Source organism: Convolutriloba macropyga, unplaced genomic scaffold (assembly GCF_964194025.1).
Source record: "Convolutriloba macropyga unplaced genomic scaffold, txConMacr16.3 SCAFFOLD_653, whole genome shotgun sequence".
Taxonomy (NCBI): domain Eukaryota; kingdom Metazoa; phylum Xenacoelomorpha; order Acoela; family Convolutidae; genus Convolutriloba; species Convolutriloba macropyga.
In genome coordinates, this window is record NW_027449639.1 from 8,426 (window position 1) to 80,514 (window position 72,089).

Genomic DNA, 72,089 nt, shown 5'->3' on the forward strand with positions numbered 1-72,089 from the left:
TTGTAGCTAATGAGAAGAAGACCTCTGCGTTTAAACGGCCTAATTTTTTTCAATTAAACTTTGTGCCAACAGACAGAGTTAATCTGCGACAAGTGCTTTACTTTTTGAATTGCAAAGCTTCTTAATTATTTTTGGACAGTTTTACAACTGTCTATAAAATTAAATGGCAGTGGTCCATTGCTGTTTAACTTTTCTCCTTTGCTGTATTTGTACTCGAAGATGCAAAAGATTAGTTTTAAGAGTATCTGCAAGGCTTTGCTCGACTTTGCTCGACCTAAAATGTTTAGGAGTTGACCATTCTTGAACCAAATGCCTAATAAAAGACTTTTTACTTGACCCACAAAAGTATTTTGGTCGACTTTAGCAGAGTTCCCGAATGTTTATTTTTAATCACTAATGACCCCCCAAGACACTTTTTCTGACTCATAAGTCCAATATTCAAAACTAGTAACACTTCAACACGCACACACAAACACGCACACTTTCCCATAATCCAGTCATCGGAAACTCGATTTGCCCGAAGCAAAGGAGAACCGTCGAGCAAACTTGCTGAATTTCGGGATTGGTCCCCGAAGAGTCAATGCAACTGGCACTAGTAATCAAGGAAAACGATCTAAAAAACAAACCAGAGTCCATATTTGATACAATGCACACTCCCCAATTATGAGCCCTGTTTCGCGTACCAACAAAAAGAAAACCAAGTAGGCTTGCATATCACAAGTTAGTCAAAAATGCTGAAGTTCTGCTTTTCTCTTTGGGGTCCAGATATCTGATAGGAGGACATGTTTCATGGTACACAACAAAAAATTAGTTTTTCAAATATATTTATAACTTTTAATTGATAATAATAGAAGTTGATTGATTAATTTACAGAATCAGCGCGATATCACAGTGAACTTCGGGTTGAATAACAATTGTAGGAGCGCCGCCTTTTTGTAGCTAATGAGAAGAATACCACTGCGTCTAAACGGCCTAATTTCATTCAATCAAACTTTGTGCCAACAGAGTTAAGCTGCGACAATTGCTTTACTTTATGAATCGCAAAGCTTCTCAATTATTTTTGGATCGTTTTACAATTGTCTATTAATTTGGATGGCAGTAGTCCATTGCGGTTAAATTTTTCTCTTTTGCAGTATTTGTACTGAAAAATGCAAAATACTAGTTTTAGGAGTATTTGCAAGGAAACATAGTAGAAGAAAAACCTTTACTTGACTTGTAAAAAATACTTTAATCGACCTAAAATGTTTAGGAATTGACCATTCTTGAACCAAGTGCCTAATAAAAGACTTTTTACTTGACCCACAAAAGTATTTTGGTCGACTTTAGCAGAGTTCCCGAATTTTTATTTTTAATCAATAATGACCGCCAAGACACTTTTTCTCACTCAAAAGTCCAATATTCAAAACTTGTAACACTTCCACACGCACACACAAACATGCACACTTTCCCATAAACCAGTCTTCAGAAACTCGATCCGCCCGAAACAAAGGAAAACTGTCGAAAAAATTTGTTGACTTTGGGGATTGGTCCCGAAAAGCCGATTGAATTGGCACTGGTAATCAAGGAAAACGATTTAAAAAACAAATCAGTGTCAATAATTCATACATGGCACTCTCTCCCCGATTATGAGCCCTGTTTCGCGTAACAACAAAGAGAAAACCAAGTAGGCATGCATACCACAAGTTGGTTAAAAATGCTTAAGTTCTGCTTTTCTCTTCGGGGTCCAGATATCTGATAGGAGGACATGCTTCATGGTACACACCGAAAAGATTGGTTTTTCAAATCTATTTATCACTTTTAGTTGATAATAAAAGACATTGATTAATAACATTGCAGAATCGGCGTGATATCAAAGTGAACTTCGGGTTGAATAACAATTGTGAGAGCGCCGCTTTTTTGTAGCTAATGAGAAGAAGACCTCTGCGTTTAAACGGCCTAATTTCATTCAATTAAACTTTGTGCCAACAGACAGAGTTAATCTGCGACAAGTGCTTTACTTTTTGAATTGCAAAGCTTCTTAATTATTTTTGGACAGTTTTACAACTGTCTATAAAATTAAATGGCAGTGGTCCATTGCTGTTTAACTTTTCTCCTTTGCTGTATTTGTACTCAAAGATGCAAAAGATTAGTTTTAAGAGAATCTTGAGTAACAGAAAAACTCTTACTGGACTTGTAAAAAAGACTTTGCTCGACCTAAAATGTTTAGAAATGAACAATTCTTGAACCAAATGCCTAATAAAAGACTTTTTATTTGACCCACAAAAGTATTTTGGTCAACTTTAGCAGAGTTCCCGAAAGTTTATTTTTAATCAATAACGACCCCCAAGACACTTTTTCTCACTCAAAAGTCCAGTATTCAAAACTTGTAACACTTCCACACGCACACTTAAACACGCACACTTTCCCATAAACCAGTCTTCAGAAACTTGATTCGCCCGAAACAAAGGAAAACCGTCGAGAAAATTTGTTGAATTTGGGGATTGGTCCCCGAATAGCCGATTGAATTGGCACTAGTAATCAAGGAAAACGATCTAAAAAACAAACCAGTGTCCATAATTCATACATGGCACACTCTCCCCGATTATGAGCCCTGTTTCGCGTACCAACAAAAAGAAAACCAAGTAGGCTTGCATACCACAAGTTGGTCAAAAATGCTTAAGTTCTGCTTTTCTCTTCGGGGTCCAGATATCTGATAGGAGGACATGCTTCAAGGTACACACCGATAAAATTGGTGTTTCAAACCTATTTATCACTTTTATTTGATAATAATAGACATTGATTAATAACTTTGAAGAATCAGCGCGATATCACAGTGAACTTCGGGTTGAATAGCAATTGTAAGAGCGCCGCTTTTTTGTAGCTAATGAAAAGAAGACCTCTGCGTTTAAACGGCCTGATTTCATTCAATCAAACTTTGTGCCAACAGAGTTAAGCTGCGACAAGTGCTTTACTTTTTGAGTCGCAAAGCTTCGTAATTATTTTTGGACAGTTTTACAACTGTCTATTAATTTAAATGGCAGTGTTCCACTGCTGTTTAATTTTTCTCCTTTGCTGTATTTGTACTCAAAGATGCAAAAGATTAATTTTAAGAGAATCTTGAGTAAAAGAAAAAACTTTACTGGACTTGTGAAAAAGACTTTGCTTGACCTCAAATGTTTAGGAATTGACCATTCTTGAACCAAATGCCTAATAAAAGACTTTTTACTTGACCCACAAAAGTATTTTGGTCAACTTTAGCAGAGCTTCCCACTGTTTATTTTTAATCAATAATGACCCCCCAAGACAATTTTTCTCACTCATAAGTCCAATATTCAAAACTTGTAACACTTCCACACGCACACACAAACACGCGCACTTTCCCATAATCCAGTCTTCGGAAACTCGATTTGCCCGAAGCAAAGGAGAACCGTCGAGCAAATTTTCTGAATTTCGGGATTGGTCACCGAAGAGTCAATGGAACTGGCACTAGTAATCAAGGAAAACGATCTAAAAAACAAACCAGAGTCCATAATTGATACAATGCACACTCCCCAATTATGAGCCCTGTTTCGCGTACCAACAAAAAGAAAACCATGAAGGCTTGCATACCACAAGTTGGTCAAAAATGCTGAAGTTCTGTTTTTCTCTTCGGGGTCCAGATATCTGATATCAGGACATACTTCTTGGTACACAGCATTTAAATTAGTTTTTCAAATCTATTTACAACTTTTAATTGTTAGTAATAGACATTGATTGATTACTTTGCAGCATCACGGTGATATCATAGTGAACTTGGGGTTGAAAGTTCACAAGTGTAATCACACGCATCATAGAATGCTCTAGTACATCATCTAAGCTAGGGGAAAACCGCAGTAATCAGCTATTTCATTTCTAATTTTGACATCGCATAGAATCAAAAGTTATTTTTCGAATTCGATTCAGTTGATAAGGATGATACTAATGATGCCGGCAGTTTAGAAAAAAAACTAAAAAGTAGAATAAAGAGTGACCTCTTTGGTTCCAACAAGCGGTTCAATATCAGGTGTTGTATCATGCAGTTAGTCCGATGTTTTCCATACGAGACAATTTTTGACGGAAACAATAAATTCTAACGTTTTTTGCGTCTTGTTGAGTGCGCAAGTTGACTAAGCTCAAAATGAAAAAAGATCTCATGACACTTAATATGTCGGTTGAGGAGCTCAAGTTCGAAGTCTCACAGTTCCGCATGGAACAGGCTTGGTTCAGCAATTAAGGTTTTGGTTAAATGAGTAATGATGCTAAAGAGCTTGTTTACTAGTAGTGAGGTAAACTGATTTATTAAATGTCCTGAGTAATAAATTAAAACACGACACATCGAAGCACATTACTTAGGACTATGGAGTTTAATGACTAATGAAACCAAGGAATAGACGTTGCGATATTTAAATTGATCTGACCCTACGCCAAAGTTCTCTGAGCTAAAGATATTCAATCAAGAAAAAAATGTTTTGCTCAGGTAAATCACGAACTTCTTGCCTCTACAAAAAATGTCTGCCACAAAAAACGAGCAGATTTATGCACACGAATGCTCACTTTAAGTGTTTTTAATTATTCATGTTTTCTGCTCTGATCTCAATTTCTCAACTTCTTCATTTATTTTCATGACTTCTTACGGTCTTCATGGCATATTTTGAGTAAAACTTTTTGTCAAACTTGTCAGTTGTCGTTGAGTATTTGAATTTTTAGCAAGATTGTGAGACAGTTCTCCAGGACCTGGTACAATATGATGCATTAATACTTTTGACAAGAGATATACGCATCTGTTTGATTTTAAAACCTTTCTGTTTTTGGGTATAGGACCAGTTTAAATCTCAGATATTTGGCAGTCGACGGATAACGACAATTTTGTAAAGATCGATAATATACCTTCGACCACTCACTGATCTTCCTGAAAAATTATTTTGTAGATCAACAGTTAGGACTCCTAGCAAGAACACCATGTAATCGATAATCATAAAGCCCTTACCCACACACGCGTATTCCTAAAGACCACCGAAATCACCCTGATTTGAATAAAAAGAAAAAAACTCAATTAACGTTGATGTTTAAATTTTAATATGATTTTTCTTAACATATTTGCCATTTCAAGACTGACGATGACAACAGTTCTACTAAATTATTTTTGAAACTGGTTAAAAATTTTGTGAATCTTGTCAGTTGTCGTTGAGGTTTTGACAAATGATACTCGCATCTGTTTTGCTTTGAAAAACCTTTTTGGTTTTGGACATTGGACTAGTTTAAATCTCAGATAATTGGCAGTAGACTAAATTTTGCATATCGACAATTTTGTAAAGATCGACCATAGATCTTCGACCACTCACTGTGTCGTACTTTAATTAAATAGAGTAGCTACTCGCGATGCGGGTGCGCTTAGTTTTACTTAGATTGTGATTCGCAGGGCGAGATCCTGACTTGATTATTAAACGCTTACTCGAGGAGCGGGAATTACAAAGAAAATCGTTCAACTGAATTTGAATTGCAAAAACTAAGAGAATGAGTGAAGTGCTCATAAGCAAATCTTGAATGCGAGATCAGACAAGTCTGATCACGAAGCGGGAAACCAAGAAAAGAAATCATAAACAGATCACAAGACAAGATACTAAATGAACAAATATGAACAAATGATGAAGGGCAAATAAATTGAACTAATATAAAGGCATCGTATAAAAATGTACTGCATCAAATAAATAACGAAGGATGATATCCTTGGGTGTCACACACTGATCGTCGTGAAAAAATTATTTCTTTTAAACCATAATTAAGACTCTTAGCAAGTACACCTTAAGATCGATAATCATAAAGACCCCACCCACACAAGCGCATTCCTATAAGACCACCGCAAAAGAAAAACTCAATTAACGTTTACGTTTGACTTTTACAAGGATTTTTTAGACAGATTTGTTATTTCAAGACAACGATTCTACAATAGAGCTTTTGAAATTGGTTGATAGACCTTCTTACATATTTTTCCCAAAGAAATTGGAACTATCCCAGTGATTCTGGAATTTTTATCATGTAAGATCTGGTAAGATGTTGATCAAATATTATGTGTAACAAATGTTTATTGTGTAAGATCTTATCTGGTCTTACACGATAAAAATTCCGACCTACGTGAACCTTAATTTTGTAAGATCTGACAAGATTTTAATCAGATCTTTTAAGTTAATATATTAATTCTGCTGAATTGTTATATTATAAGATGTGATTAGTATATTACCGATCTTTCACGATAAAATTTCACGGGCGTTATATGAAATGTTATTTTTGCATCATGATGCATTGAAATGGAAAATTCATTTGAACGGAAACAATGGTGACCTAAAAATTTTGTTCAAAAATCAAAAGAAAACAGACAGCTTTAACTTTTTGCAACGTAGTTTGTTAAAAAAAACTATGAGTTTTGTTAAGAAAGTTCTCCAAATAATATGCATGTATTTTCTTTAAATATCAGTTCCCCTAAAGAGTCGCGAGATAGTGCAATGCCTAATGTATTGATTGATTATTATTCACACAACTGTTTCTTAATCAGCAGTTTCTTCATCAAACATTTGTAATGAAAACACACTAAAAATTTTCTTCAAATGATGAGGTTCTGGCAGTAAACAACTGCTGGGGTAGCTCGTTTCGTTCGGATTGCTAATTCAGTTTACTAGTAATCAACCTGTAGTTTTATATTGCATTTTCATTTCCATTTTGCCAGATTTCAATATATTTAACAGGCTTATCTCCACTGAGCGATATTAAGATTGAAACGTTCAGAGTACAAAGATAGACGACGGTCTAGTCTAACTGATGGTCTAGTTTATTTATTTGACAAAAAACCCCAATCTGTTTTGCCGTTTCATAAAAATAGTTAGGATAATAAAATAATCGGGTTTCTAATCTAGATTGAAGGGTGCGCGTTACTGCTAGGAACCTGATTGGCCTGTTTGCTTGGGACAGGACTCATATTTCGGTCGGGACTGTCTGGCCAGTGTCTCTAAAGAGTTTTAGTGCCAATAGTTCAATAGTTTGGTTTGAGGTCGCTTCGGTCTGTCCAAACGTCTGAGCAAAGTTTGTGTGATCTGGCCAATTGTGGCAAAAGTGTGTGGTGTGGCCAAAACCTATACTTGGATATACTCGATCCTCAGCCACCGCGAATGCGAGCTAAGCGAGTCTGGCTAATTACTGTCTTGGGTTGAGGAGCTCGTCCTTTGAGGCTACTCTGATTTTCAGTCTATGGGAACTAAGTGGAAAAATGAATCTTGAATTAACAGACGTGAAATACATGTCATTTAATAGTAAACTTTGAAATTCCTTCTGCATACTGCGACGATGATGAAAATCTTAGCTGAATACGTGAAATTGAAACACCAAGAATTTCCAATAACCTATAGACTGTATTGGATTGTCTATGCCTAATTAAAATTATATTGAAACTTTTGTTTTTCGTTCGTTTGTTTGTTTGTTTGTTTGTTTTTCTTTGTTTGAAAGGGATGTACAGAAGACGAAAAGCTTTTCTCCTTGATCAAGAAAGCACTTTTTGTTTGCAAGATGTGGACAGGCAAAGGCAGTAAGTAGACTTTATTGCAGTATTTTTTCAAGAATTTAAACGAATTGAAAGTTTTAATTTTCAGAACAAAACAAATTGAAAGGAAAAATTTTCCTTCAATTTTTGCCTTTTTGTTCAATCTCATTTTACGGGTTCAATGATGATAGGCATTCTGATTTTTATTGCCACGTAAAATTGTATTAATTGCAAAGCTGAAAAACATTCTAGTCAATGTTTTTTTTACCATAAACATCATTAATGGTTTTTGTTATTTTTTCTCGAGAAATTAAAAATATAAGCAGCTTCTTTTTCTGTTGCTGGATTATCTGCCTACTGAACGCTTACTACAAAACTAAGGTACACTATGTCACCAAAAATGGTTTTTTGTCGAAACAAATCACACTTATAAGCAAAAGAGGAAAGTAGATATACTTTTTCATAAAAATAAAACTGAAAAATTGTTCAGCCAAATCTATAATGTTGTATTAACTCTATCATTTTATCGTTAAAATTGACAATTTTTTCTAACTTTTATTTCAAGAGTTACTAAACAAGTTTATTATTTTCCTTGTATTTTTTTTCAAAGAAAATTAACTTGACAAAGACACAGCATGAAATCGATAAGGAACAAAATTAATGATCTACGATGTAACAAGAAGAGTAACTCATGGATTCCATCTTCTTGAAACAAATCTTTTAAGTTTGCAACTGTGATTATCGTTTCTGATTTCTGGTTTATTTCGAATTTATCTCATTTTTGCACTGAATAGACAAATTTCTTGTTTATTTCTTGTTTTTTTTTATCTAAGAAGGTTTTTTTATCAACGAAAATTATTTTAACTATGAAGGTATGAAATAAGCTGTTGGATAACTTTTTCTTTCAAAAAACAATCCCTAACTGTGCAATAATGAAAACTTAATTATGATTTTGGAAACAAATAAAAGGACGCTCTTAAATTTATTGATAATGTTGTACGAAAAAATCAAATGTTTTCACAACATCTTCGAATTGTAAGAAATAGTAAGAGATAGTTACTAGTGTGCTTACTCTGCAATGAAACGAAGTGTTTTTGTTGTAATGTTGAAGGTAGAGTAATGGCACTACGAACGATAGCAACTAATTGTTAAGTTTTATATTTTGAGTCTCAAAAAATGCTTTCGGTGAAATGTTTAATTGATTACTTTAACCAATAGCGCAGAAAAATTTCCAAAGGTTTTAAGGAATTTACAAACCATTTGAATTTATTAGCAGAGTGTTTAAAATGTATGCGGCACCGCGTCTGTTTAATTGTTTCCAGACAATCAAACACATTTCTGGAGTTCTGCAACTAAAACACTTTAAACCAATTGAGACAATTTTATGCGCCTTGCTACCAATTATAGTAGAAGTGATTCTTAGAAGGTTTTCCTCAAAAAAGATAATAAATCGGCTTTCGATTGATAATAGAGAGAAAAAATTACGGAATTTTTTACATCATTACGAGTCTTCGCCGTAACCATATAAGCGGACTTTTGGTCTTTTTTACCTTTTTAATTTCATGAAATGTATCTTAATCCTAATACAAGTAAAAATGGCCTTAAGTTGTGGGATATGGTTCCATTGTACCAATTAGTTCATAGTACAAAACAAAAAATTATAGAAAATCATTCTATTTGAAAAAATTGTAATTTGTAATATTCTTCGCAATGACACTGCCGAACCTAACTCAGAGGCATATTCAGTACTGAGTCAGATTCTAATTTAAGTTACCTTTTACACCGAATTTGACTGGTTCCGAGCTAATTCAGTGATTCATTCTCAATTATCTACTGATTCAGAAGAATACATAATACTTTTTCTGAATTTTGCTCCGAATCAGAGAAATTCAAAAATCAAGTCACATTTGGTTCTGAAATTCTTCAGAATCAGTATTGAAACTTGAAAAATCTCTGAAATTGTTCTGATTAAGCACTGATTATCACTGAGCCTTAGGTACGGTAGCACTTGTACCAATTGGCAGCACTTGTAGTAGTGGTACTACATACAATAACAAACTCAAACATTTTCAGTGCTAAATGATGCAATATTTCTGTGCTTTTGCTGTAGTATATGTCGACATAGTGAATCAGCCAATCAGGCTATGCCAGCTGGCAAACAGTATAAATCAGCACTTTGAAAAGCAGTGCATTTGTACTAGAAGCACTTTTTCTAACTCTGCGAGGATACAATACACTGGCGGGCGATTCAAGCCCAGCAGCAGAGGAAAGACAACAACAAGCTCAGCTGAGCGCGGCGGCTAAATGCTTAGCGATATAGCTCGAGCAGTAAGAGCTAATGCTTAGCTTATTTCCTGAAATCGGTAGTACATACAATTATGTGCTATATTAGATATTAAAGACTGTAACTAAGTACTTGTTTCCAATTCAACATCTCATTGTCCACGCAAATTTTTAACTCTAAAACACTCGCTGACGGTGGTGAATTTATGATAAATTGTTTTATTTTACTCTTTTAGGCCAATTGTTTTTTCACTTTTTCATCAGGTTCCTGCATAATGTAATTGCTTGGTTTGTATACCTATTTAGAAAACGATTTTTAAATTATATGCAAAATATTTTTATATGTTCCTTTTCAATGATTATTAATAGATATTAAACAGCTTCAAATCAAAACTTTATTCAATAAAAAGCGCTCAATTTGGTAATATCATTGCATGTTTTTGCGCAAAAGTTGTTGCCAGAAATTTATCTACGTGATGCTAAATCGATAAATATTAAAAAATATTTGGAAGTGAGAGAGATTTGTGATTCATGCATGGTAATCATACGAGAATCATAAATGACTTCTTGGTAACCATACCTGTATCAATGAAGATTGTTCAGTAATCATACAAGAAACATACATTAATTTGGTTTCCCAGTAGGGTTATAATAGGAAAGCAATTCTGGTATGATTGGCAAGGTCATACATGTTAAATGTATGAAATCCACGAAACTTCTCAGCGAGATGCTTCTATCATTTATTCAGTATTTGCCAGTTTTCTGCATGGATGCGTTTCGCGCATTCTGTTCAATTTCAAATAACAAACGGCGGTTTAATTTGTAAATATTGACAACAGTTATTTAGGTGACTGTCTGTACGATTGGTCCACTTTGCTAACATCAAAATTTTTTCTTGTTCAAAGTCACAAAGCATCTTAAATCTAGATTTTCGAAAGTAACCTGAAACAGATGAAAATTTAGATAAACTTTTTGAAGGCCATATATTTAACAGTTACTCAATTTCGTTAGTCGCTGAAATCATGCTCACAGTAAATTGTTAAGCAGTGTTTATTTGACGATTATCTCAAAATTTTGAACTTCTACAAAATATCTGCATAGGATTTTTCAATGCAGTTCCTCTCACACAAATTGCCAAGAAAATCAAAACAACTCAGTTTCGTTCAGTGGTTTAAAATCTGCCCAGAATTTAGATCTCTCTCAATTTCTCTAAATCTAATTACAGAAAAATTGTTTTATGCATAAAAAATTGCCGATAATTGTTTGTTTTCTAATAATCAAACCAACCCCTCTGCTTGAAGGGGGGCCGCTATTGACACAAACAAGTTGAAACGTTCTCGGAAAGTGCAATGTTTGTTTGGTTTTCTACGCAAGCTCAGCCCCTTCACATTAACACAATGCATTATTGTACTAATAGTTTTGCTGAAATTCATTTTACAACTTGTCTCCTATAGGTTGCGTTGGTTTTTCTATGCTCGAACTCTTCCGCTTGAACAATCAATTTTTTTTTCTTTTTTGCGGATTTAGTCAATTTCATAAAAGTTTTCCATGTCAACGTCATCATCTGCTTTTAGATTCCCAAACTCGTTGCTATTTTTTTCGGATAACCCCCACGATGAAGTTTTAGAAGATTGGTGTGGTGGAAGCTTTCTCTGTTTAACCTCGCAGATTATGATGTATGAAAGTTTTTCTCTTTATTGACCAGTTCAAAATGATTTCTGTCAACTTGGTGTTAAATTCTGTCTCCCAGAATATTCAAAATTGAAGTGCGGCTGTGGATCAATTTTCGACAGACATCGATATTTATTAGAAATTTGATTGATGCAGCAGCATATTTGCGAACTCTTTATCGACTCACGTTCATTTTTTTCCTGTTATAAAATTAGGAACAACAAACCAACTCAAAAATTAAAAACCAAGTTTTGCTTCCCAAATTTTTCGAAAAATAATGTTTTAAACCATCAGACACGCAATCAAATGCGACTGAAACATTTTTTCAGCTCTACTTATCCTATGATGTCTGAATGGCCCATTTCCTTTCGCTAAAAAACGAAAAAGGTATGCTGAAAACTGTTTTTGTAAGCTGTTTTGGTCTGAAATTTCTATTCAGAACTTATCCAGGATGAGCTCTCAGGCACCAAACAGGGATGGGCCACACAGACATGGAGCCAGGCCGAAGAAACTCAAGGCAGTATTTGTGACAGAAACATCTACTTTTAAAATTATCTGCTTCATCTTTAGGTCCCAAAAGAATTTGAATTGCATTGGGGCGCTGCCTTTTTTTAAGAACTGTTCACACATTTTCATGATTTTTGAGTTCAAATTGGGGTGGTGATTTTGGTCACGCCGAAACAGGAAGCGGAGCGAAAAAGCGAGAGGTTTACGGGCGTGAACTTTTTTCGCTCTAATTTTAAAGTAGAGTGAGTGAACTGTGTTGAACAAAAAAAAATTTCTCTTTAGTGGTTTTTTGTTCACATGCGGAATTTTGTCATTCATTTACTGTTTTTTTTTCAAAGTTTTTTAATCTGATTTTTTTTGGAAATGGTTTTCACAATTCACGCATAGTCAGTTCTAGGCCTAGTTTTTTGTTTAGTCAATCAAAATTTTGTGATTTGTACATCAGGACTTGTCCTGCTATGTTTTTTTATTTCTTTTTAATTTAGAGAGTGTGAAATGCACGAATTCGTAAGGGAATTGTAAGTAGAGCACTTTTTGTTTTTCTTTAATTTGTTAGCGTATGTTGCTATTTGTTAAAGATCAGCAGTTGCTTACAAAATTTATCAAGTTGGGAATCAAAAATCTCAAAATCTCTTGTATAGGGGACCGGCTACTCTTTCGAGCTGGACTTTTGGGCTTTGATCACACCAAATAGTTTTCTTGTACTATCTATAGAGCTTACTATCTTGATATAAGATCCCCAGCGAGGTCAATAGTTTCAAAGTTTTTTCATTTAGCAATAGCAAATAATAGGTATGGCCAGATTGAGGTGTGAGCATGGGCTGGACTAAGCGGACCATACATAGTTATGGCCAGAGCGGAGAGACTGAAAAACGGGCAAGCCAGATAGAAGAACGGGTATAAGCCAGACTGTACTTAGATGTAAGCGAGACCAAACAGGGTGAGCCATAGTGAACAAAACAAGATGTGATGGATTGGACCAAACAGACTGAAGTATGGGTATGAGCAGATCAAACAGACCAAACTTAGCTACGGGGCAGACAGAAAAGATTGAAGTTAGGCCAGGACCGGACCGAGCATACTCAATTCAAGCATGTACCAGAACGAACGGCGCGAACAAAAGTTTAAGCACACTATGAGCTTGGTCGCCCGGCTTGTTCTAACTAACAACCCAATGAAAAAAATTTGGTACTGAAGTAGGTACTGACAGCAAGGCTAACCCAGTGGTAGAAAGTCACTTAGCAGAAGGTTATTATTTGGTCGAGATCGATTTATCGGTCATCCTTGAATTCAACAACATAGAAGCCACCAGGTAGCGATCTTCCCATCTTACGGTCGTCTCTATACGTAGTTAAAAACAATATGATTGCTAAAAACTAAATCAAATATCTCCATTTAAAAAAGTTTGAGCAATTGCAGTAGTTAAAATTTTGTTTTATTTACGAAAATGTTTTCAATAAGTATCAAACGCTGAATCAGCTTGACATGCTCTGCAAATTGAATCTGATTGATATGAGTTGAAGGTTTCCAATTTTTTTTGTACGCAACGGGACTGAGCACCAAGTCTTATTCAGTTCTCATAAGACTCTGAGCTGAATCGCGAAAGAGTATTTAGGCAAAACTCTAGCTAGGTGATGGGCTGACGCCTCTCACTGACACTACGTGTACAGTCTTTTTAACTGGTGAGGACTTCCCCATGTTAGGACCCATGATATACACCGGAGTCGGGAAATACCTTGAATATTTTTCTCCATTTTGCTGGGAAGAATTACTTGAAGTTTGGGGTCAAAATTTTTGATCGAACTTCTGATTCTGGTGCAGTTGGAAAATTTGGAGGAAGAAAAATTAAAAATTATCGAAGTAACAAACATTTTTCTTTACTATAACCGTTTTCATTCATTTGCTACACTCACTTTATACCATTGTGTTGATTGGATATGAAGAGTTTCTATCACCATTTTGATGGCAAAGTTATCCTGCTTCTTGTTTAAATAATTTTTTCCACATTTCTATCTCAACGACTCTTCCAAATGCACTCTTCGAAATGCATTCCTTGCTCGAAACTTTTTCCAGAATTTGAAAAAAGTGCTGCCAGTTTCAGTACCCTGCTCATAGCACCAAATGATGCATATATAACCATCTAACTCCATGAAATTGAAATCACAATGTGCCTCTAACATCTTGCAAAAAATCAAATTTCCTGCGTTGGAAAAAAGTTCTCTAAATAGACAACTGTCATTTCTTGTATTTGTACACAAAATTGTAGATGTGTCGGATCATAAAAGTCCGTCACTATGCTTTTCCAGTTCACTAATAAGTTAAAAACTGTTTGAAAGAAAGACTGAGGTTTTTCGAATTTTTCCCCATATTTAAAGTGGTACAACAATCTCAAAAAAATTAGTCATAGTTTGTTTGGCACCATTTATGGCCCTTGAAAGATTACTAAGGAAAACTAACCCGGGTAACTAAATATACTCTTGAACTAAAATTTTCAGCTCATCAAAAAAAATTTAGTGTTGTTTCTTATACTAATAATAATGAAAAAAGAAGCGTAGAAATGAGTATATTTCGCATATCAAACAGTCAATTAAATCAGTCACGAAGTTAATGAAGTGGTTAAAAATTCATAATTTTTAAATATAACAGCAATTAATCCAGATAAAAATTAACAAAGTAGAAAAATTATGATAGTTAAAATCGTGAGCGCCATTGAAAAGTTAGTTATACACAAAGCGAAATTGAGCTTGGATAATGTGCACGGCAAATTAATCGATAAAACCAGAGACCAGTGACAGTCAGCAGTTTAACCTTAAACACTCTTTTTTACAGTATTTTCATATAAAATTCTGATTCGACATAACAAACAAATATACGTTAACTTCGATTAATTATGCTGAAAACTGACTAAAGGTGCAGAATTTGTTTAAAAAACAAAGTAAACTTGTTGAATTTTTGGGCATATACTCTGCGTTCAGTCCGCCCATTTTGCTGAACTTATTAAATATGTTTTAGGCACTATACAGCTAGAAATTTCAGAGGTTAAGAACATTTTACGGTGTACAGATTTAGTAAAAATAGCAATTTTTCAAATAAATGGAGCGAAAAAAGATGTAATAACAATTAGGGAAGCCTGTATCAGACACACCTTTAAAATTTGAATTAAAATTCAATAAAATCTAGCCAGGCTTTGAAGATTAGCATTTTGAAAGAAGGTGAAAGCCTGGCTAAGGTTTATTGAATTTTAATTCAAATTTTGAAGTTGTGTCTGATACAGGTTGTGTCTCGTAAAATCGCAAGTCATGGCTCTTTTTTAACTTAAGAAAGTTTTTAAAGAAAGATGAAATCTTCAGTTTTGATTTTGTAACCTCATATAAGGTTTTGACTGTTACTATGATGGATTAAGTTTTGGATCTACCCCCCCCCCCCCCCTCACCCTGTACCAGCATATAACTTTATTTCTTCCCTACGTAAAAGAACATAATTATAAGTGGGAATCATAAACACTCGGGGGAAGGGGGCGAGAAAGAATAATAAATGGGTGGGGGGGGGGGGGGGGGGGGAGGGGGGTTGAGAAAGAAAATCGGAATAGATCCAAGGTGTTTTCATCTTTCAGATAAAACCTTATATGATTGGTTGCAACACAACAGTCGAATTATTGTTTCCTAATTTATAAACAATTCATCTGAACTATAAATGGGCATGTTGAATGACTCAGATATAGATTTTACACTGAATTTTTTTCAAGTTAGTGATGAAGTCGTTTTTTCTCACTAGCACGGCCATGAATTACGTATGAAATATTGCAGTGGGTATGAACTATATGTAAAATGTTCTTTTTACTATGAACTGCATATAAAATATTTTTTTAAATGAATTATGTTGATAAAATGAAGCTTTAAACATAAATATCTTTATATTTTAGATTGTGAGAGGATTCAATTAAGAAGAGCAGCATAGAAAATAAATTTTGAGAGAAATTTCCAAAAAGGTCCGACACAAATGATGAGGGGGGGGGGGGTTGCAACAACTGTTCAAAGCACTCTACTATTAAAAGCACTAACTAATATTATATCAGCAATTAGAATTTGAATAGGATTTTTGATCAGCCTGTGCAGTTGGGTTAGATTGTTTACTTCAGGCGATAAACCATGGGATTTCCAATGAAGTATCGATTTTTATATTGTTGTTATTTGGGTTCAGAATTCAAGAACCTTCGAAACCAGGCTTTCCAAGTTTTCCTCCATTTTTTTCAACCCCTCTCTCTCCAATTCAGTAAGCGCTGCTTTGTCATCTTTTGTCAGTCTCAAGCACTTAAAACTGAGAAATCCTGTCACGAGTTGAACTGTTTCAACACACTGAGAAGCGGAAACTGAAATCTCTGCAAGATCAAGAAGTGTGAACTTTTTGTTGTTCAATTTTGTTTGAAGAACTGCGAAAGCGTCACGTGCTCGATGAGTCAAATCAAGTTTGAAATCAATCACTGTCAGTTGATTTCCAATTTTGTTCATGTCAGTGTCGAGTTTCGCCAACAATTTGTCTTTCCCGGTAAGTTCTTTCTGAAGATTACTTTGACGATCTAGAAAAAAAAAACGTACAAGAAGTACAATAAACAATAAATAAGAGCTATTAATTTTGAAAACGCTTTTTGTTTGAGTGCTTGTTATTATCATGCCCCTCCCCCATTTTAGTGGGCATATAAGTTTTACGCCAGGCACAAGCGCTATTTCTTATACAGTATCACAGTAACATGCTTTATAAAATAACACAATCTCTTTTTTTTGGGGAGGGGGGGGGGGGGATAAAAACACTGGAGGTGGGGAGGGGGCATAATCTGAGCGAACCTAACTTTTAATGTTGATCATATACTAATTTTGCCATAGCGACTGTTTCAACAAGTTCTTATCGTATTTTAATGTTTCCTTTTGGAGTTATATTTAAGAACAATACTTACGCTTTCGCTTTTGTTCCTCAACGGGTATCAAAAAGACACTCCTTCTCCTCTCGTCCGAAAGCAGCAGTTGTTCAGCTTCTTTGTTTTCGTTAAATCTGACCCAGTCCAGGGCATTTTTGCCCTCTTTCTGGTGAAGAAGAAGTTCTTCCGGGAAGTCATGGCTGAAAACAAGTTGGATGATTTTGATATCAACGTTTGGATTTCGGCACAACGAGGTCAAAACCGTGTCTCCCTCTGGCGTTACTACTCGAAGGTGTTCGCTCAAAGCGTTGAACTTTTTCAACAGAGCTACTGACCATTCAAAGAAGTTGAACTTGCTGTTCTCCGAGGCTTTAATGAGCAGTTGCGGAAGTCTTTGAATAATGATCCTCTGGCCTTGTTCTGAGAGAGTTTCCATGAATACATCCATCAGAGTATCAGATTGTTCACAAATGATTTTGTCCACCAGTTGCGATAGAAGCTCTATAGATAAATAAAAATTTTGGGTCTAGCATTTAACACTCCTTTGAAAATAACCCTCACAGAGAAAAATCTCTATAATTTTATTTCACTTCGACCGATATTATTTATTTGGTTCTAATACTTTTTTATCCAGTTCTACGCGCCACTGGTACGCGAGGCCCGGCCAGATGCGTTAAGTCGTGTTTCTTTTAAACAGTCAAGTGCCTATTTTTTCCCGTGGAAATTTATTTCAGATACCAAAACATTTCAAATTTCTTCAAAGGAGCTTAAAATTTATAAAATTTATAAGATTAAAGGCTGACTTCGTTTCTTCTACCTTTTTAATCGCATTCAACATTGTGGTACACAGGTACCAATCATTAACCATTAGTAATCCAGGATGTCTTACAATTTTTCATATTTAGTAACGTTCATGTTTCCCTCCATTCTAAGTTTTTTTTAACTACCACTGTGATGTTTTCACGCAATTAGTACTCTTCAATCAAGTTTTTCTCACGTTGTAGTTGTGATACTTAACCTGTTCGAATGAATTCATAGACCTTTTAAGTGTTCACGAGGTATTCAGTTGCCTTATGACTTTTTTTGAGTTAATTCTTTCCGTAATGTTCTTTCACAATTTTCACTGTCAAGTTCAATACTTCCTGTTGTAATATTTGTAATTGCTGATTGCTTCTTATCACAATAAAAACTTCTAGATTTAAATCGCTAACTGACCTAATTTCTCTCTACAACTAAACTGTGGACGACAAAAATTTTCAGATTCGAATCAGAAAACCCCGTTTGCGATCTCTCTAAGGTTAAAAAAGTCCATATAATTTTAACATTTAGCTGTCATCAACAATTGTTTTTATGCCAGTTATTTGCGAAGCAAATTACAATTAGGAAACTTAGAAAGTGCATGGCGGCCAATTAAACTCTATCTTGATCCAGCTGAATCTATAAATCGCTCAGCGAGCGAAGAGAAATTGCGCTGCTAATTCAAGTGATCAAAGAGAATGAAAAAATTAATTGACAGTAGACAAAGTCTCACTCTATACATGTGAAAAGACATAAGTTTTACTATGCACACAAACGTTTGTTCGGTAAATGCATGGTCGTAGATGGTTAACATTGAAAGTAATGATAAGAGAGTTGATTAATTATTAGCCGTAGCTTCATCGGGATAAGTTTACATGACACAAAGTATTGTTTACCACATCTCCTTTTCCGAAGAAATTAAAAATTGAACAGATTTTTCGTAAAATTGTTGTTTGAAGGAAAATGACATAGCCATTTGAAACAAAAGATATTGCAAAACAAAGTGGAATTTTTCACAAAGATTAATGTGTTTTTTGGTTATCATAGTTACAAGGACCAATTTTCAAAAAATACTCTATATAATTGCTGGTAACCATATCTAAAATATTTTTAAAGAGTCTTGAAGCTAAGTTTAAACATTTTGCTGCTTGTCTCAATGTCATTTTCAGCTTCATGTACAGTTAGTTTCCGCTCATCTTAGTTTTGGAATATGTATGTCTGTGGCACACATCGTATACATGAGGAAAGTTTGCAAATCACAAGCGTATAAACTGGTGGTTGGTTTGTCTGCACTGCGATATCTTAAGTATTTCCAATAGATTTTTGTCAACGGTAAGACCTCTCTTTTTCGTTGACTTATTTTCTGACATTTTATTTCGCAATTATTTCTAAACAATGAACAGTTCCTGATGTGTTGGAGGGACGTCACGATCAATTCCAATTCCATGTTTACGGAAGAAGAGCATATTCAATTATTTTCTCTTATGGGTCCTTGGGCCTTACCAAATGTTCGATTATGTTTTTGTGGAGGAACTGGTGTATCGTTAGAATTTGCTGATGTATCTTGCCTTGCGATTGATATTGTTTGGCTCATTTTTGGCGCCTGCACTGCATCTGATTGTGGTTGCCGTGTTCTTTGTAAACACACTCACATCGCGCAAGAAACATTAGAAATACGATGGCAATCATGCCGATATTCAAATTTCTTTTTTGTTTCGTCTGGTACATTCAACGTTTTCAGATGTCCCTCGCGTGCCTGTTCTTTCTTTTCCGTTATTGCTCCAGAGAGCCGAGTTAGCCTGGGTTTCGCATACTCTACTAAACCTGTTAAATTTGGCCTTGGTGTTGCTAAATAATGGGTTGTATATTTTTAACGTCCTAGTAAATTAGTTTTTTTTAGCGCGTAGTCAGTCGGTTTGATAAGCGTCGTTCCAATTGCAAGTACCACATCTAGGTTTTTAATCTTTTTCGTTCGTCTACTTTTGGGCTTTTATTCTGCATGTTTTTGCTGAAAATAAAATGGTTTTTAGGAACTGGTAGCCTAAAATTTGGGTGATGAATCATTCTCTTTGCGCTTTGCGAATACTGTTTTTTTAAAATAAAAAAAATGCTTCCTAATTCACCTTGTGTCCTTTTTCGCTTAGCTTTGTATCGCTGCGCAACCTCTGCTCCCACTTTTTTTGCATATTAGCTGAATACTCTATCGTTCGAATACCTCTAAATTTTTCTAAATCCTCTTTCATATGCTGATTAATTTGAATCTAGTTTATTTCCTTTTTTGCTCCAAAGTCTACTAAGTTTGAGACCAACATCTTTATTTGTTTTCATAAAATATTTCGAAATGTGACTGAGCTTAAACACGTTTTTAACTTAAAAGCTGACTCTTTTATTCTTGCTAGTCGTATTTTAACTGTTTTCATGAACTTTTCAATTATTCTTTTTATGTATTCGGGGGGGGGGGGGGGGTTGTTGCCTAGAATGGTACCCTTATCTATTTAACGACTGCATCTAGCGTTGTGAGGCTTACTAACAGCATCTTTGTGAACAATTTTTAATAATGCGTAGTTGAATATCACTGCAGAGATCGTCTGTTGTGTTCTGTTTAGTATCTGGCAAAGAATTAGCATCTGTGAAAGATTTGTCGGAACAATCGTCGAAACTTTTTATGGTCCTGTCTGGTCCTGCAAACTGACTTCTACGGGTAGTTGCCTGTTTGTTTTGTGTCAACGGTTCTTCTTCAGAACTCTGCGCTTTTAGTAATTTTACAATTTGACTGTACAACCAGTTAAAATTTGACATCGACTGATTTGGAATGCAGCCGAAGTTACAAAGCAGTTTTTGTTTGACTTTTGTGACCAATGGTGGACTAAGTGGAGTTTCTAATTTTCTGATTCTCTCATGCCCCAGTGATCGTGGAATTTTTATCGTCTAAGATCTGACAAATTTCTGGCAAAACCATCCTGCTAATAGCCTGTAAGGGGATGCATTTTCTTATCAGATCTGATAAGACGTTTATCAGATATTATACGATAAAAATTCCTCTTATAAGATCTTACACGATAAAAACTCCTATATAAGATCTTACACGATAAAAATTCCTCTTATAAGATCTACACGATAAAAATGCCTCTTATAAGATCTTACACGATAAAAATTTACCCTTATATAAATTCCTGAAGTATGGTAAATTCTTCATATTGAAGACAATTCAGAGTTGCTGTCAAGCAGTAGCCGAAAAACTACAGCTTGCAACACTTAAATGTCAGAGCAACAAAGAGAAAAATATCTTATACTGTCTTGTATGACTTATAAGATATTGTAAAAAAGATTATTTGAGTTGCAGGGGCTTTCTCCGAAGCGGTGATTATCAAACGAGGCCGAATTTTTTTTTCAAAGACCAAAACTATCTAGGTCTAGCTAAGTTTAGCCATAGTACCCAGTTAAGACTCACACTGAAACTGCCGCCAAAACAGAGTCAACAAGCATTTTTTTGTTTCATAATTGGTTAGCTGACCGATTCTTTTTTTACTTTCATAGGACCTTGACTACGTTATACGATTATATTGAAAAAAAAAGAAACATGTCAAATCAGATCTTACACGATAAAAATTCCGTCTTATCAGATCTCACACGATAAAAATTCTGGTAAGGGGAATGTTTATCTTATAAGATGTCTTATCAGATCTTACACGATAAAGATTCCTCTTACCAGAATTTTTATCGTGTAAAATCTGATAAGAGGGATTTTTATCGTGTAAGATCTGATAAGATCTTGCACGATAAAAACTCTTAGTCAGCATCTTATCAGATCTTACACGATAAAAATTCCACAATCCCTGGGGTGTTCACTGCATTGCCTATTAATTGGTTCGTGTATTTAGTCAGCTATCACAGTGAAAGTCGAGCTATTTGAAAGCTAAATTTTGCTGGATCTATAGCGCGGGGTCGCTGTAGCTTGATACAGTTCATAGAAAATGTTTAGCGCTCTGTTTCATTGCGTACTTTTTTGCAACAATGACCTCGTCCTCATATTTTGAGATCTTTCAACAGCTTTGATCCTGTATCGTAATTTTTTTTTTACGAAACTCGCTTTTGAACCTGGTACGTGATCAATAGTAAAAACGAATGGTAACAGTTTCTCGAACCATCATGTTGAAGGACTGTTATGTGGTTTATTGGATCTATGGTCTTTCAAAATAGAAAGCAAGGCTTTATGGTAAGTAGTTAGCTTCAAAAGACGTTTTTATGGATAAAATTAAAACTAATCAAGTGACAGCACATCTGCTACTAATTCCAATTCCTTTAAAATGTATCGTTAGTCAACAAAATTGAGAAATTGCGATGCGAAAGCTACTGTCCTCTTTCATTGTTTTGTTTTTCTAAAGATCCGCCCACTACTTGTCAATTCGCAGTTCACTCATTCCGGGCCTCCAGTGTTGGGTTTAAGTGCTTATTTTCCCTAGCCGCTGCAGTTTTCTTATAAAGGGAAGCCCTTGTGGTATAGATGGAAAATTCATTGTATCATTTTGCGGTGCTAATTTTTATTAACATTATTTATTCAAAATTTAGTTCTCTTTCCTGTTCAATTTCATGGATTATTTCTTTCAATTCAATTCGAAAATCAAGTCTTAATCCTTCATGCCTTTTTCATTTTCTTTTCAAATAGATGTGATATGTTTTCTGTCCACGTTGTCCACCTTGCAGATTACCGCCAATTCCTTACTTAGTTGTGATGTTGTAAATGTTGCGTTATCAAATTGATTACCAAACCCATTGTTAAATTCAGAGTTTCTTTCTCGCGAATCCTAATACAATTTTCAGTTGTTGATTCTCTTTCTTCCGAACTTCGCACCGCGGATAAAAGAGCTAACTTAAAGTTGACATTCGCTAAGCGAATCACTAGTACTAAATTAAAAGCCATATCCCTGGAGCTGATACCACCAAGAGGTTGCTAAAGAGTTGAATTAATTCATTCAATAACAGTAAGTGTGATTTCGCGTCGAGAATACACAGGCAAATTGGAACAAACAATTTCGGCAGTTTGCCTACCGAATCAAATAACTAACACAGAACACGAATTCTGTACGACATGGCTCAGCCAGCCCGCGAATCTCGCAAGACTCCACTTTCAATCGAACCCCTCTGGGTAAGAGCTACTTCCGATCCACCGATTCGATGGGAAAAATGGCGCATGCAAGTTAGGTTTGCCATTCTCGCAAGAGAACACATAACAATAGACACCTTGCTCCAAACGAAACCAACTCATGGTAAACTGCCATCTGAACCAAAATACGAAACTGCTATCGAGAATGAAACCGAACACACAAAGCGAAGTCGTCATATTCGAGGTATTCAGTGGAAACTTCAATGGGAGTTAAAGTGTCAGAAAAAACTGAAGCAGGTTTTTTTGTGGCGAAAGACCGTGGACACTCTGCGACCAGAAATGTGTCTCCCTTCTTTATCTTAGTATCGGAACTGAGGGCCGCCGTATTTTGACACAAAAATTTCCACACGACAATATTTACGATCTATCAACTTTGAAACTTTGGTAAATATTGGAAATCGCTTTCATTCGGCCCCGTAATATCACTTTAGATTGCTAAGTCTTTTTCTCCAGGAAACAAAAGAACGGCGAAACAGTGGATCATTTATATAGTGTTCTCAAGGAACTTGCAGAGAATTGCGATTTTGAAAATCGCGCGTAGGCAATCATAAAAAATATTTCATCACCAACTTGCTTGATGACGATATTCAACGAGAAATCCTACGAGACACAGTGGAACTTGAAAGAGCACCTAGCATTGCAGTCAACATTGAGATGTGTCATCAGAACAAGCAAAGAATTCCGTCCAACAATAGCAACACTGGATTTAATGTGGTACAACAATTCACCAGATTTTTCGGCGCGAATACTCGCTTGAACCAGCAGACCAGATCCAATTTTGATCGCGAATCAACTGGTATTTGTAGAGGTTGTGGACTAAAATGGACATCAACACATCGTCAGTTTTGTCCAGCATTGGGTAAGGTTGTAGCCATTGTGGTTTCCTGCACCACTTTGCAAAGGTATGTCGGAAAAAACAGAATATTTCCAAAAATCCTCAACGAAGTAACGCATCAATAATGTCGAAAACTTAGAGAATACAGAACAATCTGGTTATCAAAATATGAGTTTCATAAACTATAACGAACAATTTAAGTCGAAATTCATCTGATGACAATTATATCGCAATGATAGAACATATTAATTAAATGCAAATCTCGATTGGAAACTTCACAATAACAATTGGCAACACAGACTGTATTTTGCTCCTCGATTCAAGCAGTTGATATATTATCATAAAAAAATCACTTGCTAGGCAAACAATGTTTAACTGCATTCAAGCCCAATGGTCAGAGAAAAAACATCTTGAGCTTAAATCCTTTTCGAATGATATTGTGGAAACGTTAGGTACACTGCAAAATCCAGTAAAATGTAACGATTGGAAAATCCATAAAACAAAAATAACAGTATTTGCTGACGGTTTTCAAACCATCTTAGGACGAGATTTGTTCGACCAACTTGGCATAACAGTTTCACAAAAATTGTATTCAAAAACTGAAGTAAACGCAATCGAAACACCTTGTGGGTTAAAACAGTCAATAGCTAAAGAATTTCTTGATTTAATCACAGGAAATGTAAAAACTAAACACCATACGGTCAACTGAAAATTTCATAAAAAATCGTGTCACTCATCAAAAGGGAAGAGAAGTGCCCATTCATCTTCAACCGAAAGCAAAAATTAAGCTTGAAAATCTGCTAATGAAGGACATATTGAAATATTGTCCAAATGTTCCGACCGATGCTTCATTTCCCCGATCGTCATTAGAGTCAAAAAAGATCACTCCATCAAAATCGCTTTGGATTTCATAATTCTAAATACATCAATACACAAGAACAAATACCAAATGTCTAATATTGATTCGCCAATTTAGACCATTTCGAAAACACTGTCAAACCCGCCGCAAGAGACAGCTTATTTTAGAACATTAGATTTGCAGTACGCATACAGTCAACTCAATTTACACGCTGATACGGCTCGCCATTGCAATTTCAGTATTGTCAGCTGTGGTATGACAAGCATTTGTTGTTTCATGGGTTGACTGATATGCCGGTCGATTTTCAGAAAGTTGTAGATTGTACCTTAGCCGGTCTCAATAAAACAATTTATTTTCTGGACGATATCTTAATAGTGAGCAGAGGTAGAATTGAAGATCATTTAGACTTGTAAGAAAATGTCTAATTAAACTTGATGAAGAAAATCTCCGCATTAAGTTAGCCAAATGCCACTTCGCAAAAGATCAAATTGAACGGCTCAGTCATCGTATAACACAATTGAGAATAACTTCATTATCAAACAAAACCGCTTCAATTCAACAACTCATTTCTCCAACAAACTTAAAAAGATGAGGTCTTTTATGGGATTTGTTCATCATCTCGGTAAATTTATACCTAATTTGTCTCAACTTTGCCACGTCTTTCAACCGTTGCCGAAGAAAGACACTAATTTTGTTTGGACTGATGAGCATGAACAACATTTTAACATAATTAGAGCAAAAACTGCAGAAGAAGTAACAGAAAACAAACATTTTAATCCAGATCTTGAAACACGAATTAAAAGCAACGCCTCTAGAAAAAGTTTTGGGTTGCGCCCTCGAACAGCGAACTCTAGATGACTGGCATACAGTAGCATTCGCCACGCGTTTCCTGAATTTTGTTAAAGAACGTTATAGTATTAAAGAACTCGAACTGTTGGGAGTAGTCTGGCCAATTGAATTTTTTAAATATTATCTTTACGGTAAGCTTTTTACTGTCATAACAGATTATAGAGCATTTTTGTCTATGATGAGAGAAAATAGCCCAAATAAATCTTATAATAGTGGTCTCACTCAATGAGTTGGTCGTGTACTGCCTTTACCATTTTCAATCGATCATCTACCTGGTGCGAAAAAGGGATTAGTAGACTATATTTCACGTGAGCTGCAGCAAAAAACTATGGATATACGACTTATGTCAAACAATTCATAGTTGCCAAATTAGACGCTATAAAACAAAGTGCAAAACGCTTTTTGCTTAATACGGAAAAATATAAGGATTTCGCGGAGCGATATGAGCTTATAAAAACGGACGCAAAAAGTTCCAGCGAAAATTTATTTAGTGAATTTGCACCGCGAAAGTGCGAATATTCGGAAATTACTAATCGTGACAACATTATTAGCCAATTAACACCAAATTGTTGTAATTCGTCTACCGTAATCCAGACAACCTACATTCCAAGCTCGCTTTTTGCCTTTAATCGCCCTACAGAACAGTTGAATAAATCTTTCTCGAATTTTAACCGTATTGCTAAATCATTCCAATCCGTACTAGTGATGTCACCATCAGATAAAGAAACGCTGTGCCAAATCAAACAAACAACACCGTCGAAGGTTCGTTCCGCCGATTGATCCGGCCCTTCGACAGCACCAACCGCCCCTGTGACACCTTCAGCACCGGGGAAGGATACCACAAATGTCATCAACACGTCGTTCAGTGAAGACCTCTACACGGACTCATTCAATTTCGCGCTCTCAATGAACATTTCGAGTACTCTCATGGCTATCCTGACGTCAAAAGATATCATCCTTAAAGAGGTGAGGGACTGCATCAATACTGGAAACGAGGACCGTTGCCGCCAAATAAGTCCGTATATTCACAGTTATTGGAAAGACCTCCATGTGAAGAATGGCTGTGTTTGTGTGGACGATCGCATCGCCATCCCGAACTCCATCAAGGAAGCGTATGTTGAAGCAATCCACGCCACACATCCCGGGAGTTGGAGATGACAGACAAATGGCGGTACACGCATGGTGGCCGTTCATGCAACGGGATCTTCTCTCAAAGACGGCCAAATGTAACCCCTGCTGTCAAAATTGGTGAAAATTTAAAGTCTATCATACCTTCTAGTAAAATGCACCACTAAAATTATGTAAAGTACCCAATGAAGAAATTCAAATAGGTTTCGGTGGACCAATATATAATGAAAAAGTCGAGAGGTTTATTTCCTTGCCTTTATAGACAAGGGTTGATCGCCGCACAGAATGCCTTATTTTGTCAGCTTCTGACGATTGAAGTCCCTATGAAGCTTGTATTTCGTGTTTTAGAGCTTTCTGTCAAAATCCTGACTGTCCAATCTAGCCTGAATAACATCTTATTACTTCTATTCTGTGGGATGGCGGACTTGATGACGTTTGCTTTTTTCTGAGTTCATTGAGAAAAGTTTTATCAGTGGCGAGAAACTTCAATTTTCTTGAATGTCAATTAACCCATCGAGGAGAGGCTCATGTTCTATTCCACGAGTCGCAGTGTGCTGACTGAGCTGTAGAACCAACGAGTGCTATCCTAGCTCCTATTCTGAGCATTTGATCCAGCAGTGACACTATTAAAACTAAGAAAAATAAGAGAAAAATTAGTATTAGGACAGTGGACAAATTTTGTCTTTAGAAGTTTAAACGGAGATAAGTTATCACAGTGCTTTTGTTTGTTGCTCAATATAAAGTCCAAGTAAACTCCGTCAAGGAAAAATGATTAAACTGTTTATTTTCATTAGTGAGGTTCTCAACATTTTTTGTCTATGGTGTTTCTCTATGGTTCACAGGTGAGCCAATCTAATATTTTTTTTTGTTAAAAGAGTAAATCTTATTGTTGAAAACCACTTCATTGTCTCATTTCAATGATAAAAACTACTTGTGATTTCATTTCAGTAAAAAACTATTTCTTGGGTTCTCAATTCTGAAACGTCTTGTTCTCTCTGCTTTATGGCCATTGGTACCAATCTCCAGAAAATTTCTTAGTTTCTAAAGATTCCTTTTTTAATCCCAAATTAAAAATGATTAAAGGTTTTTTCGGGCAGCTAATAAAGTTGGTCTCAAAACTTTACCTATACTGCACGTCAATTCAATTACAAAAAGGTGGTTGAACTGTTTTATGAAAAACAAAAACCTAAAACTGACTGACAAAATGGAACAAACAATAGCAGAGTTTTTTAAAATAGTGCGCACTGCTGAAACGAAATCCGGATCACAGCATAATGATAAATTTATCATGGTGTTTTTCTCTGAGCGACTCTTTATACTATTTAATGTTAATATTGGAGGTTGATAAAATCTTTTTGTACTTTTTGATGACGTGCCTGATACATTTATGAAATTGAGATACAGTTCTATGAGATTCAGATGCACTAACTCTTTGTCCTAGAGTTGCAACAACTACTGTAAACTGTCTAATCGGGAATTGATTTGTGACGCACTTCACTTTTGTTTTCTGCAACAGCTGTTAACCGACTGCTGAGTTTATTAAACAATTTGCGTCCAAACAGTTCCTTCACTTCTACCACAAACTGGGTGTTATGTGTCTACTACTCTTTATTTTGTTCTGGTGCTAAAACGCAGTCTTCGTTTGAATTCATTGATGAGAAAGTGTTCTCTGAGTTTTTGAGTTCAATGGTGGCCAATAAGCTGCTTGACATTTTCATTTTTTTGGCAAATAATCAGTTAACAAAATAGCAGTCGCTACCTGAGTCCAGGAGCGTTTTAGAACCTGTTTTCGATTTTCTGGGACTTTTTTTTGAGGTGCGGTACTTTGCTCAGTGAAAAATTCAAATTATATTCATAGTGATCATCGGTTGAACTATAAATTGAAGCATCCCGCTGGATAAAATTTTCCATTTCAATCACAGAATCATCATTTGTTGACACGACTATCCGTCGGATTAATCTGTTAATTGGGACATCCTGGTTCCAGGGGCAAGTACTTTTTTTCAAGAAAGCTGGCTAATTGATTCAGGAGACCAGAAAGATTTCAATTCTTGAAGTTCGCTGCACGCCATACTTGTGATTTGTTGTCAGTTTTAGCGGCAATTTCTGCTTGTCATCAATACATCATTGATACCCATTTCATTAGAGAACATCTATGCACTATTATGGATCTTTGCCCGAAACAGACCTTCAATGGTTAAGAGAAGAGGTGACAAAACAAAAGGAAACCAAGAAAAGCAGTCGAAATTCAACACACAAAAACTAGAAAAACTGAGAACTGATTTATTTATCTTAAACGCTTGTATCATCCATTATTAATTCAAATAAGCACAATCATTTTCTGAGTATACCTAAGGCGGTCAATGTGACATTCTGGCGTAGGTTTCAGTGGTATCCGGTACGTTATTGATTAGGTATCAGGTAGGTTTTCGGTAGGCCCAGGTAGGTATATGGTAAGTTTTCAGGTATTCAGCTAGTTTTACCGATAGTTTTCTCTGCTGTTATCAGGTAGGTTTAAGTGGTATCAGGTAGGTTATTGAATAAATATCAGGTAGGTTGCAGGTAGGTTCCAGGTAGGCATATAGGTTTTTTAAAAGTAATCGGTTAGGTTTTCAGGTAGGTTCCTCTGGTGGTATCAGGTAGGTTTCAGTGGTATCCGGTAGGTTATTGAGTAGGTTTCAGGTAGGTTGCAGGTAGGTCCAGGTAGGTATTTGGTAGATTTTAGGTATTCAGCTAGTTTTTTTTTCAACTAGTTTTTCAATTTGGTCTCTGGTTAGGTTTCAGGTAGGTATCTAGTAGGTTTTTAGGTAATCAGGTAGGTTTTCCAGGTAGGTTTTGCAGGTTCTAACAGACTTGTTGAAAAATTTCGTAGCGCTTCGAAGAAAGAAGCTGTCTTTGTTAGACCGGTGAAATTCATTGGTTTTTACTAGAACTGGAAAATCCACAGGAAGTAACAACCAAACAATGATCTCCTCAAATTCGTAGACACAATACTCAGACGACAACATTGAAAGTCACAAGCAGGTCTCTGAAGATCCCCATTTAAAACGTCTGACCAACTGAAAGTTGATTTACGAAAGTGAAATCGAGTGGCATATCGAATTTTTTACATCCGGCACTTACTGCGGCGGGGACTCAGAAACAGTCGAGGAAACTCTCCTTAAAATCAAGGAAATTCAGGAGAAGTACGATTTTACAATTCAAGAATTTTTAGACAAAGCACCATCATCTGACGCAGAAAATCTATGCTCTCATTTGAGCAAACACAAATTCAAGATACGGAAGACCACTTCCGCATATCGAAAATACAAAAAGGAACTTGTGTCCGCACCACAAAGCAACCAATCAAATAACATACCGAGGGTGACCTTTGACAACAGTAGTTATCAAACTCATACTGACGCATCCCTAACTACCAATATTTTCTCAGCACCCTCTAAATACAGTTCTTACAGTAAATCCTTCCCTAACAATGCTGCACCCAGTAGCCTAATGGGAGATTCAAACACAATTTTGCCGCCAGCAAATTTGTCGCAACAACTCACCACCACATCTTCTGACGTATCAAGCACCAGCACCATCAACAATGCCTTGTCTGGAGTTACCTTTGGTGGCTTGAATTCCATTTCCGCAAAAATCAACGGCGCATTTCGCTCATTCCATATTTCTCATCCGGCGGCCCAAGCTTCTTCTTCGAATCCGCCAATCAGAACTTCGCAACCATCCTTTACACTTCCAACAGTTGTTATTGTGCCACAGACTCCTACCTCAATGTCTTCTTGTTTTCAGAAATCGGTTCCGAAGTTACAGGCAACCAGGTTTGATGGAAACCCATTAAAATGGTTAAAGTGGTTCAGTGTGCTTCAAGCAACAATTGATCGTTCTCCAATGTCCTCTGCAGAAAAAATGATTCATCTGCAATCGCATGTGATTGGAGAAGCAAAAGCACTGCAGAACGGCTATGGCTACAATGGCAGTCTGTACGCACCCACTTTAGCACGTCTGGAAGAACATTTTGGTAATGCGAACAGGATTGTCAATGCCTTCCGCGAAAAACTGTCACATTTTAGACGCCCTAACCTGACAATCCCAGACAGTTATACGCAGTTCACTGCTTTCGTTTTAACCCTTGTGGACACATTTGAGCAACTTGGATTCAACCATGGCATACATTCCACTACATATGTCAATCAAGCCTCAAAAAAGCTTCCAACACCAGTCCGCTTGGCATGGAATAAGCACGTTTTGGAAAGAAGTTTACTTCAACCATCTCTGAAAGAGCTTTCGGAGTGGCTTCTATAATCTTTGAAAAGGCTTGCAGAGATCGGCCCACCTCTTCTGCATCAGCTCAATCTCCAAGCACTGATTCAAATGCCTTTAACAACCCTTGGAAGCAATCGAATCAGCAAAACCAATTCAATCGTCCGTCCAACAGATCACAACAGGATCAGCGCACAAACCCGTCAAATAGCTTTCAACCAAGCTCTTCAAAAGGTGTCATTTGTCCAAACAACGGTAGCTGTCAGTATTTATACAAATGTTCTTATTTCGAAGATCTATCTCCACTCGATAGACGAGAACACGTGAAAAAATTGAAACTATGTTTCAACTGCTTTGGTATTCACCATGTACAACAAGGCACATCAAAAAATGTTTGTCGCTCTGGAGACTGCGGCAAAAAGCACCACAAAAGGCTCCAAGAAAGGTTCATTGCAAAAATTATAGCAAAACGATCCTCTTCAACAGTTATATCGGTTCAACTGCATGGCACAGGTCAAGTTGCTTTCTTACCAGTTTAACTGTATAACGGGGAGAAAACGTTTGAGACATATGCTTATCTTGACAACGGAAGTCGCCAGCGCCTCCTCCTCCAATCCGCAGCTCTGATTCTAGGTATTGATATGAACACTTTTGGCAAGACGCCTATTAGTGGCTACCACACAACAAAGAAAATAGATTGTTCTCCAGTGTCTTTAAAAATTAAACTTTATCAGTCTAATAAGACACCAATCCTTGTAAACGAAGTCTTGGCAGTACCCGATTGGAATTTGAACACTGTTAACACTAATGAGCTGAACAATCTTTGCAAGAAATTTGAACATTTCAATCACATTTTGTTCCCCAATGTTGATGAAAATAAAGTCTCTCCATTACAGTAAGGTAATTAAATGACCAAAAAACATGCCCTGGACTGTAGAAACTCCTCTAAGATGGACATGTGCAGGTAAAACTAGCGTAACAGCAGATCAACAGAATCCAGTGTTCAAAACACAAATCAACTGTCATCCTCATCTAGATAATGAACTCTTCACAAAAGTACAACAGTGGATGAAAATTGAGAACTACGGTATAGGTTCATCAAAAAGGGCTATGTCTAAAAAGGATGAAAAAGCTCAGCAAATCCTTGAGTTGACTACAAACTTTTCTGATGGTCACTACAAAATAGGCCTTCTTTGGAAGGAAAACGCCAAGTTACCGAACAACAGATGGCTAGCAGAAAAACAGTTAAAACAATAAAACAAAAAGCTCTCAAAATAACCAGATTTACAAAGTATGTACGAGGAGACGCTCCAAAAAGATCTTCAAAATGGTTATGTTGTCAAAGTTGATCCAGCTACAGACAAAGAAACAGCATGTTCTTATCTTCGTCATCATCCCGTTTCAGATGAAAACAAACCCGGAAAAATCAGGAGAATCACCAATGCATTCAGTGTTTTTCAAGGTCAATCCTTGATTTCAAACCTTTTGAAGGGACCCGATTTGTTGAGTAATCTTGTGGGAGTCATTTTGAGATTCCGCGAGCAACAAGTTGTATTTTCAGCAGACATTGAGCAGATGTTTATGCAAATTAAAGTTGCTCCCTCTGATCGTGCGTTTCTTCGGTTTCTCTGGAATCACAATGGCAAAACCGAAGAGTATAAACACACACATATCTTCGGCGCAACATCTTCCCCATGCATAGCGTCCTACGCTCTTCGTCGTTCAGCACGTGACAATCAGAACAAATTTCCTCAAGTGTTACACGTCGTTGAGCGTAATGTCTGCATGGATGACCTATATACCTCGACAGCAAACGTTGAAAGTGCTGTAAACTTTATGAACAGCACCAAAGAGTGTCTTTCACATGGTGGTTTCAACCTCACAAAGTCGAACTCTAATTCAGACGCGTTCTTGAAAATCGTCGCAAACGAAAAACTTTGGAAGCCCGATCTACCATCGCCTCAACTTCAAAAAGTTTTGGGTTTACCGTGGAGCGCAACCACTGACGAGTACATAATTGACAAAAGGCTTTTCAAAAGGTTCCCCAATGATCAATTCACAACACAGAGGAAACTTTTGAAAATCGTCGCTTCAATTTTTGATCCCCTTGGCGTTATAGCCCCTTTAACAATCAGAGTGAGATAAATATTGCAAGCGGCTGAGAATAAAGGTCCACAATGGGACGCACCTCTGGACGTTCAGTAGTTTCCAGATTTTCTCCAATTCAAAAAAGAATTTCCATCTTACCAGAATATCAGCATTCCACGTGCTCTCTTCCGTAGAGAAACAAAAATTCAGTCAACAGCTCTTCACACGTTCACAGACGCTTCAGATTATGCTCTATCAGCAGTGTTTTATCTAAGAACTGAGTACGTTGATAAAACAGTTGATGTAGTGTTCATGATGGGCAAAGCCAGAGTAGCTCCGATCAAGAGGATGACTATTTCAAACCTGGAGTTGCAAGCGTAAGTGTATGGCGCGCAATTAGCTCAGTTTATCAAAGAACAGCAAAATTTGGAAATTGGAAATTACTTTTTCTGGTCCGATAGTACAACTTTACTCCATTGGTTGAGAATTTCCAAAATGCGGCATCGAATTTTTGTTGCCAATAGACTAGCAAAGATTCTCGACGTCTCTTCATCTCTCAATTGGCGCTACATCGCTTCTTCTGATAATCCCGCTGATAATCCCGCTCAAGAGGCTATGCTTTGAGGTTCGACCGATGAATGCAACTTCTCGTTGGTTGAGTGGACCATCATTTCTCCGCTCCGAAGAGAAAGAGTGGCCTTGTCAAGATCTCTTGAAGCATCACCCAATTGTATTCTCAATACAGCCACTGGAAGCCCCTAAACGGTCAACTGAAGGGTGTGTAATAGATATTAAACGTTTTAGCAACTGGAATCAGTTGATAAGAGTGACTGCGTACTGCTTCTTATTCTGCGACCTTTTCAAGAAGCGAAGCAAACATTTGGATCTCTCTCATCAAACTTTTGCGTACAGGTATCTGATCCAGGTATCGCAGATTGAAAATTTTGCAGATGAAATATCTGCTCTACGTAAAGGCAAAGACCTTACAGCATCAAGTCGTTTGAAAGACCTTTGTCTGTATGTTGACAATAATGATCAACTCCGCGCAAAAGGTCGGTTGTCCAAGGCAATGGTTTTAGAGACTGCCCGACACCCAATCATTCTGGATGGTCTAAACCCAATTGTGAAGCTGCTCATCAAGAATTTTCACATTACTAACACTCACTCAGGAGATTAACAAACGCGCTGTCTCCCTATGCAATACTATTGGATTTAGAAATGCCGAGCTGTCGTAAGGCAGACAGTCCGCCAATGCATTCCTTGTCGGCGAATGATACAAGAAATCCAGCAACCTCAAATGTCTGATCTACCATGCGAGCAATTACCAAGTGAGCACCACTTTGTCTTTGCGACGACAGGATTCGACTTCATAGGTCCTTTCTCAGTATCTCAATGCGGCAGACACGCTACACGCTACGTACTTCTGTTCACCTGCTTGGTGGTTAGAGCAGTCCACTTTGAGATAACAGAAAACCTGTCTACAGACTCAACAATGAATTGCATCCGCAGATTCATTAGTCGCCGCGGAAAGCCAAAAAAATTTCCTTCCAACAACAGGAAATCCTTTGTCAGCTCTTGTTCGGAACTAGAGAAAGGTATCGATGCACTCAGAGCATCAGGGGAATTTGCCTCAAAACAACAGTGGATGAAAATTGAGAACTACGGTATAGGTTCATCAAAAAGGGCTATGTCTAAAAAGGATGAAAAAGCTCAGCAAATCCTTGAGTTGACTACAAACTTTTCTGATGGTCACTACGAAATAGGCCTTCTTTGGAAGGAAAACGCCAAGTTACCGAACAACAGATGGCTAGCAGAAGAACAGTTAAAACAATAAAACAAAAAGCTCTCAAAATAACCAGATTTACAAAGTATGTACGAGGAGACGCTCCAAAAAGATCTTCAAAATGGTTATGTTGTCAAAGTTGATCCAGCTACAGCAAAGAAACAGCATGTTCTTATCTTCGTCATCATCCCGTTTCAGATGAAAACAAACCCGGAAAAATCAGGAGAATCACCAATGCATTCAGTGTTTTTCAAGGTCAATCCTTGATTTCAAACCTTTTGAAGGGACCCGATTTGTTGAGTAATCTTGTGGGAGTCATTTTGAGATTCCGCGAGCAACAAGTGGTATTTTCAGCAGACATTGAGCAGATGTTTATGCAAATTAAAGTTGCTCCCTCTGATCGTGCGTTTCTTCGGTTTCTCTGGAATCACAATGGCAAAACCGAAGAGTATGAATACACACATATCTTCGGCGCAACATCTTCCCCATGCATAGCGTCCTACGCTCTTCGTCGTTCAGCACGTGACAATCAGAACAAATTTCCTCAAGTGTTACACGTCGTTGAGCGTAATGTCTACATGGATGACCTATATATCTCGACAGCAAACGTTGAAAGTGCTGTAAACGTTATGAACGGCACCAAAGAGTGTCTTTCACTTGGTGGTTTCAACCTCACAAAGTCGAACTCTAATTCAGACGCGTTCTTGAAAATCGTCGCAAACGAAAAACTTTGGAAGCCCGATCTACCATCGCCTCAACTTCAAAAAGTTTAGGGTTTACCGTGGAGCGCAAGCACTGACGAGTACATCATTGACAAATGGCTTTTCAAAAGGATCCCCAATGATCAATTCACAACACAGAGGAAACTTTTGAAAATCGTCGCTTCAATTTTTGATCCCCTTGGCGTTATAGCCCCTTTAACAATCAGAGTGAGATAAATATTGCAAGCGGCTGAGAATAAAGGTCCACAATGGGACGCACCTCTGGACGTTCAGTAGTTTTCAGATTTTCTCCAATTCAAAAAGAATTTCCATCTTACCAGAATATCAGCATTCCACGTGCTCTCTTCCGTAGAGAAACAAAAATTCAGTCAACAGCTCTTCACACGTTCACAGACGCTTCAGATTATGCTCTATCAGCAGTGTTTTATCTAAGAACTGAGTACGTTGATAAAACAGTTGATGTAGTGTTCATGATGGGCAAAGCCAGAGTGGCTCCGATCAAGAGGATGACTATTTGAAACCTGGAGTTGCAAGCGTAAGTGTATGGCGCGCAATTAGCTCAGTTTATCAAAGAACAGCAAAATTTGGAAATTGGAAATTACTTTTTCTGGTCTGATAGTACAACTGTACTCCATTGGTTGAGAATTTCCGAAATGCGGCATCGAATTTTTGTTGCCAATAGACTAGCAAAGATTCTCGACGTCTCTTCATCTCTCAATTGGCGCTACATCGCTTCTTCTGATAATCCCGCTGATAATCCCGCTCAAAAGGCTATGCCTTGAGGTTCGACCGATGAATTCAACTTCTCGTTGGTTGAGTGGACCATCATTTCTCCGCTCCGAAGAGAAAGAGTGGCCTTGTCAAGATCTCTTGAAGCATCACCCACTTGTATTCTCAATACAGCCACTGGAAGCCCCTAAACGGTCAACTGAAGGCTGTGTAATAGATATTAAACGTTTTAGCAACTGGAATCGGTTGATAAGAGTGACTGCGTACTGCTTCTTATTCCGCGACCTTTTCAAGAAGCGAAGCAAACATTTGACTCTCTCTCATCAAACTTTTGCGTACAGGTATCTGATCCAGGTATCGCAGATTGAAAATTTTGCAGATGAAATATCTGCTCTACGTAAAGGCAAAGACCTTACAGCATCAAATCGTTTGAAAGACCTTTGTCTGTATGTTGACAATAATGATCAACTCCGCGCCAAAGGTCGGTTGTCCAAGGCAATGGTTTTAGAGACTGCCCAACACCCAATCATTCTGGATGGTCTGAACCCAATTGTGAAGCTGCTCATCAAGAATTTTCACATTACTAACACTCACTCAGGAGATTAACAAACGCGCTGTCTCCCTATGCAATACTATTGGATTTAGAAATGCCGAGCTGTCGTAAGGCAGACAGTCCGCCAAGGCATTCCTTGTCGGCGAATGATACAAGAAATCCAGCAACCTCAAATGTCTGATCTACCGTGCGAGCAATTACCAAGTGAGCACCACTTTGTCTTTGCGACAACAGGACTCGACTTCATAGGTCCTTTCTCAGTATCTCAATGCGGCAGACACGCTACACGCTACGTATTTCTGTTCACCTGCTTGGTGGGTAGAGCAGTCCACTTTGAGATAACAGAAAACCTGTCTACAGACTCAACAATGAATTGCATCCGCAGATTCATTAGTCGCCGCGGAAAGCCAAAAAAATTTTCTTCCAACAACAGGAAATCCTTTGTCAGCTCTTGTTCGGAACTAAAGAAAGGTATCGATGCACTCAGAGCATCAAAGGAATTTGCCTCAAAACTCCATATTCTTGATATTGAAATTGAATGGAAGTTTAATCCTCCTCTTGCGTCACATTTTGGTGGCAGTTGAGAAAGGTTGATTCAAGTGTTCAAATTGTCTTTGTACAAGGTCATTGGATCAAGAACACTAACACATGAAACGTTGCCTACCTTCACTTGCGAAAAAGAATCTAACATGAATTCTCGTCCCCTCACAAACACTTCGAGTGACATTAATGATCCACTTCCCCTAACACCAAATCATTTTCTTTTGGGCAGAATCACTGTTATTTTTCAACCGGGTGTTTTTTCGGAGAGAAAGATTACAATCTCAAAGTCTTGGAGAACTTCACAACACTTGGCCGAACACTTCTGGAGCAGATTTCTTAGAGAATATATCCCAAACCAGCAGAAACGTAGGACTAAAGGTTGTCCGAATTTAAAAGTAGATGATCTTGTTTGGGTTTTAGAGCCTCGAGGTTTTAGGCCACTGGCCAAAGTCATTGAAGTATATCCTGGTTCGGACCAAATTGTCAGATCCGTTAAACTAAAAACCGCATTTGGGGAAAAAGTTCGCCCTGTTGTTAAATTAAGCTAAGTTCTAGTTGACTAATTTTTATCATTGATTCAAACACTAATTTACAAGGTTCGCCTCTTTGTAAGTTCTGGTATCTGTAAAAGAACAATTTTTCCATGACAATTTGTACTCAAATTCTGCTTTTTCTGCGCGGGTAGAAAAATTGCTACACCGTAGCAACCTGTTACTCCCCTCAGAGCGTTCGGACATCTACATTTTGATCTCCTCATTAAATTTTCTGCGGACCCGCAGTTTTGCGAAATCTTTATTTTTTGCGTTTATCGGTTTATTACGCTTTTTAACCGCTTATTCTCACGTACTTCGTTTTATCTTCGCAAAAACGTTCAATGAAATCCGTAAAATCCTCTAGGTTGATTTTCTTGCTCAACGTCAGTTATTCGTTTATCTCGAAACTTGTTTCTTTGTTAATGGGTTACCAAGTTTCTTTTTTCAACCAAGAATTTTATGGTTTTACTTTACTATTCTTTGCATGCCTGCAAATGGGGCCGGCTATGTGATCAATACATCATTGATGCCCAATTCATTGGAGAACATCTTTGCACTACTATGGACCCTTGCCCGAAACAGACCTTCAATGGTTAAGAGAAGAAGTGACAAAACAAATGAATCACAGAAAAGCAGTCGAAATTCAACACAAAAAAACTAGAAAAACTGCGAACTGATTTTTTTATCTTAAACGCTTGTATCATCCATTATTAATTCAAATACGCAAAATGATTTTCTGAGTATACTTAAGGCGGTCAATGTGACACTGCTCATATAATCGACCTTGCGATTCTCAAGTCGTCTTGACTGCGCTCTAAGTTGAATCCATTCACAGATATTGTTTTTCTTTGTAATTGGCATTTTGCTGCCTCATTTGCCTGTCTACTTCAATGTTCAAATCTGCTTTCGGTGCAACTCTGTGACTTAATACTTCTCTCTGAGTATCGTGTCCATCGTAGGAGTAATAACTATGTCTTGTACTACAGACTCTGCGCACCTTCAAAGCTCCATTTTTCTGCACAGGTTGCTTCAGGGTGCTGAAAAAGTTATGCAAGTTTACCTTTTTTCTGCTTGCAGGAGAAGAAACTCTGTTAAGGGCGGATAAAACGTGATTCCAAAACTTCAGAGATTTTTCCTGTGATTAGCTTATATTCAGTCGCATTAGTATGTTTTGATTCAAGATTATTCGTCTTTATGTACAAATATTGAAAAATATCTGGGGTACGCATTTTTTATCGCAGTAAGATTGAGGTTGATTACCGCAAAGGATCCAGTTTCGGGTCATTTTGGACATTTTAATCACAATGAAGATTCAGCGCTGAATTTTAGATCTGTCTATCTCGTCCTTGACCGTCCGTTGTATCCTGACTAGCGGCTTTGTACTCCAATTCTGAGGGAAGGCGAACTTGGGTGAGTTTCTGATATATGAGTCAAACAAATACGATCTTATCAGTATCAGTGCCGAGAATATCCAGTCCATAGATTTGGAGGTTCTGTTATATTAGCATCCCGAAAAGTTCTATTGAGTAAGGAGTAATCTGCGCGTCCCGGTAAACTGGCCGCTCAATGTAATCAACGATTGTTAGGCGGGTTCTTTTTCTCAGTAAACGCGACGGAGAATACACTCAAGGACTTAAGATAGTGAATTGCGGAGCAATTTATTCTTAATTTGATCAAGCACAATCCAGAGAAGACAAATTGCGCGACTGTCTTCACTTGAAAAACTTAAAAGATTGATTATAAAGAGTACAGCGGTAGAGGATCAGTATAAAGTCGTTTAAATTGAAAGGACTTCAATTATGTTACAACTAATTATGTAAAAGATTACAAGATACAGCTTCGTTAGTTTACAAGATACAGCTAATTGTGTAATGTGTCAGAATAGCATTAGTAACTCCAAAAGCCTCGGTCATTTGTATACCATTAAGCTGTTCAATGGTTTTTTTGAGATGACCAAACACTGAAATTGTCTATTTTGGTTATCTATGGTGACGCAAACTAGGAGACTTTTGATATAAGAGATGCCTCCATTAAGGAATATACCTCGTTGTCTGATCCCATTGATTTTGACTCAAGGGTTTTGTTTTTTTTTCTTACTAAGACACTGTTTCATCTGTTCTCAATTCTCACTGGTTCTTATTCTCACTGGTTTACGGTCGCTGATATCCAAACCCAGATATTTTTGCTTTTAGAATGAGACTATTTTTGTCCCCAATTTAAAATTGTAATCGGGAAGCTAATAGACTTGACCTCAGCATTTTCACTGAAGCTCATTAGAGTGCTTGAATGGTGGTTGAACTATTTTTCAGTCTATTTACAGTCGAAATTTTCAGTCTATTCTATCATCTGACAATTAGGGACCCAAAAAGTAGCATATGTTGCTCATCTCGGATACGAATGAAGAAACAAAAACGAAATCTCTGAAGGATCTTTGAGACATTTAGATCTGCTATTTGCAATGAGCCTGATCATCAATTTTTCCAGTTGCTACTGAATTTGTTAAACACTTGGCTAGCCTGGCAACGGCCACTGATTTTTTACGGTGTATAATTGCCAGTCCTTTCTGTTATTTAATAACTTTTTCAAATTACTTTTGCGCAAAAGTGCTCTCACGGTTTTTTTCAAAACAAAGCGTTCTGTTGAAGATCGAAATGGCATCAAGAAAGGCATCACCATTTCAGTAATATTTGCGAGTGATGCCATTTTAGTGCCGCAACAATGACACTTTTGGGCTAAGCTAGTTATCAATTATAAGCAAAAAGGGTCGTTAAATTTTCAATTCTACCAAGCAAAAATACTGCCCGAACCCAAAATTTGTTGTAAGAAGAAATAAAACGGCTCACAATTTTTCGAAATGCAAAATTCAAAAAGTTGAGTCTTCTCTTTTAACTTCATAAGTTTTTTAGCAAAGAATTTCGTTGATTCTGATGCCAAAAATAATCCTTTTTCGCCTTCAATTGTTACTGTTTCGCTAACCCAAGGACAAGTCCCCTTATTACTTGGTATTTCAACACCCGTGGCGAAGTGTGACTGAATATATAGGTGCATAATATCATTTGGAAAATGTGACAGTGTTTAAAGCAAGAAAAAAAACTTTCCAAAACAAATTTCGAGGAATTCGTCACAGATGTCCGCAATTGTGGAATCTGATGACACACGAGGAAGGAGGACAATGTTTTGTCACTATTTTGCGCAGAATTACATCCCAATTATCTGCGCTAAGGTAATCACATTTTGCGGTTTGATCGTCACCATTTTGTGCAGTTTTTGTTGTTTTTGTCACTATTGTCCGTGTCGCTATTGCCCGCAATTATAAGGTCACCATTATCCGCAATCAAAATTACTATTATCCGTGTCTTTATTATCCGCAATTTCATTGGCACTAATATCCGAGTCTTTTTAATCCGTAGTTAATGTCACTATTATACGCGGCCTATAGTTAGAAATTAGCCAAACTGTTTTTATTGTTTTATATTACATCAATTACGGTTTCGGAAAGAAAGGGACTATCGAAGCTTTGAAGTCGGGATAGATTCTGAATGCACAAGTTGATGGTTTAAAAAAAGAACAATAAGAGAGATGTAACTACTACAGATGACTGATGAACAAGGAGTGATGAAAAAGGATTGATAAACTATATGACGGATTTTCCGTAAAGAAACCCTCAGTAAATACTTTCATTTAAAACAATAACAACTGTATTAAAAATATCCGCGTGCTACAACTTCTTTTAGCTAGATCTGAGAAAAGCCATCTGAGAAAACAGCATATAGATCAAGCATGTTTGTCAAGATGAACATTGGCGCCGGATTTCTCTACAGGTCAAAGTGTTTTTTAATCAAATTAATCGATGATTGGATTAAAATTGAAGTTTAACATATGAAACATTAATGAAAAAAACAAGTGAAGCAAGGAAACTATTCAATAAAAAAACAGAACCAATGTCAAGTGAACAGAAGAATAAATAAAGAATTAAAAGCTTTGAGTTAAGTTCTAGTATTCATCAAGCCTACTAACTTCCTCTTTGACCGGCCCCTCTTTTGATTTTTCTTCTTACCACTGATTGGGGCAGTTTTCCTCTGTTTTTTGATGGCCTAGGGTAATAGTGTCTCGCTTCTTGCTTCAGCTCACTTTCTGTGGACTCAAGCAATGAAGCATCAGATGTCTCCGAGAAGTCACTAACACTTGACTGCTCCGTTGAACCAGACAAATAGCCAAAAACATCACTTTCAAGGGCGGTTAAAATCTCGTCCCATGTCATCATTCTTCTTTCTCATTTGAAACAATAGGAAAACTTCTTGAACTCTTTTCTTAGTTTTGATTGCTATTTTGTTTTAACAATCTTTTCATATTCTGTTTTGACCTAAATGTGAAAATTGTGGACAAAGCTGACCAATTTATTTCATTGATTTTATAATTTACAAATTAATCAATGGCCGCAAACCAAATGTAGAGCGCAGCATTAAATTATATTTAGAGCGCAGCATAGAATAATCATGCTCAAAATTGCAGACATTGATGACGATCCACCTGCTCGAAAATTGCAGACATTTGTGACATAAAAAAGTGTTTTTTCGAGATCAGTGACGTAATTTTGTAACGATTGTCCGCAGTGTTTCTTGACACTGTTGTCAACAATTTAACTGATTTTATCCCACGAGAGATGGAGTGGCAAATTATTGTCACTCGTGTTCGCAAACGCGGACACCGCTGAACTTTTAGGATTGGCGATGTAATGAATTCAGTTTTCAGCTCATTTCTCTGAAATTTGAAGTAGATATTGCAGATGTTCTTTTACATATAAGACGGCATTATTGAAAAGATGGCTAAAAACTTTTTCTAAAAATTAGAGTTTTTAATCTGGGAGAAAAATGTTTTTGATATCCCAGCTCGTTAATATTCTCCTTAGATTTTCAGAAAACTCGACGAAAACTGTTGAAGCTAAAACAGCCTACAGACGTTATTTTTCTTCTCGTTTATTTTAATGACAAACGCTTTATTTGCTTCATATGCCTCAAATACTAGTTTAATTAAGAAATGCTTTGAAAACTCGACCGATTCAGCTGATTTTTTAAGATCATTTTGGTGAATGTTTTTTAACAACTGAAAAATCCCCGACCCGTGAAAGTGGTATTTTGATATGAATGTATTTTAATATGAACTTACCAAACAATTCGGCTGAAGGAAGGTTGCTCATGTCTTTATTAACGCAGTCGGCGACAGTTTGAAAAGTACTGTGGTCTTGATATGCAGGACTGCGGAAGAAGCCAAAGGTTTCCAAAATAAATTCAATTTTCTCTTCAGCATCGACACAAGTTTTATACAAGCGCTCCCATTGATTAAACTTGCCGGCTGTGAGAAGAGAATGTGCGATATTTTTACAGCTATCAAAAGCTGGAGCTAAAACCGTGCTTGTATCAATTATTTTGATTCCCAGTTCCTCGGTGTAATCTTGTACTATTGCCGCAGCGACGTTTGGGAGTAATTGATAATACTGGCTATCTTTGTAACGTTTGGTATAGTCGGGCGCAAATAAATCCCGAAAATTTCTGTTGAGTTTCACTATCTCTCTATCAGAGTTGAAATGGTACAATAGAGTATATTTGTCTGCGGTTCGTATTACTATTACTAGCTTTTGGAGGGCTTCAAGGTCGCTGAATTGGATGAGCCTCTGTAGTTTCGATCCTTCCTTTATTTCCACCAGCAAGTTTTTAACAATGTCCGATGAGTTTGTTCTGACAAATAGCATTGCTTTTACGCTGTTCCACGTTTTGAGGAAATCAACTTCCGAATTATGACAAAAATGCTGTTTTTTGAGAAGAAACGGGATTACTTGTATTTGTAAAAATATTTTAAAAGCAGTCAAACTGCGAATTAGGGTTTGCGTCATTAGGTGTTGAAAATCAGAGGGAAATTTGATCGTATCATCGTTTATTTGACTAGTTAAAACATAAAATGCATGTCCAGTATAGAGTAATAACTGATCATTCTTAGATGTCGCTAAATGCCTATTTTTTCTCTGTATAAAATCTCCCCACGCAGGAAGTAGTAGTCCTGTAACACCTTGTTCAGCCATTAATTGAACAAGATTTGACCGCTTGCCGCTAACATCGGGTACAGAAGCAGAATATCCAATGGCCACTTTCAACTGCGAGCCAAACTTGAGAAATGAACTTGAGAAGTCCAAAAATACCTTTTCTTGTGGCTCAATCAGCAACAAAGCTTTCAAAATTGAATGCCGCATTGCTTCAAGAATTTCTTCACGTAACCTCAGTTTACTTTTAGCTTCAACGGGACATAACTCAACTTCATTTTGGTCCGCCCCTTTTGCGACTAATGAGTAGTTCAGGTAGGCCTCCAGAGATTCTTTAAAATAAGACTCAACAGGGTTTTGTGTTTTAGTAACAGTTTTCCGCTTTATTTTCGCCTCCTGTTGGACAGATATCGTTCGTTGGCTGAACACAATCTCCAGTTTTTCTCTCATACCATCATTAAATCTGAATGTCTCTGTTTGTTCTGAGAAACCGTCCTCCAATTCAACAACCAATGTTTTTGAACCGTGGTCAATATGTGAAACAACTACTGGACGTGCCTCGCCTGAATCCCGTGTTTTGATCAATTCTATACACAAAATATCTGTTATTGAGTCCTCCTCTTTATAGAAAATTACTGAACGATGAGGCGCAGAAAAGCGCAGACTGAAAAGCACTCTTTCTTGTCTCCTTCTAGAAGGAAAAAAATCTGCGAAAGGGATGTAAAACTTCATTGGTGACGAGTTCACCGACGGAATATACCAGTACTCAAAGTGATCTTCAATCATAGCATTTGGAATAAGCAGACCACTTAATTCCATGTTACGAAGCCACTCCAACTCATTTTGTCCGAAGAACTCCTTCACCAAATAGTCGTCTCTGATTTTCTCCGGTAGCTGTGGCAAAATAATCAGCTCTTTTTCCGAGTTAGGGAACTTTCCAAAGAGTTCTTTATGGTATAAATGCGACTCTGGGTCATCTAAAACGCAATTTTGCTGCTGTCTGATCGGCAAACAGAAAATGACAACCAGAATTTTTGAACTTAAAGGGTAATCTATGCTCAAGACCTAATGTGTGCATCTTTTCATCAGATAAAATTTAGTACGGGAGTCAATTTAGTTGAAATCTCAAAAAAGGTTTGAAATAATCCGATTTGTTTTTGGTAAAAATAGTTTTCAAGGTTTCTTTTTTGTCGGTTTCATAAAATTAATGCTTTGGCAAAAAAATCAAGTAATAATAAGTGCATGCCGCAATTTAACTGGTAGTAACGATTTAACATATTAAACTTCGGTTAAAAATTAAAATGATGCCCGCTACCTTTCCTAAGCGTTACAGATTCCTTCGAATCAGATTCACTGCCACTACTAAAACCTGCGTACAGTAAAGTATAAAAAAGTTTATCTATACGCTGTCTGAAATTATCTCTGACTGATGGCTAATGGTGACTAAAGAAGTGTAAGACAAACAATAATCTAAGAGTTAGTCACTTGACTCGTGATGACTAAAAATGTGAATCAATTGAAACACGTGCAAACTAGGAGATCGCCAAGAGAAAAGTAATGAGTTAAGAGACTCAGAAAGCGCAGTTTGGGACGCTGAAAAAAAGTTTCATTTTTCTGATTTCTCTGTTCTCTAAGAACAAATGCCCCTTCAATCAGCTAAGAGGGAAAAACAATTTCTGGCAGCAAACAGTAAGGCCTTTCGTTATTTTGGTCTAAGTTTAGACGCCAACCCCAATATTTTAATAGAGAAATAAACCACGATTTCAGCTCTTTCTTTTCTCAATCCTTAAAGAATTTAACATTTTTCTCTAACCAGTTTTTTCTAAGCCTATAATAGATAGTTTTGTTTGTAATTAGTAAGTTTATGGTGAGCAATATTGAGACTTGTTCTAGCACTTTAGAAAGGTCGCCTATTTAATGTCTTTTTAGCTCTAGTGTGGTTTTAAAAATCTAGAGAGAAAACTCCACACCACATAGATTCAAAATCTGGTCTGGCGAGGAATTAGTGGGCGCCGGTTGCTCAGAAATGTATGGGGCCTGGTAAACTTTTTGTGGCTAGTTTTCCCAACCAAAAACAAAGGAGTGGAAGTGTTCTATGGTATGGCCGCTACTCCGCTATCTCAGTACCTGTTTGAGATGTTCTAAGATTATGAATTGTTCTTTTACGGCTTAACAAAATAGACGGGTTCTACCTACAAGGGACTAACTGATAATACTGGTTGTCTTTGTAAGTTTGGCTTAGTCGGGCGAAATTAAATCACGAAAATTTTTGTGCAGTTTTACCATCTTTCTATCAGAGCTGAAGTGGTACAGTTGAGTATTATCGTTGTCTTTGGTTCGAATTACGTTTACTAGCGTTTAGAGGGTCTAAATTTTGCTGAATTCGATGAGCCTCTGTAGTTTGGAACTTTCCTTCATTTCCACCAGCAAGTTTTTAACAATGTCCGAAGAGTTTGTTCTGACAAATACTATCGCCTTCACGCAGTCCCACGTTTTGAGGAAATCATCTGCCTGCAGAATTATGACGAAAGCTGTTTTTGGAGAACAAATGGGATTACTTGTATTTGAAAACTTTTCCAAAAAGATGTTCATCTGCGAATTAGGTTTTGCGTTATTAGGTGTTGAAAATCAGAGGGAAATTTGATATGAAACATAAAATGCATGTCCAGTATTGAGTAATAACCGATCATTTTTAGCGCTGGCTAAATGCCTATTTATCCTCTGGATAAATTATCAGCAGGCAGGAGTAGTAGTCCTGTAACGCCTTCTTCAGCCATTAAATGAACAAGTTTTGTCCGCTTGCCCCTAACTTTGGGCATAGAAGTAGAATATCCACTGGCCATTTTCAGCCTCAAACTGAACTTACCAAATGAATCTGAGAAATCCAAAAAAACTTTTTCTTGTGATGAAATCGGAAACAACTCTTTTAAATTTGAATTCCACAGTGTTTCAAGTCTTTCGTCATGTGGCCTAAGTTTTTTTTGGCTTCAACAGGTCGTAGCTCAACTACATTTTGGTCGGCGCTTTTTTACTAATAATCGGTAGTTCACGAAAATTTTCAAAGATTCCTTAAACTGAGAGGGTTCACTGTTTTATTAACAATTTTGCGTTTAATTGCCGGCTCCTGTTCAACAGATATCAATCGTTGGCGGAACACAATCTCCAAATTTTTTCTCACACCAACTTTAAATTTGAATGTTTTTGTTTGTTCTGAGAAACCGTCCTCTAATTCAACAACCAATGTTTTTGTACCATGGTCAATTTTTGAAACAAGTACTGGACGTGCCTCGCCTGAATCCCGCGTTTTGATCAATTCTATACCCAAAATATCTGTGACTGACTCCTCTTCTTGATAAAAAATTACTGCGCTCTTCTTCCGAGTTAGAGAACTTTTCAAAAAATTTTCTTTTTCATGAAATCAATAATTTGGCAAAAAATCAGGCATAATATAAAATTCAGGCATAAAAAATAAGCATATGCTGCAATTAAACTGGTTATAAGATCTAACATATTAAACTTCAGTTAAAAACTAAATTGTTGCCTGCTATTGTTTTTAAACTTTACAGACTCCTTCGAATCGTACTCACTGCCACTACTAAAACCTGCAAACAGTAAAAGATATAAACGATTTTTCAGTAGGTGGCTGAAATTATCTCTGATTGATGACTACAGCTGGCTAAAGACGAGTAAGACAAACATTGATCTAGGAATTAGTCACAAGAGTTAGGAGACTCAGCCAGCGCAGTTCGAAAATAGTTCCACTTTTCTGATTTCTCTCTCCTTTAAGAACGAATGCTCCTTTAATCAGCTACGAGGGAAAAAAGTTTCCTAGCAGTAGTTGAAAGTGTGTCTTGAGCATTGAATATACTCCGTTTTTTCTCAGCCAATAATAGATAGGTTTAGTGGTATTTAGTAAGTTCTTGGTGAGCAATAATGAGGCTTCTTCTAACAGTTTCGTAAGGTCGCCTATTTAACGTCTTTTTAGATGCAGTGTTGTTATAAACATAAAGAGAAAAATTCCCCGACACATAGAGTTATAATCTGGTCCAGATAGGAATTAAGAGCGCGGGTTGCTCAAGATATATTAGGGGCCTGGTGAGTTTTTTTTGGCTAGTTTTTACAACCAAAAACTTTCGATCAGATATGCTCTTTGGCAGGGCCACATACTGCGCAATCTCAGTACTTGGTCGAGATGTTATAAGATCTTTAATTTTTTTAAGGATAAACAAAAGAGACGGTTTCTACCTACAAGGGAACAGTCCACTGATTTCGTATTTGATAATCGGAGCAACGGTTCTTTGGTTCTCAGACACGGTTTGTGGCATTGTGGGTCTGGATTTAAGGCGCAAATTTAAGAAATTAATTAGTTATTATAAAATACGTACTTCATCCAGCACAATTTTAGAGGATACCGGTCACGTCAATCTTTTTTAGATGTAAAATTTTTGTTCAATTTAGGCATTTTTTGGCACTGTCTGCGTAACGGACTGTATTACCCCTGGTCCTAACTACAAAACCATATACTCAATTTGACTAACTTAATTCCCATATTTTAACTCTAAGTTAGTTTTAACATCTCTTCAGTTTTCAATTTTTTAATCGCCTGATTTATCCAACTTGTTACTCTCTAGACACTTAGTTGTGCTAAAAAATAACCCGCATAAAAATAAGTCTAATTCAATGTTAATTTGGCAATAACGCATGTATAGCCTTCCTGCTTATGTTCCTTGTGATCATTACTTCACTCTGATAGCTTCAAATAACGTTGTATTGTTAACCAAACGTTCTGTTAAAAAAGTTTGACAAATAATTTTATCTTTTTTTGTCCAAAGAAATTACAATTTTGAGCAAAACGAGATAGATTTTAAAAGTTTTCTGGCGTGATATGGTATTTTTGCAGCAGAAATTAATTGAAATCATCAATTCCAAAGTATTTTTCCTAAAAATTGTTCAAAATCCGCTAAATAATGTCTAATTTAGTCATATTTTTGTATAATTGAGCCCTTGTTTGTGCGCCTTTGCCTTAATTTAAAAAATTTTTGTCTAAATTAAGGAAAATTTTTCACACAGTTAACTCAATTCAACAAACATTAGTCCAAAGTTTTCTCTTAAATTAAATAATTTAAGCTAATTTTGCTTGACATATTACCAATTTTGTCAAAAACGGTCAGTTTCTAACCAGAACTTGCTTACTGAAATGAACTTTCGGTACTACGGCTATCTGGTCAGACCTTATCAAATACATCTTTCCTTTACAATATATTCCCTTACCATGTCATCTCAATTTTGTTTTCGTTGACACCTGCACGAAGAATCAACTATTGATCCAACATTTCCCCTTTTGAAACCAACTTTTACTGATGCTTCCAGAGCATGTTTGGAATCAAGGTCCTAGTGATCGATCAAACTTGTGATGAATGATATTCGAAATAGACGTTTGAAAATTGAAGTCAATAGCAATGTCTTTAACGTCCCTGGACTCTCCACCACAGTTAATTCCCTCTTCATCTATTTTCTTCAACATATTTTCAATTTATATTATTGATTCAACTAAACAAGTTAGCTCCAAATGCTCGAAATAGCCATATTTTTTCGTTTTTTTTTCAAAGGCTCAATTGATTCTGTAATTTTTATAGCCTGTTTTTAAAAAAAGATTTCTCTTGATGAAAACTTTCCGAAAGGGAACCAAACTTGCAAACTTTTTTTGAGTCAAACTGAAAACCGTCAGTACTTGCTCCTCTCTGTTCATCCAATGTCAAAGAACAGGAACTACTGATAATTTTACGATATAACCCCAATGGGGACGCTACGCAAATTACAGTCACCGAGAACAACCTAATTTAACATCACCTCTTCTGCTTCACCATTAAGGTTATCTCGGGAACGGACCTAGTTGTCAAATTTTCTACTTCTCGAAAGGAACTCTCAACTTCAGAAAACTCGTGGCCCTTGTCCCGACGCAGTTTAGTCAGCTTCAAAGATTTGTCAAAACGCGTTAAAATGAACGGGAAAAACTAAGGCGGAAACTGGCAGTTCGCTCAACAAAACTAGAGACTTTAGGTAAAAACTCTTTAGTTAAGAACTTTAGTGATCTTTTTGAGACCAACGAGAAACTTGTCAGAGAAATATGAAAGCTGGAAACTGTGGAGCAAGTGACAGACCCGACGGTTGTAAATCAAATAATTTTTTCAAAGTTGTTTTAACGTTATTAATTTCTCTCCTATAAACTCAATTTCTAAAACATATATTTATAGTTATAAGCAACAAAGAAACGTTCATTGTGAGTTTAGTATGTCTTCACGCGTATCCGATAGACCAAGCGCCATTTAATTTTTTCTAACATTTTAAACGTTAATATAATATGATAACTGTTATATTTATACTGTGACATTGTGTTCAAGGTTTTGATAAAGACAAAGTATTAATCGATAGATGTCAAAAAGATTCATTTCAGTACCTTTATGTTTCTCAGATCAAATTTCTGAGATCAATACATTTCTGAGATCAAATTCCTATTGATCCATCAAACTTGTGATGAATGACATTCAAAATAGAACTTCGAAAATTGAAGTCAATAGCAATGTCTTCAACGTCCTTGGACTCTCCACCACAGTTAATTCCCTCTTCATCTATTTTCTTCAACCCCGTAGAGTTTTATATTATTGATTCAACCAAAAAAGTTAGCCCCAAATGCTCGAAGTCGCCATATTTTTTTTGTATTTTGTTCACAGGTTCAATTGATTCTAAAATTTCTAATGGCCTTGTTTTAAAATATGATTTCTTTTGATAAAAACCTTCCGAAAGGGAACCAAACTTGCAACTTTTTTTTATTCAAACTTAAAACCCTCAGTACTCGCCCCTCTCTGTTCATCCAGTGTCAAAGAACAAGAACTACTGATAGTTCTACGAAATAACCCCAATGAGGACGCTACGCAAATTACAGTCACCGAGAACAACCTAAGTTAACATCACCTCTTCTGCTTCACCATAATTTTCCATTTAAAGAAGCATTTGAAACCCATCCTTGACATTTAGAGTTCCTTCAACAAAAACGCTGCGTAGTTTATCCGCTTATTATCCACATTTAGCTAAAGCGTCATCAAAAGCATCATAAATATCAAGATCGCCAACAGCGAGTCCCATCAGACCACAGACTACCAAATACACTAAAATAGTTACCACAACCTGGAAAGGACTACTAATTGAAGTTGGTCTTGCAATAGAAAAGGATTTTTCAAGCCAGTAAGACTTGTAAGACTTGCTTGAGCAACAGAGTATGAGAGAGATGCTACCCCTCAAAGACAAGATTGTTCATCAGGACAAAATTTTACCCACTCAAGGCCAACTACAACCACTGTTGTCTGTCTGAGGAAACAGTATTATGAAAAAATGATAGGCCAGTCAACCACTGTGCCCGAAACGTTAGCCAGACATATCAAGTCACGTAAAAGACCCTTTGTTTTTGTTTCCAAGTCCCTTACAATTTAATTACAGCTTCTCCGGAAAATGACTATACATCCCTTAAAGTTATCTCGAGAACGGAACTAGTTGTCGAAATTTGCATTTCATGAAAAGAACTCTCAGAGTCAGGAAACTCGTGGCCTTTGTCCCGATGCAGTTTAGTCAGCATCAAAGATTTGTCAAAACGCGTTCAAATGAACGGGAAAAGCTAAGGCGGAAACTAGCATTTTCCTCAAAAACACCAGAGACTTTAGATGAAAACTCTGATAAAGAACTTGAGGGATCTGTTTAAGACCAACGGGAAAATTGCCAAAGAAATATGGAAGCTGAAAACTGAAGAGCAAATGATAGACCCGACGGTTGCAAATGAAAATTAATTTTTTCACAGTTATTTAAACATTTTCTAATTTCTTTATTATTAAAAAAATTTCTATAACACTTTGTTTCAGCTAAAAGCAACAAAGAAACGTTCACTGTAAATTTGGTATGTATTCACGCGTATCCGATATACCAAACACCATTTAATTTTTTCTAACATTTTAAGCGTTAAAGTATTATGCTAACTGTTATTTTATACTGTGACATTGTGTTCAAATTTTTGATAAACCAAAAAATTAATCGATAGATGTCAAAAAACTTCATTTCTTAGGTTTTATGTTCTGGAACACTTTTATGTATATCCTCCTCTATTATACAGGTATGGGAAAAAACTATTAGGTACAACACAATGTTTCTTTTCATGTAACCTGGGTTGAGCTGTGGTTTTTCTAATAGGATAATTTCAGCCGCAGTTTTTGTTACTGCATAATCAGTTTGTTTCTACCCATCAACTTATTCAACACTTAAGATCTAGTCTAAGTTTACGGGAGTAGTAAAAGTGAGATGTGCTGCCTAAAATATCTATATTACTTATAAGCAATACTGCTCTGTATCATTTATTACTCTATTGCAGAGTCGATGGGGGCTGATTCACCTCCAACTTTAACAATTGCATACAGTAAAGTATAAAAAACTATCTAGGACGTGTCCAAAACTATTTGAGAGATGACTTTTATTGACTAAAGACGAGTAGAATAACTAATGATCTAGGTGTTAATTAGGAGCTAGTCACCTGACTCGTGATGACTAAAAGTAGTAGTCAACTTAAATATTTGCGAGCTAAGAGATAGTTAGGGGAAAGTAATCAGTAAAAAGACTCATCCAAACCAACTGGAGACGCTGAAAACTTCTGGATACTCTATGCTCTACGCGTGAATACACCATCAAACTGTAAAGTTGGAAAATCATTTTTAGCAGCAGTGGTAGGTCTAATTTTACTAATTCACCAACGAATTTGAACAGTACGAACAAAAAAAAATTGTATTGCTTGTTTCTTAGTTTAGACACCATCTGAGTACTCTAATAGGGAAAAAACCCATAAATTAAGCTCAATCTTTGTCCTAAATAATTTTGTCTAACCATTTTTTTCTCGGAACATAATAGATAGGTTTGGTTGTTAGAAAGTATATAGTGAGCAACAATGAGACTTATTTTGGCTTTTTAATGAGATCGCTTCGTTAATACCCTTTTCTGTTCTATGGCAGCGAATAATATCGCAACAAATAGAGTTAACAGTGAAACTTCAAACGTCTAACGTCTGTTGTTAAAATGCAGCAAATATGTAATTTCAGATTTTCAATCCTATGTAACAATACAGCTCAGGAGAAAAAAATTTCCAAAAAAGATGGTAGCTGTATTTTGTTAGATTATGTTAAAGTTATTTCATAGCGTTTTCTTTTGAATTTAAGATGTTAACTTTCTAGAAAAACAATAGCGGTATTAAAAAGTTGGTAAACAAAAACTATTTTTTTGGCTGAAGTCAAAAAGAGTGCAACTATCAGCCTTCCTAATAAAAAATAGGAATGTCGTTAAACTCCAGGTAAATAAATAAAAAAAGCAACGTAACGTATGTTTTGGTGAAAGGAATTGCAAATCTTGCTTCTTATTTTTGTGTTGATCAAAATGACGATTCACCAAGTTATCACATAAGCTTGATTGATGTCTTGAGTTCGAGCTCAAATGCCATGAGAAAACACTTCAGAAAAAGCAAATAGAAATTTAACGAGCCAACATTTAAGCAAATCAATGTACCAAATCAAATGAAACAACATCACCAAATCAACAAGCAAATGAATTAGGTGAGGTTTTTTTGTAAATTTTAACCCTTCTTATAAAAAAATGGAAAGACTGTTTCTATTTTTCTGTTCGAATATATGATGTACAAAACTTAATAGTTATAGAGATAAAATATGAAAGGAAACAAAATTTCCGAATAATTTTGCCGCAATTCTTTCAAATTCAGAAATCCCATCTGCGGTGAAGAAATAAAATTTTTAGTTAGTTCTTTTGAGATTGCCGCGGGTTTAGCCACTGAACTAAATTATTTTGATTATTATTGGAAGTTTATCGGAAGAAATTACTTTTTAGGTAACTAGTCCTAACGCACTGTAATGGCAATATTTGTTTTCGCAGAAATGGAGTAGTTTAGCGTAATCGACAGAAGAAGATGGCGATACTTTGAAAAAGTTATGGTTATACATGGAGCACCAGAGGAGCTCAAAACAAGATTTGTGAGATTTAATTATTTGGAAAAGCTGAGCACAAACTCAAATCAAATTAGCTGAACGATTGCTGTAGTTTAGACAATTTTATAGAACTAACAGAAATCAGATAATTGAATCTACTGAGTTGAAACATATAAAAACTCGGTAGTGCAACACTTCCATAACATAAGAAAGTTATTCACATTTCTTGTATAAGGAAAGAATTATTGCATTTTACCTTCTCATGCACAAAAAGCGCGTTGATAAAACTAATTTTGAACCGGTTTCTCTTGGAAATGAACAGATCGTTCGAATCATGCCCAATAATCTATGGGCACAGTTGAGGAGGGGAGGTGCTCTTGATGTACGAGGTGCTCCTAGAATTTTTCTACGAGTCGACATTTAGGTGTAGCTGGTTTTTTCAAAAGGCGCAAAAGATATTTTATTTTTTGTAAAAGTTTAGTTTTTTGGCGAGAATGGCGGGGTAACATTACAATGTTACAAAAAACCCGAGAAAAACTTTGTGTCCTTGAGTTGAGAATTCCGTTGAGAATTCCGTTGAGAATTTAGTAACACCCAAACAACCAATGGTATTCAACACCCCAGTTGAGGGCCCAGTAAGCAACGTTTCTGGCAGTTTTTTTTTATTATTTTTGACATATTCGAGGTAAAGGTTGATGACTGATGATCAGTGCTCTCTGAGTGCTTCATTGGTCAGGGTGAGATTCATCACTGAAAAGAATGCAAATTTTCAAATTTAAATTTAAAAGTTTGAAGTACTCAAATTGTGGGAAATAGAATATTGCACTGGGTTTCAAATGTGACAGACAAACTTTTGTCGGTCCCACGAAGGTGCGCCTCATCATTGAAAAAAAATTAAGACAAATAAAATATATGTTTAAGAAACTTTAAGTGCTAAAGTTGTGTGAAATAGAAATGCCAATGGGTTTGAGATCTCAAAAAAAAGTTCTGTGATCTTCGCACAAAATGAGTCTCATCATTGATAAAAAAGAAAGTGTTCAAAATTTATGAAATGCTATTATTCTTTGAAATGTATTTTGCGCTAGTAGTACAAGTAGTAGTAGCAGCAATAGTAGTAGTAGCAGGAGTAGTGGTAGTAGTAGCAGCAGTAGAGCAGTAGTAGTAGTAGTGTAGTAGTAGTAGTTGTAGTAGTAGTAGTAGTAGTAGTAGTAGTAGTAGTAGTAGTAGTAGTAGTAGTAGTAGTAGTAGTAGTAGTAGTAGTAGTAGTAGTAGTAGTAGTAGTAGTAGTAGTAGTAGTAGTAGTAGTAGTAGTAGTAGTAGTAGTAGTAGTAGTAGTAGTAGTAGTAGTAGTAGTAGTAGTAGTAGTAGTAGTAGTAGTAGTAGTAGTAGTAGTAGTAGTAGTAGTAGTAGTAGTAGTAGTAGTAGTAGTAATAGTAGTAGTAGTATCAGCAGCAGCAGCAGCAGCAGCAGCAGCAGCAGCAGCAGCAGCCATTTCTGATTTTGGGAAATCAGCAAATGGAAGCAGCAGCGCCTAATTTCAGAACGGCCCAGAACAATTTGCCCCCCGAATTAAGAAGACCATTTTCAGATAAAATGCCGCCTCCCAAATTCAGAAGAGGGTTGCCCAAAATCAGAAATAGAATTTTTGACCAATTTCGGAATTGGCCACTCCTACTACTCCTTGGAATTTGGGTAAGTGTTCTGGGGATGGTGGCCAAATCAGAAACTAGGCTCAAAAGTGTTGTGAAACTGCGACAAAAGAAAGTCACTTCTCATTTTCAAGCCTTTCAAAAATTGAATGATAATAATGCAATAATTCGAACAGAAATTTAACAAACAAGAAAAAAATTTTTCTGCCCAAATTAGGGTGGCAGTGCAGGTCAAATGTTAAACATAACTGGCATAACTGACAAACAGCTCTAACAAACATGTCTTTCCTCCATTTAAATCGAAGCAATAACAGCAATTGTGAAGCTAGGAAATGACATCCTCGGGATGTATCTTTCCATGTAGGGCGGTTTCTAAGATAATGTGTGGCATTCTCTCGATTGAGCTTGTCATCGTGTTTTGAACTTTTAGATTGTGCTAATGATGTTTTGATGGGTTGTTTTGCGTTTTTTGCGTTTATTTTCAAATCAGTGAAGCCGTTTCCTAGTGATGAACGCGTTCAAATCTTGCTAGAATCTTTCGAGATGATTCAAAGCTTGCAAGATACTTGCTGGAATCTTGCAAGATATCAATGCAAGAAAACAAGTAAAATAAGTTAAAAAAATTTTTGAAAAATTTTTTTGAGAAACATTATGGCTAATAAAAACAAGTTACGAAATTGATAATCAAGAGAAATTTTTTTAATCCACATTCAAACTCTTGCGAGAATCTGGCAAGAATTTTGAGAATTTTTAATTTGTGACAAAAATTTTTTTGATTTTCTTGTGCACCTAATTGAAAACCAGTGAACAATGTTTTAAAAGCATATCAAAATGCAGAACTCATTCTGATTGACTTTTCCTAAATACCGTTCAAACATAAAGATTATGAAAAAATGGGTATATTTGAGGAATTTGTAAATATCTCTTGAAGTACTGCACCACAAATTTTCGGCATAGTCGTATTTTGATGGTACTAAGCTGCTCTTGTTTGCGCTGTTGGCTGCTTTCTTCATTCGTGATGATAGAAAATTATTTACTGCCAAACTTGAAAAAAAATCATTTGTTTAAGTTTCATAAAGAGTCGATAACGTGTTTCAAATACTCGTTTTCTCAAAAACAGTTCAATGATTGTTTCAATAGTTCATTCTTTTCATAACAAAACTAACTGATGTGGTAAGCACTAAAAAATATCGAGCAAAAGCATCCAGTGCGTTCCAGATTGTGATATAAAATATTTTAATCGACTTTAAGTTCTGTCGAAAGCATTTTCTGAGAGTGCCTTATTTTTGAATTAAAATTAGTTAGCAAGCACTACAAAAGCAATTGTCAGTGGTTATTTGAGAGTGAAAAACCGAATAGTTGCTGCAAAATAGTCATTCATACGTTTTGTGTTCCGATAACATCAATTTTCACTGATGAAATAGATACCTGCCGAAAATCCTAAATGGTCAAATGTCTCAACGTTCCAATCCCCTTTAAACTCATTTTGTAGCAGAATAGGAACTCTGCTGAACCCTACACAAGTTTGAGGTGAGAATTAGGGCTCAAGAAGTTGGAAAAACTAAAAAAAATTGAAAACTTTTTGATTTTTAAAAGTTTTTAAAAAGTTAGAGTAAAGTGGATCAAGGATAGTTTTTCATAGACTTTTGTTTTTTTTTGAACAAAAAAATCAAAACAAATTCAACAGTGCGCATATTTTAACTTATAAGACTTCATTTCATTGATTTTTTAAATTATAAAATCGATAAGATTTCAACTAACATTTTTTCATCCTTAATAAGTCAAAGGAAAGGTTTTGTGTTGCAAGTGAAATCAAACTCTAAATTTCTATTGAAGCCTGGTCCTCATAACTTTTATGAACGTTATACAACTTCATTTGTGGAAAGAACGCAGCGCTATGACTATGCTGCACTTTAAGAACTAAAAAAATTTAATAAAGTTTTTCAATCGTTTGATTCTCTTTAGTTTGTTTGACGCCTTTTTCGAGTGCTAATGTTTGTTTGTTTCATCAATTCTTTTTCAATAGCTTTCTCTTAGCTATTGGTAATTAAGAACAACAACATTTTTTTCGTGAAATGAAAATTTATCAAACTCATTGTCTGATAAAAGTAAGACACTCTTGTGAAAGCAATTGTTTGGCAGTTAGGAGTTTCTCTCAATTGTATCTTATTGATCATTTAAAATATTCTAAGCCTAAGAAAAGATATTACCCGGGTAAATTGAAGTATTTACGGTGGATAATCAAGCAGAGTCTGCAAATGCTGAGGAACGAAGTTTATTTCGTCGGATAAAAAAAAACTACTTTTTTTCTTTCTTCTCTGTCAGTTACAAATCAAATTACGTAATTTAAGGTGCATTCTCTTTCTTTTAAGCGTATCTTTGATTGGGTTATTGGTTATTCTCCTAAAAAGTTTTGTGAAAGCGTAATTTTACAGTGAATGCTGAAAAACATAACATTTCTCAAATTTTAATCGCTTAGTGGTGTTTTGCGCAAAGAGCAAGTTTTTCAGCGGGCAATTTGTGTTTCCTAGTTTCCGTTAATGTCCCTGGATCTACTTGTATGAACGAATGAGGTTAATTCAACATTTTTTCTTTTTTCACGACTTCATCAAATTTCTGTAGAAGTTGTTTTGTGTCCAAACACACGAAACATCATAGCATTCATGGCGAGGTGGAAAAAAATTTTCCACTATCATGAAGGTTTCTCGGTGACCAAGAAAGCCTAGGTGAACTACAATAACAGCCAGAAACACTCTGGCAGCGCTGTTTCACGTTGTTTTATGTCAGCTTCAGATATTTTGGGCTTCGCTTATGGCCCAAATATTGGCGTACAAGTTTGTACTTTCTTAATATCTTCTAAAGCACTGTACCAATTTGATCACGCTTGGTCGCCTTTTGTAGGTATTGAACTCCTCTAGCTTGCCGTAGAAGCCGGTTTCTGTAACCTGGTTGGTAAAAATGTTTTTCCATGACGAATTTGAAAAAAAATTGATATTTTTGGTCATATTGGTTCACCCAAAAATCGATACCCCAAAATATGTGATTTACGGTACATTTATAGGTTCGTTAGATGCCCCATTTAGCGGAGAGTCTCCCCATATATATTTTCTATCGAGTGCTAGTGTTTGTTTCATCAGTTGTTCTTCACTAGCTTCTTGAAATTTTTTTCTTAGCTATTGGTAATTAAGAAAAACAACATTTTTTCTTGAAATGAAAACTTATCAAATTTTTTGTCTGATAAAAGTAAGACACTCTTGTGAAAGCAATTGTTTGGCAGTTAGAAGTTTCTCTCAATTGTATCTTTTTGATCATTTACGTTGTTCCAAGCCTAAGAAAAGATATTCCCGGATTAATTGAAGTTTTTGCGGTGGATATTCAAGCAGAGTCTGCAAATGCTGAGGAACAAAGTTTATTTCGTCGGATAAAAAAAACTACTTTTTTTCTTTCTTCTCTGTCAGTTACAAATCAAATTACGTATTTTAAGGTGCATTCTCTTTCTTTTAAGCGTATCTTTGATTGGGTTATCGGTTACTCTCCTAAAAAGTTTTGTGAAAGCGTAATTTTACAGTGAATGCTGAAAAACATAACATTTCTCAAATTTTAATCGCTTAGTGCTGTTTTGCGCAAAGAACAGGTTTTTCAGCGGGCAATTTGTGTTTCCTAGTTTCCGTTAAGGTCCCTGGATCTACTTGTATGAAAGAATGAGGTTATTTCAACAATTTTTCTTTTTTCACGACTTCATCAAATTTCTGTAGATGTTGTTTTGTGTCCAAACACACAAAACATCATAGCATTCATGGCGAGTTGGAAAAAAATTTTCCACTATCATGAAGGTTTTTCGGTGACCAAGAAAACCTAGGTGAACTACAATAACAGCCAGAAACACTCTGGCAGCGCTGTTTCACGTTGTTTTATGTCAGCTTCAGAGATTTTGGGCTTCGCTTATGGCCCAAATATTGGGGTACAAGTTTGTACTTTCTTAATATCTTCTAAAGCACTGTACCAATTTGATCACGCTTGGTCGCATTTTGTAGGTATTGAACTCCTCTAGCTTGCCGTAGAAGCCGGTTTCTGTAACCTGGTTGGTAAAAATGTTTTTCCATGACAAATTTGAAAAAAAAAATTGATATTTTGGTCATATTGGGTCACCCAAAAATCGACACCCCAAAACATGTGATTTACGGTACATTTATAGGTTCGTTAGATTCCTCATTTAGTGAAGAGTCTCCCCATATATATTTTCTATGCAGTTTTTTGTAGTTCAGATGGTGAATTTTAGCGAAACAAGACCCGTACTTGGCCCATTTTGTCATTTGGTACGGTAATTTTTTGTTGAAAATCTCCTCGTAGAGTGAACCGATTTTTGATCTGTTTGTTGATTTGAACTCAGCGTGAGCCGGACTTGGATCCCTGTAAATGGCGTTCTGTTTCTTTCAGCCATTTTGGGAAAATGGCCTGGACTCATACCTCCATTTTGACCAATTCGTGTTCGGTACATTTCGTGTATGTACATGTTAGACCAGCAAAACGTGCTAATTTATACCCGATAATCAGTCCGTTAGATTTGTCCGATAACGGAGACTGTCCCCGTATATTTTTTTTATGTCGTTTTATGTAGTTCAGATGTATATATAGTTCATTTTGAAGACAAGAATTTCTTTGTTGAACCATTAGCTAATTAGGATCTTAAGAGGGCTGTAAATATCAGTCTTTGCTACATATATAGCTCACCGCTTCATATATAGCTCATTTTAAAGCCCTGAAATAGGAATTGCAGAAATTTTTATTACTTTTTTAAATTACGGCTTCAAGGGTACCTAAAATGGCATCAAACATAAAAGAAAAATTGAGTCATTTATAACTTGGTAAATGTTGGCTAAATCCGTCTATTTTTAAGAATGGTACAACAGCCCTATATAAAATTTTGAAAAGTTTTTGTATACAAAATTGTGCGATGATAATAAAACATGCATTTTTTGACCGCTTTGATTATGAAACGACTCTTTGAACGCATTGGCCCAAAGTAGACAAGATGCGACTAGTGCTTGTTTTACCCAACAAGTAACAAATATTAGCTCAATTTGCGTAATATATAACTTATCGTAATGATTTTTGAATAGGCTTTGCAGTCATATATATTACTCTATATGAACAATTGCTTCAAGGGTACCTAAAGTGACTTCAAAAACAAAAGATAAGTCGAAACAATAATGACTTATCTAAATAGCCTTACAATAGCCCTACCTAAAGTTTCGAAAAACTCTTGTATAGACAATTGCGCAAGGAAAAAAACGGGCGCTTTTTGACCGTTTAGGTACGTTTATGCCTCCTAGAAGCAGTGGTCAGCGAGTTGAAATTTCGATTTGTATATGATGTGAAATTTCTCTACGAATATTCAGTCAAATGAATTGATATATAGTTCATTTTGAAGACAAGAATCTCCTTGTTGCAGCAATTAGCTATTTGGGACCTTAACAGGGCTGTAAGAATCCGTTTTTCTCAAAATTGTCATTTCTCGTGCTTAAGTCTAAAACTTTTCGTAAAAAGTAAAGATTTTGGATGTTTAATGAATAACTCATCAAATGAAACACATATCGTTGCAAAACCCCTACGCTGTAGTTTGCGCGGATATATTTGTTTTGCCCAAATTCGGCCTAGAAGAATCCTCAATTTTTAGGATTGATTACACAAGGGCAAAATGACATTTTTTTTTATTTATAAATTAGTAGTGAATCCGAATAATAATTTTTAAAAATGGCACCAATGGCTCCTACTTTTTTCAATGAAATTTATAGACACATGTGTTACGGACACATTTATAGACGATTATAAGAATGGCACGCTTGGACCATTTAGGTAAGTTTAGGGTACCTAGAAAGTGATGCGGAATTGGAATGATTTTCTATGCCCAAATTCAGAAAAATTGCGCTGATGCAATCAAAAGCTGTAAATATTACCAAAAACGTTTTCTTAAAGACTTTATCTTCTTTAGTTTCATTCCTGTATAAATAAATACCTGATCTTTGCAAAAATTAAGGCTTAGAACGATTTAAGTCAGTGTCAGTCACCATTCAAAAATGAGATTTTCCAGGACTTCCTTGCAGAAAAATTATTTTAATTTGCCCCTTTGTAGAATGGGAAAGTCTGTTTTTTTAAAGTGCATTCCACTGCGTGACAACAGCACTCGAAGGCAGTTTTCTATAAAAGTTAAATAACTAATGCTTCGAAATGGCCGCAATTTTTCTGATGCACGGTCTGATTTCGAAATCGACATCAACACAACTTCTTAAAAAAAACTGTTAGTGGCATTTTTGTAATGGCCCCATTTGTCTTTGATATGTTACCAAAAACACGGCTCCCAATTGAGTTGTTTTTGTTGCAAAGTCTCATTGGTTCAGAAGAAACACTGAAGTGGCCAAACTAAAAGAAACTTTCCCCGCACGAATTCGGAACGTTTTCTTCTCACCCGTTTTTTTTCTTCAAAACCAATTAGAGGATTTGTTCCAATACTGTGCATATGAGCTTGTAGAACCAAAAGGAAACCACAAGCACGACTCACTCATGCCGAATACAAAATCTTAAAAAAAATTATAAGAAAAAGTTTTAAAAAACTAAAATTTGCAACAATAAAAAAATTGAAATTTTTTCGATCAACTTAAAAAGGGTCCTCTGAAGTGTTTTTTCGGGACTTTTGATTTTCCAGCTACTATCACGTTGATCTATCGGTTTATGGCTTTTGTTTTGAACGTGGAACGCGTTTTCGTTGTTTGCCGGTGTATGCTAAATGTGCGCCTTCCGTGGACCAAATTCAGAAATGCTATAGTTGGTTCTGCCGTGGAAAACGTATTTTCATGAAAAACATATTTCCTATTGAAAAAAACTACGTTTTTTGTGTTGTTTTCAAAGTTCTGGCTGCAAATGCAACATTGCAGCCAGAATCTGTTATTTGTGAGTTTCAAGTTTCTATTTACGTTAGCCTTTCATGTTTTTGGCGACTTGTAAAGTTAATCTTTTCACAAAAATTTTTGAAAAAATTTGCAATGCGATCATTTTTGGCCCACTGCGGATTTTTTTTGTGACCTCTTATCCCAAACCCCTCTCGCGTTCGTCATTTTGCGCTAACAAAAAATTCCAGGCGTATTACGGAAAAACAGCTGTATTTCGTTTTGACGTGGAAAGCAGTGAAAAAAATACATTGTTTTATTCAAAAAACCACCGTTTTTTGCATTGTTTTGGAAGTTCTGGCTGCAATTGGAACAGTCTGTTATTTGTTAGTTGCAATTGTCTCGTTACGTTGGGGTTTCATGTATTTGGCGATTTATAAAGTTACTCTTTTCAAAAAAGTTTTTGAAAAATTTTGCACTGAGATCCTTTTTTGAAGAACTGTTTGCACTATATCACTGTTTCACCTCAATTATTTTTCCTGGAAAGCAAATGGCCGTGAGAAAAGACCTGCTAGCAGCCAAGTTCCTCCAAATGTCATTTTTTTGCGCCAAAACTTAGTTTCACTTGTTAAATTGCCTATTATGTGGAAAAAATTAGTTGCAAAAAACAAAAAAAAATCCCCAGAGGGCCAATTTGTTTTGACCCTGTATCCCAAACCCTTTTCACTTGCGTCATTTTGCACTAAAAAAATATCCAGGCGTATTACGGAAAAACATTGCTCTAGGAAGAAAAAATACCTGGAGAAACGAATTTCAAGGATTCTATGTATTCTGTCATCCTGTGGGGTATAAATAGGCATTATACAAAAAAACAAGATTATACAAAAAAACACTAGAGAGCAAAATACCTGGATAAACGGATTTTTTTCAAGTATTCTATGTATTCTGTCCACTTGAGGGGTATAAATAGACACCCAATGTGTAAAAAAATTTTAGCTTTGAACTCCCCTAATAAAAGAGGTTACGTAAAACGAACAAATGTGCTTTTTTTCTTCTAAACGTTTGCTCTAGGAAGCAAAAATACCTAGCGAAACGAAATTTTTTCAAGTTTTCTATCTATTCTGTCATCCTGAGTGAGGGGTGTTTCTGACCAAATTTAAGAAAGACATTATTGCATTATATAAAATTTTGAAGAATTATTGCATAAACAAATGGGCGAAGATAATAAAACAGGTTTTTTGAGCCGCTTTGAGCATGAAACAACTCTTTAAACGCTTAGGTCCAAAAGAGACAATATGCGACTAGTAGTTGTGCTACTCAAAATGTAACAAATATTGTTTCACATTGCTTCATATATAGCTCATTTTAATGCCCTGAAATAGGACTTGCAGACATTTTTATTACTTTTTTAAATAACGGCTTTAAGGGTACCTAAAATGGCATCAAACATAAAAGAAAAATCGAGGCACTTAGAACTTGATAAATATTGGCTAAGTCCGTCTATTTTTAAGAATGGTACAACAGCTCTATATAAAATTTTGAAAAGTTTTTGTATACAAAATTGTGCGATGATAATAAATTATGCATTTTTTGACCGCTTTGATTAAGAAACGACTCCTTTAACGCATTGGCCCAAAATAGACAAGATGCCACTAGTGTTTGTTTTTTTCAACAGGTAGCAAATATTAGCTCAATTTGCTTCATATATAACTTATCTTAATGAATTTTGAATAGGAATTTTAAACAAATATGACTTGGTAAATAGTGGCTAAGTCCTCCCACTTTTAAGAATGTTAAAAAAACTAAATATAAAAATTTGAAGGGCCCTTGTATGAACAATTGCGTGAGGATAAAAAAAGCCACTTTTTGACCGTTTAGGAGCGTTTATGCCTCCTAGATGCACTGGTCACCGAGTTGAAAGTTCGATTTTTATATGATGTTAAATTTTTCTACGAATATTCACTCAAATGAATTGATATATAGTTCATTTTGAATACAAGATTCTCCTTGTTGCAGCCATTAGCTAATTGGGACCTTAAGAGGGCTGTAAATAGCAGTTCTTCTCAAAATTGTCATTTTTCGTGCTGAATTCTAAAAATTTTTGTAAAAAAAAGATTTTGGATGTTTTAAGATTAACTAATCAAATGAAACACATTTCGTTGATAAGCTCCTACATTGAAGTTAACTCGGATATATTTGTTTTTCTCCAAATCTGGCCTAGGAGAACTCAAGTTCAGGATCGATTACACAAAATCAAAATGAAACCTTTCTGATTTATAAATTAGTAGTAAATCCGAACATTTTTATAGAAGCAGCACCAATAGTTCATGTTTTTTTCAATGTCATTCATAGACAAGTCTGCTAAGGTTATAAAAACGGCGCCTTTGGACCATTTAGGTACGTTTAGGGTACCTAGATTATTTGTAAGAAAGCGGATTGGAATTGGAGTAATTTTCTATACCCAAATTCAGAAAAACTGCTCTGATGCAATCAAATGCTGTAAATTTGAATAAAAACGTTTTTTTAAATGTTTTTCTACTTTAGTTTCATCCTTTTATAAATAAACACCTGATCGTTGCAAAAAATGAGTCTTAGAACGATTTAAGTCAGTGTCAATGACATTCAAAAATGAGAACTTCCAGGACTTCCTTTCAGTAAAATTGTTTCAATTTGCCCTTTTCTAGAACTGGTAGGTCTGATTTTTTAAGGAGACCTCCACTGCGTTACAGCAGCAATCAAAGAGAGCTTTCTATAAAAGTTGAAAAACTGACGCTTTGAAATGGCCGCAAGTTTTCTGATGAACGGTCTGATTTCGAATTTGACATTAACACAACTTCTTAAAAAAATGTTACTGGCACCGTTAATGGCCAAATTTGTCTCTGGCATGTGCCCAAAAACTCGACTACCCATTGGGTTGCTTTAGTGGCAAGTTCTCATTAGTTCAGAAGAAATGCTGAAGTGGCCAGACTAAAAGAAACTTCCACCTCCCATATTTAGAACGCTTTTTTTTCAACCATTTTTTCTCAGATCATTTGTTTCAAAACTTTGCATAAGAATTTGTTGAACTAAAAGGAAGCCACATGCCAAATTTTAGGTTTCTATGGTGATTTTTGCCAATTCACTTAATTTTGGATCCTTGGGTGTTGCCTAGGTCTACTAGTACAAAACTGATTCAAGTTCTCCCTATTCACCAAATGCACATTGCTCGTCTGTTAGCATTTGATCAAGTGCATCTTTGCATCCATTCAATGTGGCTCATGCAAATTTTGAGTGAAATTCTGCGATAGTTCCCACAATCAGATCCTTTTCATTTGCTTTTTTAAAGGGTACAACTTCTCTCAACTTCCAGACTTGCGAAAGATTTTCTTCGGTTCAGCAATTGTTGACAATGTCACAGAGCCATTCAGCGATTCAGTTATGCGACTTTAGCATTTCGGCAGAATGGTAATCTGGTCCACTTGCTTTGCCGTTTTTCAGTTTACGATTGGCATTTACAACTTCATCAAAACGATTTGGACCTAGGTCTCTTTCGAGACTTTCGGGACGCTTCTACTATGCTCAATACAGAACTGCCGATTATTGTTGCAGGATTTAACAGATGCTTAAAGTGCTCCGTCCAACGATCCAATCTTTCTTCATTTTGTTTTCAGAGGCTCCCCTGTGGTTGCAACTTATTTACTTATTTGAGGACTCCACTTTCGGCATAACTGTTTTGACTCGCCAAACACTTCTTTCAGGTCATCTTTGTCTGAAAGATCTTGTATTTTCTCTCCTTTGTATTTCAGCCGCTGTCTTTTGTCAGATCTTAACGCTTTTCTTACTTCTTTGCAGCACTTAGAAAACTCTAGCAACGCCACCGCGCCGCTATGCTTCCTCAACTGTAACTGGCCTGTTTCCTATCAAAACTAGCGTTTCAACTGTAATCCAGGGTTTGTTCACGCGCTTATCGGGGATGAGTAGTTTTGTTGCCGCTGCATTAAGAGCCTTTCGAAAATTTGCCCAAAAATTTTCAACGCCTTCAACAATGTCGCTCTCATCAAGATAGCGTTTCAATTCTGCGTAGAAGGCTTCACGCGTGACCTCATCACACAACTTGGCAGAGCAGAATTCCGATTCACTGCGTGGCTTCTGTGTCACTACTTTGAATCGTACTTCAGCAATGAGCATTTCGTGATCGGTTCTCTCCTAATCTGTCCTAACCTTGTGCAAACAACTCCTGTGCGTCGAACCGACTAAGTTTTGATCTAACATCTTCTGTCGCATCTTCTGTCGTGGTCAGGTTGGTTAAATGTATACCAGTGCACTAACCAGTGTTGAAACAACGTTCCATCAATTAATAGGTTAATGGAAGAACTGAGGGACAACAATTTGAGTTTTCATTCTCCTCGATCATTCCCAAGTGGCCTGGGCACGGCACGGTGACATCAGATAGTTATCCCGGCTCCGATGTGGCAGACTCTCTCCCTTTGTGTGAAACTGGATACCAAGCTGCTCAACTGATTCCAAAAATTGTCTTTCGCTAAGTCGTCAGTTTATTTTGTGGGCGCAAAACACACAATCACGACTAGGTTAGCTCGCTTCTGAGCTGCAAACTTCACATAAGCCACTCGCTCACTAACATTAACCTGCTCAATTATGCTACCGAAAAGTGTTTTTGTGACTGCAATACCAACTCCTTGTCTCACGTTTGCAGTCGACAGCCAGGAGCCAGTGATGGAGAGTTTTCGGTCGGCAAGATCTGTTTTCTGCTTCTCCAGACTTGTTCTTGCACTCCCAGAATGTTCAAATTGTACTTGTTCAGGCTCATTTTCAGGCCTTCTAATGATCCTGATTGAGCCAGTGTCCTGACAATGAGGGTTCCAGCTCTGAGATTTTTATTCCAAGGAATATTCTTCGCACCCCTTACCCGGGACTTGGGGCCAATTTTGTTTGAGCTCAATGCATTACGTTTTCGGGCTAATAGGCAACTGGTCGCGCCACTAACTAGAGGACCCTTGCCACGTTAGCTCATTGGTACTATGCATGCGCCCTATTGGTAGCTGCTGCAACACCTACCCCAGGGACACCGCGGGGAGGAGAAGATGGATTTTGACCCCCACTAATACTATTACTACTACTAATACTACTACTACTACTACTACTACTACTACTACTACTACTATTACTACTACTACTACTACTACTACTACTACTACTACTACTACTACTACTACTATTACTACTACTACTACTACTACTACTACTACTACTACTACTACTACTACTACTACTACTACTACTACTACTACTACTACTACTACTACTACTACTACTACTACTACTGTTTCAACACTTTAATTCCAAATATGAAATAAAGGCACGGTTGGCAACAAATACAAACAAAACAAGAAGAGTTATTTGTTTGGCTATTCTGTGAAGTGCTGTACGACGAAATTGTTGAAGGCATTCTTTGACCCGGTTGCTGCTTTCTCCTGCAATCTGGTGAATGATACTTTGTTTCGTACACAGTCTCCTTCGATTTGACTCATCCACGTTTTCCGTTGCCCCCCAGGAGCGCGTCTAGCATGGACGTATTGATCGGGCGGGTCCCAATCGAAGGCACTGCGGGCTAATCTTCCTGGTTCCATTCTCTGGATGTGTCCGTACCATTTTATCCGTTTGAGCATGATCATCGTGGATAGTTGGGGCATCCGTGATCTTGACATAATTTCTTCGTTCGTTGCTTTCTCCAGATATGACACACGTAGAATTCTCCGAAGACAACCACAGTGGAAACTCTCAAGTTTTCTCTCCATTAATTTCGAAAGAGTCCAAGTCTCTGAGCTGTACAGCACGGCTGATAAAACGAGTGCTTTGTACAAATTGCACTTGAGGTGCACGCTGAGCTGCTTGCTCTTCCAGAGATTTTGGAAGTTAGCAAACCGTTGTCTACCTTCTGCAAGTTTGCAATTGACTTCCTGCAGGTCTCCATGCTTGAGGCTGACATATGATCCGAGATACTTGAACGCTTCTATGTTTTCAAACTCGTTTCCGAGAAGATCTTGTACTTTGCAGGAAAACACGCGTGTGGCAGCTGCTTTAGGTTTGCCACAGTATCTCGATTGGTGAACTTTTCGGCCATTGACTGTTTTGAACTTCCTTTCACACTTGTCACAGGTGAGGCTCGCCTCTAGTTGCTCGAACTTTGACTTGTCGACGACATTCTTTGACAAACCGGCTTTGCAGAATCTTGTTTGGTGCACTTTGCGTCCGGTAACTGTACTGAATTGCCGCTGACAATTCTGACATCTTAAAGACTCTTGATCAGCCACCGCTGACCCACTCTCATTTTCTAGCGACTCTAAATCTGCTACTGCAGATTGTTGTTGTGAAGCTACCAACGCTGGCTTAGCCTCCGCTAAGCTTTTCAATCTGAGCTTCCGGCCATCTTGTGTTTCGAACCAGCCCGCTTTCTTTTTCGTTCCCAGCAGCACCTCCGTGCCGATGGTTAGTTGTGACTGGCTAGATGTCTCTGCCAGGAGTCCTAGTTTGCCTTTATGTGTTCCAGTGAGTATCTCCACGTTCTGTTGGATACTAGGCACTGCAACAAAATTTGGGCTGTCGCATTTTACGCCCATATTCTTTGTTTTGGCCACATTAATCTTCAGACCAGCGGCTTCCGCTAGGGCCTCGATTCGATGTAGGTTTTCTTGCACCTCACTGTCTGAGACCCCCACGAGAGCAACATCATCAGCAAAATCTAAGTCAGCCACCAATCTCCCAATGTCTAATCCTCCATGCACCGAGTTAGCCAAAATGTAGTTGATGACAAGGCCGAATAGGATTGGGGACCACACATCACCCTGTCTAACGCCCGTTCTGACATCAAATAAGCGTCCTTTCTCACCTTCGGCTTTTACTCGACATTTGAATCCATCATAGCTGTTTCTTATGATGTTTATCACTTTTTGTGGCAGACCATAGTGTTTCATTATCTGGTACATCTGCTCACGATCGACAGAATCGAATGCCGCGCGAAAGTCTATGAAACAAAAGCTAATATCCAATTGAAACGCCATTGATTTCTCTATTATTTGACGCAGGGCAAAGAGTTGATCGGCGCATCCTCTGCTTTTTCTGAAGCCGCACTGCTCTTCCCTTAAGACGCGATCCACTGAATCTTTGCATCGATTGAGAGTAACGGAAGCGAACACTTTGCCTGGTACTGACAATAGAGAGATCCCTCGGTGGTGGTTCGAACACTCTGACCTCTTTCCTTTACTCTTGTATAATGGGACAATTTCTGCTACCTTCCAGTCATCGGGCAGAACTTCCGTCGACCAACATTTATCTATGATGTCCCAGAGCCACTCGACAATACCCTTGTGTGCTTTCAACATCTCACAGGAAATGTTATCGGGTCCACTTGCCTTGCCATTCTTCAACCTGCGGACAGCTTCAAGCACTTCTTCAAATATTGGGCTCAGGTCAATCGGCAAGCTTTCAGCTGCTTCTTCGGGATCCAATCTCGTACTGCAACTGAATGTTGAGGGATTCAGGAGTTGACTAAAATGTTCCGTCCAGCGTTCAAGTCGTTCCTCTTTCGTCCGTAAGTTGACGCCAGTGCTTGAAACTAATTTGGTCAACTGGGGCCTCCAGTTTCGGCAAATTTGCTGTGATGCCCCAAAAACCTCCTTTAAGTTGCCTCTGTCCGCGAAGCTCTGCACTTCTTGGCCTTTGCGTTCAAGCCATGCCCGTTTGTCTGCACGTAGAGCTTTTCTGACTTCCTTACAGCAGTTTGTGAACTCTAACAGCGCCTCCGCGCTGCTGTGTTTCTTTAACTGTAGATCGGCTCGTTTCCGGATAAGTTCCAGAGAATCTGGAGAAATCCAAGGTTTGTTCACTCGCTTGTCCGGAAGGAGGCATTTCACTGCTGCTTGGTTCAGAGCTTTTCGAAAATTGTCCCAAGACTGCTCTGTATTCTCGAAATCGCCGCTCTTATCAAGATGTAACTTGACCTCCTGCGTGAATAAGTCACGCGTTGTTTCATCTTGCAGCTTTGCAGAACTGATTCTGGGCGTGAAGCATGACTTTTTAGACAAAAGTTTCATAGATACTTCCGCAATGACCAGTTCGTGATCGGTAATTGTGGTTTTCCCTCTTCTGGACCTCACATTCGTCAGACATCCTCTGTATCTCTCTGCAAACAGAATGTGATCCAGCATCTTTTTTCGACAACTCGGATCGGGAGGGTTGAAGGTGTACCGATGCACTTGTCGATGCTGGAACCATGTACCACCTACGAGCAATTTGTGTGAAGTGCAAAATGATAACAACTTTTCAGAGTTTTCATTTTCTTCACTCATTCCAAACGGGCCTCTGCAGCTCATGGTGTCATTCAACTGGTGTCCAGGCTCTGCATTGAGGTCACCGATGACACAAATACGCTCCCTATGTTTGAAACTGGAAACTAGGTCTGAAAGTTGACTCCAAAACAAATCCTTCTCTTGGAGACTAGCTTCATTCGTAGGTGCGTAGCAGACAACAACAGCTAGATTGGCTCTCCTCTGAGCCGCGAACTTGACGTAGCAAATGCGTTCACTTAGAGCCACTTGTTCTACGATGCTGTTTATCAATGACTTCTTTACAGCAACGCCCACTCCTCCTTGTCTCGACTTTACACCAGACAACCACGAGTCAGACAGGTAGAGCTTGTGGTCTCCGAGATCAATTTCTTGCTCCTGCAATCTCGTCTCCTGCACTCCCAGAATATCCAACTTGTATCGCGCCAGATCCATTTTCAAAGCCTCTAGAGATCCGGCTTGGGTCAGTGTTCTGACGTTTAAAGTTGCAATTCTGAGTTGGTTCCTCGGGAGATTCTTAGCACCCCTTACCCGGGACTCGGGGCCATGATTGATTACTCATTGCTTTGGTGTTTGAAGGCTGAGATACGACTAGTTGCGCCACAAACTAGAAGACCAGTGCCTCGTTAGCTCGACCATGTGAGCGTAGAGCCGCAGCACATGACCTACCCCCAGGGGACACCACGTGGAGGTGAGGTTGGATTTTGTCCCCCACTACTACTACTACTACTACTACTACTACTACTACTACTACTACTACTACTACTACTACTACTACTACTACTACTACTACTACTACTAATACTAATACTACTACTACTACTACTACTACTACTACTACTACTACTACTACTACTACTACTACTACTACTACTACTACTACAACTACTACCACTATACTACTTTATAGAAAGTTTTAGAGAACAACGAAGTTTTCTTTCATTGATATTTGAATATATCGACTATTTCTGGCATATGGACCCGACGATAACAAACGTCTCTTACAAAATTCCTCTGAGCGAATTGGACCTAGGTCTATTTCGAGACTCCCGGACGCTTCTATTATGCTCAATACAGAACTGCAGCTTGCTGTGGCTGGATTTAGCGGGTGCTTAAACTGATCGGTCCACTGTTCCAAACTTTCTTCTTTTTTTCGGAAGCTCCCGTGTGTTTGCAACTAATTTACTTAGTTGAGGACTCAATTTCCGACATAACTGTTTTGACTCCCCACTTACTTCTTTCAAGTTACCTTTGTCTGAATGGGCTTGTATTGGTTCTCCTTTGTCTTCCAGCCACTGTATTTTTTCAGATCTTATCTCTTTTCTTATTTCTTTGCAGCAATTGGAAAACATTAGCAGCGCCTCCATGCTCATATGCTTCCTCAACTGTAATTAGGCCCGTTTCCTAATCAAA

At 36.9% G+C, this 72,089-nt stretch overlaps 1 protein-coding gene across 1 annotated transcript; it reads right to left on the reverse strand.

Annotated features, from left to right (window-relative positions):
* Window positions 1-15,925: 15,925 nt before the first annotated feature.
* LOC142355211 (uncharacterized) lies at window positions 15,926-44,753 on the reverse strand (the record flags this gene model as incomplete). The annotated part of the gene is made up of 3 exons (XM_075407443.1): window positions 15,926-16,562; window positions 16,938-17,399; window positions 42,909-44,753. Coding segments are annotated over 3 exons (2,687 nt in total), but the record flags the coding sequence as incomplete, so codon positions are not given.
* Window positions 44,754-72,089: the final 27,336 nt, after the last annotated feature.